Source organism: Equus caballus, chromosome 5 (assembly GCF_041296265.1).
Source record: "Equus caballus isolate H_3958 breed thoroughbred chromosome 5, TB-T2T, whole genome shotgun sequence".
In the NCBI taxonomy this organism is placed as follows: Eukaryota; Metazoa; Chordata; class Mammalia; order Perissodactyla; family Equidae; genus Equus; species Equus caballus.
Window position 1 is genome coordinate 38,823,783 of NC_091688.1, and position 72,089 is coordinate 38,895,871.

The following is a 72,089-nucleotide window of genomic DNA, read 5'->3' on the forward strand; positions in this document are numbered from 1 at the left end:
CGATATTGGCCTGAAGTTCTCCTTTTTCATGCTGTCCTTGTCAGGCTTTGGTATCAGAATGATGTTGGCCTCGTATAACGTGTTAGGAAGTGTTCCATCCTCCTTAATTTTTTGGAATAGCTTGAAAAGGATAGGTATTAAATCCTTTCTGAAAGTTTGATAGAATTCCCCAGGAAAGCCGTCTGGTCCTGGGGTTTTGTTCTTTGGGATGCTTTTGATTGCTGTTTCAATCTCTTTCCTTGTGATTTGTCTGTTCAGATTGTCTGCTTCTTCTTGACTTACCTTTGGGAGATTGTAAGGGTCTTAAGAATTTATCCATTTCCTCTAGCTTATCCATTTTGTTGGCATATAGTTTTTCATAGTATTCTCTTATAATTTGTTGTATTTCTGTGGAGTCTGTTGTTATTTCTCCTTATTCATTTCTGATTTTGTTTATTTGAGCTTTCTCTCTTTTTTTCTTTGTAAGTCAAGCTTGGGGTTTGTCAATTTTATTTATCTTCTCAAAGAACCAGCTCTTTGTCTCATTGATCCTTTCTACTGCCTTTTTTGTTTCACTGGCATTTATTTCTGATCTGATTTTTATTATTTCCCTCCTTCTGCTGACTTTGGGCTTTGTTTGTTCTTCTTTTTCTAATTCAGTTAGGTGTAATTTGAGATTGCTTATTTGAGATTTTTCCTGTTTGTTAAGGTGTGCCTGTATTGTGATGAATTTCCCTCTTAATACAGCTTTTGCTGTATCCCACATGAGTTGATCAGCTACAAGAACCTATGGATTTTTATATATATCTTCATTGTGCAAAAATTAAAAATAGAGAAAATTTTAAAAGTAACTATTAAAATCATTTACACTTCCATCACTCCGAGACAATTGCTATGAATAATTCAGTGTGAAGTATTCAGTATGAATACTTCAGTGTGAATGACTTAAATAAATATACACTACTATCATGATACAGAATTGAAACAATCTTATAGGAAAGAGCCATCTCCACTTTCTCAGCATCCTATGTAAGGAAATAGAGATCAAACATTGGAGGAGTCTCTTCCTTCCTGGATTTTTATTTACATGGAAGATTCTGAAGCCTAGCTCCTTGCCCTTGCTTCCTATGACTTTTTTGAAAGACCTCTTCAGGTCAGTTACTGAGAGAGTATCTTCTCAAAGTGCTCAGTGAGGAGGACCTTGTGCTACTGTGATCATTGCTGCTGGTATTTGGGGAGTGGACAACTTGGGATGAGATATGGGGTAGCAAGAGGATAGAGACCTGAGTATGTAGTGGTCCTCAGCACTTTCTCAGAGTCCACTTATCTGGACAATGCCTAGCAGCAAGGCTGGATCTAGTGAGAGAAAAGGACATTATATAGTCAGACAAATACATATAGAAAGATAAAAATTGGTAACTATCATGGGGGAAAGAATGGAATGCTATTTGATTAAAGAAGAAGACCTCTTTACATTATAGCCTCAAGATGACCTCCCTAAAGAAAGGACATTTGATCTGAGATTACCTTCAGTTTCTAATGTAAAGATGTCTTTGAATGGTCATAAATTTCTATATGGTATTTAGATTGCAGAAAATGGTCTGTCTCTATGTCTAGAGCATGCATTCCCAACAGTGGTGATATTGACACAGGCCCTGATATCAGTTCCCCTACATTAAAGTCAGCATATATGGGCTTAAAATCAAAAGCAGTCATCCTCTTTCCCTGATTACTCCTCAGCTTCTTGGAGCCAAAGTCCACCATCCACCATGGAGGCAGACAACCAAGGCACCCACCTGTGGATTCCCTTATACTGCCATATTTCTTCCTGCAAGCAGCCTCATAAGGCCAAATGCATGCTGGTGGAAAGACACCAACCAGAAAGCCCACAGACTCACCCTCTATACAGGCAGCTTCATTCCTTGCAACCTTTAAAACCCCTTGCCTCCAATCTTTCAGGGAGATGAGGTGAATTTGAGGGCTGACTCTGGTCTCCCAGCTGATGTCACCTGTAATAAAAACACTTTCCTCATGTTCCAGTTTTTATTTGACCCTCTTGTGTGGTGGGTAAAGAACATGTGTTTGTGTCTAGTAACAATTTGGTGAGCCAGTCAGGAGGCTCTTGCTCATGGCTCTGTGGGCTTGGGCCAACTGATATTTCCTGTGAAGCAGTCCAGTAGTTGCCTAGGTGATTTGCCCTAGGGACTGTCTCAAATACTTTCCACCTGACATGGTGCCACTGGACCTAGGTACATTTTCTTGTGGCAAAGAAACAGGTTCTAGATTCATTTGTTTGTTTGTTTATTTTTGCTTCTGGTGAATCTACAGACTCAATTTGGAATAGTGTAAGCCACCTCAGGGATGCCTGTGAACTCCCTTCCCATCCATTGTGGTCATTCCATTTATGGCAGGCCTGCCTGGGGTGCCTTCTGTTCACAGAGGGACCATCTGGGTTCCTTTCTGTTTATGGAAGGTCCATGTGGGTGCACATTCAGAATGGGAATGGTTGTAGGACTTTCTACCCCAGATCTTGTAACTGGTACACTGATGACTGGGTTTTGTATGTCTGGATCTGTGCGTCCATTCATCTCTGTGTATCAGAATGGGGAACATGTTGTCTTTCCCCAAGTGGAGCCCATTGGGGCTGATTCTGTGTAGATGGTCTAATTATAGTTATAAGCCAATGTCTAAAAAGGAAATATTTTCTTTTACAATACCACATGGACATAATATTCTTTAGATTCTGGAGAGAAAATGGCCAAGAAATGCATCCTTAAGTTGGAAAAAATTTAGAGAGTTCTCTTGATAAACAGTTGTTTTATTGGTACTTATAAAAAGATGAAATTAAAAGGAAAATACAATGACTAGTCTTATGACCTTAATCAAACTTCGGGTCTCAGCTTCTTATAGATGCTAAGAAAATATAGATGCTAATGAACATATTACTTTAAAAGAATAAAAGGAAGCTGAGGAAGAATAAATGGACTGTTTACAACAAGATGGAAATTGTTAAAGGAGTTTTTAAAAATAATAATAATAAGAAGAAAGTAATAAGACAAATATTAAAGGTTAAAAAACGAAGAGAAATCAGAAGGGGTAGAGTCACAGGCATCATCCCAATAGTATGGAAATCTTTAACTAGTTATTAAAAAGAAAAATGGGATGAATAGGATAGACATGAATAAAATCAAAACAAAGGTTTTACTCTTTTTTTAAAAAAGATTTTATTTTTCCTTTTTCTCCCAAAGCCCCCTGATACATGTTTGTGTATTTTTTTTAGTTGTGGGTCCTTCTAGTTGTGGCATGTGGCATGCCACCTCAGCATGGCTTGATGTGCAGTGCTATGTTCGTGCAAGGATTCGAACCGCTGAAACCCTGGCCCCTCAAAGCAGAGCATGTGAACTTAACCAATCGCTCGTGGGGCCAGCCCCAAAATAAAGGTTTTAATAAAACACCGCCTAAGGATACATGGGCTAGAAGGACCCCTTATTGCCCACCCCCCCCAACATTAAAGGAACTCAGACATACCTGTTCTATTCACCACAGTTTAAAATAATTTAAAAAGCCAGAAGGCAGAAATCACAGTGAGAAACATGACCAACAATTGTTTGGGTCAAAAGTTAGGCTGCTAAGGTTGATAAGACTATAAAGATTCAAGTATTTAAGTCAATATTATATGAAGAGTTTATGTCAACTTTGACTGAATGGGTTTTTTTTTTTGGAAATTAATATTATGTTTGACTTGGAATGCTTCCTCTACACAGTATTGTAATACTAAAATTTGTTAGTGGAATCCTAGAAAAAGTTATAATTAGAGGTATAAGAGCTAATAAAATTAAGTTTTGTAAAAATTGGTACATTTAAATGGGCTTTATATAAAATGATTACATCTCTTCTTGCCTGACTGTATTGTGGCGATAAATCTGCCCTTCAGACAATGTTAATTAAACATACTAAAGGAAACGCAATAAGGTCGCCTGAGCCCATACCAAATGAAATTAAATTAGAAGCTAATTTCAAGTGTCAAAAGGATAATAAAGGCTCCCCTCCAAAGTAAATTTGTCTAAGGTTAAATTGTGTATCCTGAAAGAGGGTCTTTGCTAAATGCTTTGTGCAGACTTTTAAAGCTGTGATACATTGTCTTAAAGTTTCAAAACAAGAACTGTGGTCTCTTTATGTATATGTATATGTATGTGTATATATACATATACACAATATTTTACCTCCAGAAGTATGGCCAAAATTAAGAACTCTATTTAATTGGCTTAAAGTAAGCACTTAAATAAATTATTTCTAAATGTAATAAAAATGAACCCAAATGTTTTTAAGGTTAACATGATATGAAATAATCTTTAATAAATAAAAGCTTATTTAAATTTGTTGGTTTGTTTAAAGTAAGCATGTTTTCAGAGTTATCAGCATTGGATATGTTACAGATGTACAGTCTGGGTTTACTGGTCAAATGAGCTCATGTAGTCTCCATTATAAAATTTTTTAGCAAGAGTAATACCTTAGAATAATAGCTTATTTTGTTTGATGTCTCTTGATGTTTTTATAGACAATCTAAATGTAATTGTTGAGGATAGGTAAACTACACAGATAAGAAAGACAAAGGTTCTTGGAGGAACTTTTTAACAATAATTAAGTTTTATAGAATATATGCTTGGAAAATAACTTTCAAGATCCTTTTGGTAACTTAAAACTTTAGGGTTTTGCTAAATTAAGTAAATGACAAAATTATTGTTGAGTATCTAGGTCATTTCCACATAATATAAAATGTTAAAAATTGATTACTAAGCATAGATTTGCCTGCCTTTGGTTTCTTGCCTCAAAGAAACTGAAAGATGCTTGAGTTTGTTGATAAAAATGTTTTGTGCATACTGAGGAATTTTCTATGGAAAAGCTTATATTTCTAGAAAGTCTATACACAAGGAAAGTAAAATGTATGTTTTCTGTAAAGGAGGTATAAAAAATAGAGATATTTTTGTTTATTTTTTTAAAGCAAGATAAATTTGTCCTAAAATACTAGGAGGGAAAAAAGAAGACATGGGCCAAATTCTAAATGTAAAAAAGAAAGTTATAAAAACCTTGTGGAGAAAGACCCAGAGGAAAACAAACCTATATATGGTCAAGTTGACTAAGATTAAGATGGAATTAATTAAGTCATTATGTTTCAAGACCAAAAGTAGTTGATGTAAAAGGAAAATTTGGCTTCCTCTCCCTTAAAAAGATAATTCTCTTGAAATTTTGTCTGCTCTTGATAATGATGTTATAAAAGGGTTTTCTTTATTTTTGAGTAATTCTACCTAAAAGACAGAAGATCAATGCTTTGTTAAAATAATTTCCTATGGTTAAAAACACTGATGTCTCTATATTAAAGTTTTTTGACTGTTTTGACTCTCTGTTTGCCTTTGACATCTTCTGTTGTCACCTTGATTGAATGGATACCTAAGTGTTGTTTGCTATTTGACTAAGCATTTTAAAACTTTTTGATATTTTTGGCAAACTTCACCCCAAGTTAAAGTCTTATTTTGACTTATAAAGAAAATTGAGAATTTCCAATCAACTCTGAAACTTTTAAGAAGTTTGTTCTCTCTTTCTATCAAGAGGAAGATATTAAACTAACTAAAATTACTTGGTATGTTAAACTACATGGGCAGCATTATCAACTAAATGATAATAAGTCCTCCTAGGTTATATTATGTGGGTATATGTTATTGATATGTGTTTTAAAAATTACATAATATTTCTAAAATTCTGACCTGTCCTGATAGCCACAATTCTGGTTATTAAATTAAAGTGTTGTATGTCACAGAAGTAGCCAAGTTTCTTTGTCAATTGCCTTTTTAAAGTCTTTTGTCATTTGCAGACAGCTGTTTTACTCTTTTTTTTTCACAAATATGTTTCATCTTCAGCGAGATTCACAGAAAGGACTCTGACTCTTGCTGTAGAATACCGGTTTGTGATAAACTTTTAGATTATCAAACTCAGATGGGTAAGAAAATACAGAACTGTAACTGAAAAACTGATGGCCTCATGAAACTGCTAATAGAATATCAAGAGTTGATTACATGAAACTAAATGAAGTAAGAAGGATATCAAGAGTTGACTACATGAAACTAAATGAAGTAAGAAGGATGATTTCAATTTTTATGACTTTTGATTTGAAATATTGTTGATTTTTAATGTTTTTAGAGGCTTAAGGAAACCTTTTGGTCTTAAGGAACTGTCTTTTAGCAATTTGCAAACAAAAATAAAACACCATGTTTTCTTCCTACCTGATCCCACCAGAATTTTGAAATTCTTAGTGAATAAGTCTTATTTTCATGGTAATATGGTTGTTTGCATAAGTTCAGTAAGAATATATTCTCCTTATATCAGAATACAATTGGAAACACTAGTTATATTGTCAAAGCATTGACTGGAATGTCAATTTGAGAGAGAAAAATATATATAGACTCAGATAGTACCAGACAGCTTTTCAGGAATTATTTATGTAGTAAAGCTACTGTGTAATATTGGCCTAACAGCTTGCCTACAGGGTACCCAGCAACCCTATCAGGTAAGTAAAGAGGGTCACTTTTCTGTCAGGTGCAAGGAACCTCAAAATATTATGGGGAACCTCAAAAAAGAGAAGAAATCATGCAAATCTATAGGTATTACAGTAAGAATCTGACGACAAGTTCTTTGTCTGGCTTTCCTGCCCTCAAGAGACCTTAAAATTTCAATCAGATATTCCTTATAAAAAGTTCCAGCAAAGCAGATTTGAAAGAGACTATATGATCAGTTACTATTCTTGCTGTTCTTAGGTAAACAATTGGTCCAAGTTTTTAAAAACTAGACCTATTTTGCAACCAGAGAGTCTTAATCTTGCTGTCTTTGCTAAAAATGAGGGCGATTTTAGAGAGAATGATCATATTTCAATAAAAACTCTAATACACATTTGTGGATGTTAGATTTTGGTTCTGTTAATTGTCTTTGAGGTTTCTGTTTTCTATCTGTAACTGGACTGGATCACGAAGTCTTCTAGTTTCCTGAAATATCTGGCTACAAATCTCCAAACTAACACTTTCAATTTTTTCCATCATTTTCATTTGGACTCATTGAGAACTGAAAATACCATTTTTCCCAAAGCCCTGCAAACTGAGGCTAAATATCTTGATATAAACTTGGAAAAGTTTCATGCCTGTTGTTATTTAAGGCACTCAGAAATATACCTGACTGCCTGATGGCACCATCAGAGACATTTCAAACTGAAAAAATGCTTTGACCCTGACTTCTAGAAATCTTCTTGATTGGCTGACCCTGGGCTCAGGAACTGGTTTATATTTGCTCAATCACTAACCTTGTTTTTCCTGTTTGTTTATCTATAAATACTTCTTATTAAATACCTGGTTACTTACTTACACAATATAGGCCTAACTGTGGGAGCCCACCAACATCACCACCTTACTAAGAGACTGGTTCAATGATATTGATCAACCTATGCCCTTTATCAGCAGTTTTATTACAGAGAAACTGATATACAGAGCAAATCAAGAAGCTGAAGCTTCCCAGACCAAAACTCCTCAGCTTCCTGGTGCCAGAATCTACCATGCACCAGGGAGGCAGATGACGAAAGACTCCCACTTGCAGATTCCCTTATATCACCATTCTGGTCCCTGCAGGCAGCCTCACAAGGCCAAATGCAGGCTGGTAGGAAAGTGCCAACCAGCAAGGCCATAGGCTCACCCTCCCTACAAGCAACTTCATTCCTTGCAACCTTTAAAATCCCTTGCCTCCCATCTTTCAAAGAGAGGAGATGAATTTGAGGGCTGACTCTTACCTCCCAGCTGACATCATCTGAAATAAAAACCCCTTCTTTGCCATAAGCCTAGCAGTCCAGTTTTCATTTGGCCCCTCTTGTGTGGTGGGTAAAGAACCTGTGTCTGTGTCCAGTAACAATATCATCCTCAGCAACAAAAATTGATTCTTGGGAGGCAAAAAGAGTCTTACTATTTTTACATATAAAATATAAGTATACATACAGTATGTAAGCAGATATACAGTATATCTGTGGCCTTACTGTTTCATGGATGAGGGTGGTGGCTAGAAAAGAAAGTCAAAAAAGTTCCCTTCATGGAGTGATAATAAAAAAAATGTTGAGACATCACTGACATCTTAATGACATCATCTCTCTTAGGACTACAATTCATTCATTGCCTTATTGCTCATTTCTCCACTCACATACTCATTCAGGAAATGTTGAGAAACACTGGCCCAGACTTTTGCACAGTCCCTCAAAAATATTTGTTAAATGCCTACTTCCAAAAAAGAATTGTTAGAGACAAGGGGCATATAATGGTGGATAAGACAAATATGGGCCATTAGTATAAGTCAAGGAGAAGACACAAAAACAGCAAGAAACTAGGGGAAATAATTACAGATTATGCTAAACACTGTGAGAAAAGCACCAAGAGGCCTGAAACAGAAAATAAACAGACGAGATCTCTTTGATTGCAAGGCCATGGAAGGTCTTGCTGAGAAGGACCCCGGATTTGAAAACAGAGGTCCTGTAGTGTAAGCCCTGACAGTTGGCTTTTGCTTTTTGTAAAGCAAGTGCCTCCCTTAAGCTTTGATTGCTAAGGCCTACACCTCAAAGATGGCTGTCTTGAATAAAGATATTGCCAGCCACTGGACAAAGAGCCAGGCCACCTCCCCTGCCACATCCCCCAGATTCCTTTGTTTTAGAGATTTTGGTTGATTTTTGATAACTGACCATTTGGAGGACTTATTTTTTCTCTTCCTATGCTTTAAATTCTCACTCTTATGTTTTAAATTCACCAAAGAAGAGTGAGCGCAGGCCATCCTTGGCCCCATCCTCAACCTCAATAAAAGCAGAACGCCAGGCCTGCAACCTCACTCTGTGGCCCCACACATACTGTGTGCTTTCCAGGACATATAAGTGAAAAATATGTTTTTTTTTAAAAAAGTTTCCTTATGGTGTATGTGAAGGGCATCTCACAATCAAGGTAAGAACCACGAGGGCTGGTCTAACCAAAACACTGGTAATTCATAGGCTGAGACAAGCACAAGACATGTTCCTATTTGTATGTCTATTCATTTCCTAATTGCACAGATCTGAGTGACACTTAGGGGCAGCTCCTTTTGTTAATTTGCAATTTTCTATTACTTTCCTCTTTAGCAGCTTCATGCCAGCTTATGCAAATGTCAAATAGGCTGTTGCATCTGCTTTGACAGTTTGATTTTGTATGATTCACATCACAAAATACACACACACACCAGATGTGTCTATATTAGGAACCTCATGGGGAACCGAACGCTATGTGAATTCATGGTAATAAAGGGGCTTTCCATTTGAAAAATGAAGAAAATTGTTATTTGAATATTAGCAAATCCTCAATTCAGCATTTTCAGACAACCCAGGCACAGCTTTTGACATTTCTCCTGAGAGACTTGAACTATTGGAAGATGATCACCAATATCTAAAAATACACAGCTGCCAGGGTTGAAATACAAACAGAATTTAGGAAATAGCCATGTTAATATTTTTAGAACCCATGGCAAGACATGATTCTTCACTTCCCCTTTTATAATTATTGCAGAACTCATGTGAATGCCACCCTCCTGTCCTCCTGCGTGGATGGAAGATACGCTGGATTTTCATGAGACAGACTTTCCCTGCCCTCAGCAAGGGCCAGGTCCCCATGCTTCTGTGGCTGCTGCTGCTCATCCTGGGTGAGTAGATGATTGGACTGGGACAGGGGCCTCAGTTTCTAATGTCAGCCAGGGGAAAAACCAAGGATCTTCTGTCTCCACTTCCACTTAGAGTTCAGAGACAGACAGCAGAAGAATGAAAATGAGCAGAGCTGGGTTCCCAGTGTCGACTAAAATAATCCATAACCAGTCTATAAATCAAAATTGGGCTGAGTTTATTATGAGCCAGACCAGAGGCTGATATAGCCTGGGAGAGTCTTTTTATGAAGGAGTGGAGCACTCCAAAGAAGTGGGAGTTGACAGAGTGGTTATATACCATCAAAGAGCATGTATCACATATGATTGGAATATTCCTTTACAATAATTATGCTATTGCTTTGCTGGCACAGCAATTCACACAGCAATTGATGAACACAGTAGGTAGCAGGTCTGTGGTCTTGAGCTGGGTGGTCATAAGATGAACGCAGCCGGCCAGCAATCAATTCCTATTATAGGAAGAGATGCTTATCCTTTAGGCAATGTCAATGTGGGGGAAGTTACATCTCTATCTTAAAGGGCATTGTTCTTATCTTTGGACATAGTAAATACTTAAAATAGATATACAATGCACGTTCAATGGCCACATCAGCCCTTTTTGGAAAAACAAGATCAGAACGAATTAGTTTTACACCAAATGGCTTCCTCATATACTCCAATGTATCTTATTGCTTGCTATGTATTTATCACCAGGAAAAACAAAGGCTCTGAATACAAGTAGCAGAGCAAGTCAGGAATGTCACCCTGGGTTTTTCACCCATTTCTTCTTCATCTCATAGGAAACTTGGATTTTTCTTTCTGCCAAACCATAGCTCTAAGTCCCTCAGATAAAAATTTCTTCCAAACTCAGGCACGTAAAGGAAGACCTGTTGAGAAACCTGAACCCTCCCTGAGATTTTAAGCCAATATTTCACCAGAGATTGAAAAATGAGGAAAAACATCCAAAGAATGAGGGGGAGGATAAACCAGTCTTGAAGCCCTTTTCTGCCTCTGCACTGCTAGTTCAGGCTAGAAAAGAGAGGGAGAGAATGAAGTATGCAACAGCAAAGAGATGAGCCAGGGTTGTGGATACATTCATTCATGTTTATAACATAAATTATGATATTTTTATTTGTCTGTTTGTAGGCTATGGGTGGTATAGAATTGGGGGAGAAAACTGGAAGGAAAAACTGAAGTGATTGTGGCTGGGTTGTTGGAAAATTTCTCAAAGAGCATGTAACTGAAATTGTTTGAAAAACATTGCTCTGTGCTAATCTTTAAACCTTGGCACCCTCACAGCTCCTGGAAGAGAACAATCAGGTCAGTTTTCCCTTCTCTTTATTCCTCCTGGTCTCTGGGCATTGGTCCTCTTTGCCAGCATAGCCTGTCTCCACAAATGAGAGCTGCAGGGATGGGCTAACATCAGTGGTGTTTCTACTAGGGGTCATGCCTGATGATATGGTGAGTAAGCAGACTCTCCTTTGATTTCCCAATCTTCAGTTCTTTCCCCTTTATCAGGATACCTCAGTGTAGAGAGGAAGGAAGCTTCCATAGAGGGAAGGGCAGAGGCAGGAGGCTGATGTTGAGAGAACCTCAGATCTGAGCTCCGCTATGCCCTCAGCCCCCTCCCTCTGTATGGCCAAGCTAGGACCACTGTCAAAGGACCTAGAAGTAGCTCCCATCCACAGAGAAAATACTACAGCCAAATCTGTATACATCTCCAAAAGGAGCACATGTCACTCTCTTGCTTCCACTTCTGGTCACATTGGTGAGTTGCAATTCAATACAGAAATATGATTTGCATGTATGGTTTCTCAAGCATCCTCCTGCCCTTCATTCAAATTCGTTGTATTCTTCAGTTATTGATTGTGTCCAACTTAGATGGAAAGTAGAAAAAAGTTGCCTTCCCTATAGATCTCACTATAAATTTATCAAGATTTGAAAGTAATGAAAATAATTTTTTTTAAAACTCCAGCTTGTTCATTAAACATTAGCAACCAAGAAGGAAGTGGTTTTTCAAACTCTGGAAGCTGCCTCTGAGGTATACGTATCCCAGGCTCACCTTTACCTTGACAAGAATATACAAGTCAATCTCATTTCAGAATCAGCCCACCTTTGGAGGCCCTCACAGTGTTTGCCCAACTATAAGTCACACCTCCTGAGCTTTTCTGAGCCCATACCAGGGACCTGAGAGCTATCCCCTATGACACCCACCTGCCCACATTCAGGCCAGGAAAAGAAAGAAGGAGAACAGATTCTGTCCTAGGCATTTCCCCAGATTGTTTCTGTTCCATTTCTAACCCAGGTCCTAATAGGAATTAGCCCAAGAAAACTCCCAGCTGCAGGTCAGGCCCTCCCCTGTGCACTACCTACCTCTCAATCACCTTCACGTGCCTTCATCTTTCTGTTTCCTGTTCAGAATTAGCTCCAAAAGCTTTTATTCGCCTCACTCCTCCCTGGTCCACAAACTTCAAAGGAAAGACAGTAACTCTCACATGCGAGGATTCCCATTCTCCAGCCCAGGGAGGCATATCTTGGTATTATGATGACATTTTGTTGAAAAAAAAATCGGGAAAGCTCCAAATAAGAAATTCTGGATATTACAAATGCAAGACCCCAGGATCTTCCCTCAGTGACCCTGTGCATGTGGAATTTTTATCTGGTAAGAAAAGAAAGGAAGAGTTTCTGAAAGCCACTGGGCAGTATGTCGGAGGGCTGGGTTAACATAGAGAGCCCATAAGGCATGAGAACACTGGAAGTACTGACCCCAGAAAATAATTAGATAGGCCAGCAGCAGGATGCTGCCTTTCCATCTTCTCCATCCAGAGAAGTGTCAGTAGCCCAGAAGTTGCCAGGGAAAAAGGGACCCAGGTCTGAAGAAAGGTACAGAATAAAACTCCTATTTTAACAATATGTATGAGAACTTCTTAAGGACGTATCCTGGGATTAGTTCACTAATCTAGGACAAGGGAGACTTGGGCATTGGGACCACATGGAAATATTGATGGAGGACATTTGCAAGTGTGCACAGAAGTGTAGCTCTTTCCTCATGGGCAGTAATGAGAGCTCAAAGAAAGAAGCAGCAAGGATAAATTGATTGTGTTCCTCCATTCTTTGCAGATTGGCTGATCCTCCAGGCTTCTCTCCCTGTTTTTGAAGGAGATGATGTATATCTGAGATGCCAGGGGTGGAAAGAAGAGGATATTACTAAAAAAATTTATTACAAAGATGGAGAAAAATTTGCTGTTACTTATGACTCAGGCTTCATCAGACTAAATTCAGCCTCTACCAACAATAGCAAATATCATTGTACTACTTATGTGGAAGGACTTTTTGGAATGTGGAAAGAAAGTTCAAAAGCTCTAAGGATCCAAGTTCAAGGTAATGGCTGCACTCCTGTGGGTAACAGGGCTTGGCAAGGAAAAAGTGCATGGGGATGGAGGGAGGGTGCTCATCAGTGGGGATTTCATGAAAAGCCTCTCTTGGCCCAGCCATGGGAGGACAATGAGAAGTGGTTCCATCTGCATGGGTTCCTATCTCCTGACAGCTGGTGCTGACAACACAAGTGCATTGCCATAGGCACTGTGAGCCTCACTGCTCTGGAAATTGTATTTGTTCTTCTCTCTAGAGTTGTTTCCACCTCCTGTGCTGACAGCCAGCCCCTCCCAGCCCATAGAGGGGAGCCCAGTGACCCTGAAATGTGAGACCTGGCTCCCTCCACAGAAGTCAGACACTCAGCTTCAATTCTGTTTCTTCAGTGGAGACCAGGCCCTGGGATCAGACTGGAGAAGCTCCTCAGAACTCCAGATCCCTGCCATATGGAGTGAGGACTCAAGGTCTTACTGGTGCCAGGCAAAGACAGTGACTCACAGTGTCATGAAGAGAAGCTTGAAATCCCAGATACATGTACACAGTGAGTGTCTGTGGCTCTTTCAGAGTCAGAGATGGGGGAGAGGAGAACAGAACAATGATATGTTCTGCTCCCTGGGATGGTGAACATAATAGAGAGGTGCTTCCAGCTATCTTGGTATCCTTCTCTCTTTAGGTCCAACATTAGACTAATCTCCCTAGAATATTCTCTTCTATCTAAGTCAGGTAATAGTAATTATTGATCACTTACTGGGTACCTAACCTCCTGGGGGCTATAAAGACACACAAGATCTGTTCTCTCATGAGTCAACAGATAACTAGAAGCACAGAAGACCACATGCTGTCTTTAGAGGTCCCTCAGGTGCTTCCATGTGCTGACCTAGACTGGCTCCAAAATAATCAGAAAACTGGAAGATAAACACAAACTGGAATAGTCAGAAAAGAATGTGAGAAGATAGAGGTGATACTGGAGAAGAGTCTTAAAGAGTCTCCTAAAGATAGGAGAGGGGTTTGGATTGTGAGTAAAGTCACTTCAGGAGAGAAGCAATTCTTGGCGTTCTCTCTTATTTTGTGATCCATTAGTGTATTTAATTCCTCAGAGATAAACATCAATAAAATGTGACTGCAGTCAACATTAGGTTCAAGATTAAGGGCTTGGTACCCACATTACTTAAGAATGGGAATTGTTGAGTGGGAGAGGAAGGGTGTTGCTCCCTTTATAATAATATATACACTTCTTCCTATTTCCTATTTTGGATCCCTGTCTATTGCACCTGCTGCTATTGGCTTAATCACGGCAGCACAAACCTTCTCCTTGATCTTGAAGTCCCTGCCATCAAGACCCTCATGTGTCATCTTTTGTCCTCCCAGGAGTCCCTGTGTCTGATGTGAATCTAGAAATCCAGCCCCCTGGAGGGAAGCTGATTGAAGGAGACAATCTGGTCCTTACCTGCTCAGTAGCCAGGGGGACAGGGACTATCACGTTCTCCTGGCACAGAGAAGGCACAATAAGAATTTTGGGAAGAAAGACCCAGCGTTCCCTGTCAGCAGAGTTCCAGATACCCACTGTGAAGGAGAGTGATGCTGGGAGATACTACTGTGCAGCTGACAACATTCATGGCCCCATCCTCAGTACACTGATTACCGTCACAGTGAGAAGTAAGTTCCTATTCCTTTTACTCAGCCTTGGTTTGCAAGCCAGGGTATAGGTTCTGTCAGCAGTAAGGATCTTCTAAAGATAGCAAAGGTATAGAGGTGTGATGATTTAAAAGCTAACCAAGGAATGGCAAAGAGGGCAAAATAAGTTGAAGACACCTTACTTTCTGTGGAGAGGACTTAGTAGTGATGAAGACAAAATTTTCCAGGATTGCTCCTCATGACACAAGGGATATATCTATTTTTAGCCTCCTCGAATGGAGTTCTGAACCTGTCACAGCTTCAGAGTCCTTCTCTGACAGCTCTTTTTTCTCTCTCAGTTCCAGTGTCTCGCCCTGTCCTCACCATCAGGGCTCCCAGGGCCCAGGCTGTGGTAGGGGATGTGGTGGAGCTTCGTTGTGAGGCCTGGAGAGGCTCTCCTCCAATATTGTACCAGTTTTATCATGAAGATGCCACCCTGGGAAGCAGCTCAGCCCCCTCTGGAAGAGCAGCATCCTTCGACCTCTCTCTGACTGCAGACCATTCTGGAAACTACTCCTGTGAGGCTGACAATGGCCTGGGAGCCCAGCATAGTGACAGAGTGACACTCAACGTCACAGGTAAGTAGGATATGTCCATAGCAGTTGCAGCCAAGAACAGATAATGTCTTCTCACAAACAGAGACCCTTTGGGCTATTTACTGGTGTGATGTCCCAGAAGACTCCCCACGTTTTCTGCCTCCACCTGAAGGTTCTGGGATTCTTCCCTCTGGCTATACATTCAGTAACTTAGGCAATTCCTTTATTTCCTCTGTCATGAAAGCCATATATTCCACATAGTCTTCTAGTAGAGGCAAAAAGACTTTCCAAAATACCAGATATATGATGGTTTAGCAATTTCTGATGAAGGAACGTCATATAGAAAGCTTTATATCTAAATTCCTTTGTCCACGAACAAATGACCCAACTGACCCTTGCCAAGGTTTTCTTCCTCTGCTCCCCTCCAATCTAAATTCCTACTTGGCTCTCTGGATTACTAGACAAAGTGTCTCTCCTTGTGGACACCCACAGCTATCAGAGCAGCAGAGCTTTCTCTTGGCCTTCACACTGATGACCTGTCTGGCCTTCTCACTTTCGCCACATGCCTTCTGACTCTTCAAATGTTAGGATATCATTGAATATGATGTTCTCGGTATCTCCAAACAAAATTTTTCTTCACCAGAGCTATCAAGGCATCTTTATTTCCCACTTCCAGCATATGTTGGCAATTAGCGATGTGCCCACCTATTTAGGAGAGACCCGTAGTCCATGCCATGATCATTCCAAAGTACCCAGCATTTGGAAGGTGAGGAGAAGCACTGAGACTTAGGAGGAGGTGGCAGGATTAAGAGATGTGGCGGTGACTCCCAGTGCCTCAAACCCTTACATTCTCTGGATTTTGCCATGGCTTCTTGTTCTCCAACTATTCCAAACTATTGGAATACTTATGGTATCTAGGTTAATAATGACTCTTCCTATGGTCCAAGCTTGGGTTACGATTTGAGGAGGTTCCAGAGCCTGGGAGAGCCAGATAGTGTGCTGACACTGGGATTCCAGTCTTGAACAAGAAAGTATCTATTTATGTGACCGTGAACAAGTCTCCTTACTAGTCTGTCCTCAGTTTCCTCACTTATGAAGTAATTGATTCAAGTAAATCATGGAGGCACAAACATTCCTGTTCCCACACCACTTTCAGTCAAACATGTTGAACATGTTTCCTAAATACTTTTTATTAGTTACATCCATGTTCTACTGTACTAACTTAATATACACACTATTAAACACAGAAATATAAATTAAATAAGGATGAAATAAACAATATTTTAAAATATTCTTAGAATCTTTGATTAAAATAGTAACTGAATATGATTTTTTTTATTTTGAAAGTCTTGTGTGACTCTTTGTGGTACAGTTATTTGATGCCTGGCTGTGAGTTTGGGTTATTCCAATTGGTTTCAGTGTCTTCTTTTACGTAAAAGGTGTCTGGCCACGATATCCAGATACAAGTGGAAACAAAGCGTCTATGATACCCATTTTTCAGTCCAATGCACTAATTATGCCTAGATTTTCACTGAAATTTGCCTAATGCATTTCCATTTTTATTGGTGTCAGTGAGTTATTCTTGTAAAATAAGTAGAAAGTGTTGCATATTTAAATTTATTACAGATGAGTTCAAGCTTTGAAAGAAGTATAGACTGGTTGCAATATGCTGTTTCCATACATTTTTAAATGTGTAGATATGATTATTTGAAGTTGACATATTGACATTTGCTGATAATAAAACAACATAGAAGTGTAATTACTTTGGAACAGCTATTTTACAAAATATTACCTCTATCACATTAGTTTATTTAGAAATCTTTAGTAATACAAGAACTGTTAAATGTCTTTTTTTAGTGTCAGACTAAATATTAAACTATTGAGTCACTGATCAACAAAGAAAATAAATAAGTAAAAACACCAAAAATAAAATAATGATCATTCTTCAGAGAAAAATACATGGGTAATATTTATATTTACCTCCTCTTTTTAGAACTTTGCCGCCAAATAATTGAAAAACTCCCAGGTGGTACAAAAAGATGTTGTAGTTATTACCCATTATCATTACAAAGCATTTTAAAGACTCTAAGTAAAATAATCTGTAAAAATACTCCAGTAGACAGCTCAATGGGTAATATGTTCCCATATGCTGACAACGAACAAACAATTGAAGGCCCTGCTGTCAACTCCTCCAAGCAATAGGGACCCCTCTGCCTTCACAAGAATTCCCTTCCCGATCTCAGCACAGGCTGTGACACGTGGCCTGAGTAAGAGTGCCAATGTGACTATTGGCAAAGCTGGATTTATTGCTTACTTTCAAGTTACAATACTCAAACATTCTCATATTTTCTTCTCACACCCCACTGGGTTGTCTTGCACCCCATCGTGGAGACCACTGAACTTGGTGATAACCATGGTCTCTTTCAGCACTAAAATTCTCCGACTTTATTGGGATGTGCATGTAGAACCAGAAGTTTGGTGAACCCTGGAGGGAGAAATGTAATGGAAGAAGCTGAGAATCACTGCTCCAGGCTTACAGAAGCCTAGAGAAAGAGGAGGCTGAGAGGATTCTGGGAAGATGGCAGAGTAGGAAGCACCAGGAATCTGCCTTCTTACCTAGAATTGCACTAGCAAGATCTGTCTGAGGCAATTATTTTGGGATTCTAGAGTTTACTGGAAGCTTGCAACTCACAGAGGAAGGCTTGGTCAGCAAACTCCAGTTAATTTTCATCAATTTCAGCTCTTAGCACAGTAGCAGCTACCCGACTCCCACCCTCAGCCCTGTGGCAGACAGCTGTGTATGTGTTCCTGGAGTAGCTTGCACACAGCTTGTGAGGAGCTGGAGTGGGCAAAAAGGACCCTGTCCTCCAAATATTAGGGAATCTGTGCTCTGAGCCCAATTGCTGCTTCTGATCACAGAGGTATAGAGATGCAGGCAGCTACGGCTAGTTTTTGTACCTCTTTCCTCTGTTGCAAACCCCTAATCCTCCAACTGAAGTGACTTCCAAAGAGTCTAAAGGGCTGGTGCTCTTTTTCTACCCTCTTTTTTTTTAATTTTTCCTCTTTTGAAGCCAGAGAGATAAAAGAAAATACGAGGCCATGACATGGGTGAAAAAGCACACTGGGATGCACAAAGTACATATAAAGACTTACCCCTGAGGCCCATAACATTTGACCAAGGTCACTTTATATGGCAAAGGATGTACAGAAGGGCCAAACTCAAGCCATCTGTTTAGATTTAGCAGGAAGCCTACACTTCCAAAAGCTGAACTTGGCATTTCCACACTGATGAGGTGGCTGGTGCCATCCGTTTTGCAGCCAGCAGATGGCGCATTTTCAAATTGACTGATTCCCATTCAAAGAATGATTCCCTTACCTCCCTTTGAGTCAACCTCTGACACAAAGCAGAGCTTAAGATCCTTACCAACCTTCTCTTGCCAACGACACACACAGCTGATATCTAAAGCACTGCACACAGATTGGCTTATCCAGGTTTCCTCACAACTTAGCAGAACCAACAATCTTACAGTTCACATTCCACAATATTTATTAATAATTCCCTATGTTAATAAAAAACATAATGATTTTATTCTCCCTGGCTGTCCTATTCCTATAATCATCAATAAAAATGGAAATCATTGTTGATATTGCTGTATCTGGATATTTTTATGCCAATCTGGATCAATTTGGTCATCTGTACAATCACCAATTGTTGAGGAGCTATTGCAGGCCAGGCAAATTCCAGCAGCTGGAAATACAACAATGAACAGACAAGTTCACATCTTTATGAAATTTACATTCTATTGGGAGAATCAGATATACAGCAATGATAGATAGATGAAAGAGAGAGAGAGATAGATACATAGATAGATGTTAGTGCTAAATGCCATGAAGAGAAATAAAGTAAGCTAATTAGATAGAGAGTAATTAAGATCTTACTTTAGATAGATGTGGAAGTATAGGTTTAAAGCTAACACTCAGGAGTCAGCAATATTCAGAAATGAACCTTGATTTTAGTTATTATTTCTATCAATGGTAATAGCTAACATTTATTGAGCACTTTACATACATAATCGTTTTCACTAATAGCTTGAGATATAATCAATATTAGCTCAATTTTACAAAGGAGTAAACTGAGACTTGGAGAGATTAAAGAGATTGTTTTTCCCAGTAATTTTATTGAGATCATAATAGTTTATAACATTGTGTAATTTCAGGTATATATTTTTATTTATCAATTTCTGAATAGACTTCATTGTGCTCACCCCAGTAGTTTAATTTTTGTCAATCACCATACGTATGTTCCCCTTTATCCCTTTTTCCCATCCCCCAAACCCCTTCTCCTCTGGTAACCACTAATCTGTTCTCTTTATCCATGTATTTTTTATCTTCCACATGTGAGTGAAATCATGCAGCACTTGTTTTTCTCTGTCAGGCTTATTTTGCTTAACATCATACCCTCAAGTTCCATCCATGTTGTTGCAAATGGGACAATTTTGTCTTTATTTATGGTCAAGTAGCATTCCATTGCTTATATATACCATATCTTCTTTATCCATTCAGCTGTAGAAGGGCTCTTGGGTTGCTTCCACATCTTGGCTGTTGTAAATAATGCTGTAATGAACATAGGGGTGCATAAATTTATTTGGATCACTGATTTCAAGTTCTTTGGATTAATACCCAGTAGTGGGATAGGTGGATGGTGTGGTATTTCTATTTTTAATTTTTTGAGAAATGTCCACACTGTTTTCTATGGTGGCTGTACCACTTTGCATTTCCACCGGGGGATACGAGGGTTCCCTTTTCTCCACATCCTCTCCAACATTTGTTACTTTTTGTCTTGGTAATTATAGCCATTCTGACCAGTGTAAGGTGATATCTCATTGTAGTTTTGATTAGCATTTCCCTAATAATTAGTGATCCTGAACATCGTTTCAGGTGTCTGTTGGCTATCTGTGCATCTTCTTTGGAAAAATGTCGGTTCATATCCTCTGCCCATTTTTTTTTTTTTTTTAAAGATTTTATTTTTTCCTTTTTCTCCCCAAAGCCCCCCGGTACATAGTTGTATATTCTTTGTTGTGGGTCCTTCTAGTTGTGGCATGTGGGACGCTGCCTCAGCGTGGTTTGACGAGCAGTGTCATGTCCGCGCCCAGGATTCGAACCAACGAAACAATGCGCCGCCTGCAGCCCAGCGCGCGAACTTAACCGCTCGGCCACGGGGCCAGCCCTTCCTCTGCCCATTTTTTGATCAGGTTGTCTGCTTTTTCGTTGTTAAGTTGTATGAGTTCTTTATATATTTTGGAGGTCAATCTCTTGCTAGATAAGTGATTTGCAAATATTTCTCCCAGTTGGTGGATTGTCTTTTTGTTTTGTTCATGGTTTCCTTTGCCTTGCAGAAACTCTTTAGTCTTACGTAGTCCCATTTAATTTTTTCCATTGTTTACCTTGCCTGAGTAGACATGGTATTTGAAAAGATGCTGCTAAAACCAATGTCAAATAGTATACTGCCTTTATTTACTTCTAGGAGTATTATGGTTTGATATCTTACATTCAAGTCTTTAATCCATTTTGAGTTGATTTTTGTGTATGGTGCAAGATAATGTTCCACTTTTATTCTTTTTCATGTGGCTGTCCAGTTTTCCCAACACCGTTTATTGAAGAGACTTTCTTCCCTCCACTGTATGTTCTTGGCTTCTTCGTCTAAGATAAACTGTCCATAGATTTCTGGTTTTATTTCTGGGCTTTCAATTCTGTTCCATTGATCCGTGTGTCTGTTGTTGTGTCAGTACCTTGCTGTTTTGACTACTATAGCTTTGTAGTATATTTTGAAGTCAGGGATTGTGATGCCTCCAGTTTTATTCTTTCTTTTCTAGATTGCTTTGGCTATTGAGGGTCTTTTGTTTTTCCATATAAATTTTAGGATTCTTTGTTCTATATCTGTGAAGAATGTCATTGGGATTCCGATTGGGATTGCATTGAATCTGTAGATTCCTTTAGGTAGTATGGACATTTTAACTATATTTATTCTTACAACCCATGAGCATAGAAGCTCTTTCCATTTCTTTATGTCTCTCTCAATTTCTTTCAATAATGTCTTGTAGTTTTCAGTGTACACGTCTTTCATCTCTTTGGTTAAGTCTATTCCTAGATATTTTATTCTTTTTGTTGTGATTGTAAATGGAATTGTATTCTTCATTTCTCTTTCTGCTAGTTCATTATCAGTGTATAGAAATGCAACAGATTTTTTAAAAGTTATTTTGTACCCTGCAACATTGCTGTAGTTGTTGACTATTTCTAATAGTCCTCCAATGGATTCTTTAGGGTTTTCTATATATAGAATCATGTCATCTGGAAACAGAGTTTGATTTCTTCCTTTCTGTATTCCTTTTATTTCTCTTTCCTGCCTAATTTCTCTGGTCAAAACCTCCAGTACTATGTTGAATAGGAGTGGCAAAAGTGGGCACACTTGTCTTGTTCCCATTATCAGAGGGATGGCTTTCAGTTTTTCACCATTAATTATGAGGTTGGCTGTGGGTTTGTCATATATGGCCTTTATTATGTTGAGGTACTTTCCTTCTATACACATTTTAATCAGAGTTTTTATCATAAGTGGATGTTGGATCTTGTCAACTACTTTCTCTGCATCTATTGAGATGATTATGTGATTCTTATTCCTCATTTTTTTAATGTGGTGTATCACATTGGTTGATATGTGGATGTTGAACCATTCTTACCTCCCTGGAATAAATCCCACTTGATCATCGTGCATGATCCTTTTAATGCATTGCTATGTTTGGTTTGCTGATATTTTGTTGAGGATTTTTGCATCTAAGTTCATCAGCTATATTGGCCTGTAATTTTCTGAGATTAAAAAGTTTTTGTTTTTTTTTAGGAAGATTAGCCTTGAGCTAACGTCTACTGCCAGTCTTCCTCTTCTCTTTTTTTTCTCCCTAAAAACCCCCAGGACGTAGTTGTATATCCTAGCTGTAGGTTCTTCTAGTTACTCTATGTGGGACACCACCTATGCATGTCTCGATAAGTGGTGCTAGGTCTGCACCCAGGATCTGAACCGGTGAACCACAGGCCACTGAAGCGGAGGGTGGGAAATTCACCACTCGGCCACGGGGCTGGTCCCTGAGATTAAAAAGTTTTAAAACATGAAGGTTATAGGGCTAATAAAAAGCAGAGACAGGATTCAAACTCAGGTTTTCCTGAATCCTGGGTCCATGTTCCTACTAATAAACATGCTGGATATTTCCTTTATTAAGTTATCCTGTATACATACTGAACTAAAACTTCCGGTGAACTATGTTTCCTCCCTCAGTTCCAGTGTCTCGTCCTGTCCTCACTCTCAACCCTGCCGGCACCCAGCCTGTGGTGGGAGATGTGTTGGAGCTTCGCTGTGAGGCCCAAAGAGGCTCTCCCCCAATCCTGTACTGGTTTTATCATGACAATGTCACCCTGGGGAAAAGCTTGGCCCCCTTTGGAGGAGGAGCATCCTTCAACCTCTCTCTGATGGCACAGCCTTCTGGGAACTACTCCTGTGGGGCTGACAATGGCCTGGGGATCCAATGCAGCGAGGTGGTGATGCTCAACTTCACAGGTGGGTTGGTGGTACCTGGGCTATAGGTTATAGTTATGTTGATAAAATATTTCTCCAACAGATTGTACAAATTCTACCAATGTCAAAGAGTTCTTGAAAATGACACCAAGGCTTGGGGCTTCTGGAGATCGGTACTGATTTCATGGAGGAGAAGAAAAGGAAATAAATTTTAATCTTAGATGCTGCCAATCACCCTCCATGTGCCATTATTTTGAAATTTACAAATTATGTCAGAGATAATTCAAATGGAGAAATCAGAACCAGGCAGAAATCTGTCCTGATAGATATCTAACCCTCACCCACATGGTCTTTGCCTAGATCAGAAATATTTTCTACTGGAACTCAAGTATGGGTCTCTCCACTTAGTGCCTTCCAGGAGCAAAATAACCCCTGTCACTGTGGGAGTCATCTTGGGGCTGCTAAGTATCCTTGGCCTTGCTGCTACTGCTGCTCTGGTGTGCAAGTTCAGGACCCAGAAGAAATCAGGTGGGTAGATACCCTTGGATGTTGTGACTTATGCCCTTGCCATAATACTTTGGACTTGTGTGGTGCATCTGATAAAGGTCAATTTTTCCCTCCAAGTAATAGACTCTCAGTTCTACTTACTGCCATTCTGTAGGCAACTGTGACAAAAAGGTAGAATATATTTCTTAATGAAGTTGTTACTTCACATGTTTGAGATTCGAATCAGGTGTCAGAGTTTTGCTTCAAATTAAAATTAGAAAGTTAAATATTTATTGTTGCACCTCCAGTCCAAAGCTTACTAAAAACAAAAAGAATGAAAAATAAAGTCCTCTGTTTGTAACAACAGCAAAAAGACAATAGCCATAGGTGTAAACCATAAATTATGAGATGTATTAGAATACCTGTCAAATGCAGTGAAATTTGGATAAAATTAACAAAGAATGCTTAGAATTAAAATTTTAATTTCTGATTGTTTGTTTCTAGTATACAGAAATAAAATTGATTATTGCATATTGGTCTTCTATCCTGCAACCTTGCTAAACACACTTGTTAGTTCTAGTATCTGTTTTGTAGATTTTGTCAGATTTTCTCTATAGGTGCTCATGCCATCTGTGAATAAAGAGTTTTACTCCTTCTTTTCCAAACTGGATTCTTTTTATTTCTTTTTCTTGCCTGAATGCACTGGCTAGAACCTCCTATACAATGTTGAATAGAAGTTGTAAGAGCACACATCTTTGTCTTGTTCCTGATCTAAGGGGGAAAGTATTTTCTCTCTCATCATTAAGTATGATATTAGCTCTGGATTTTCTTGTAGATGCTCCTTATTAGGCTCAAGAAGTCCCCACTATTTGTTATTTGCTGAGAGTTTTTATAGGAAAAAATACTTGTCAAATCTTTTTTCTACATAATTGAGATTATGTGAAAACAATTGAGATGATCATATGATTTTCTTTTCTAGTCTGTTGCTATGGACTTTTAGTTTTGAATGTTGAACCCACCTTGCATTTCTGGGGCCAACCTCCCTTGGTCATGATTGTTGGCTTTGATTTGCTAAAATTTTGTTAAGAATGTTTGCGTCTATGTTCATCTGTCTATATCTGTTGGTAGCTTCTTTTTCTTGACATGCCTTTCTCTGAATTGATGTCAAGGCAACACCCACTTACTTACTGCTTCTTGCATTCTTCATTTCTTTGTATATGTTTGTATTTCCACCTGCTATCATTTTCTTTCTTCCTGAAGGCCTTCTTTTACCATTTCTTATAGTAGGGGGTCTGTTGGTGAACTGGGTTGATAGTGTTGTTGAAGTCTTGTGTGTCCTAACTGATTTTCTGTCTACTTGATCTATCAATTCTTGAGAGAGTAGTATTGAAATCTTCAAGTATAATTGTACATTTGTTCATTTCTTCTTGCAATTATATCAGGTTTTGCTTCATATAATTTGAAACTCTATTATTACATGAGTAAATGTTTATAATTGTTATGTGTTTTTGATGAAATTGTCACTTTATCCTTATGTAAGAACATTTTTATCTCTGGTAGTATCATTTATTCTGAAATATTCTTTGATATTACTGTATTAATGTAATTAGTGTTATCATCATATTTCTTTATTCATCTTTTTACTTTAACCTATTTGAGCCCCTATATTTAGTGCCTCTTTTTATGGAGAGCATATAGTTAATTCTTGATTTTTTATCCAAGATGACAGTCTCTACCTTTTAACTAAGGCATTTAGACCATTTACTAACGTGATTTTTGACAGGCTTAGATTTAAGCCTATTATTTTGCTATTTGTTTTTTATTTGTCCCAGCTGTTCTTTGTTTTCCTATTTTTCCTACCCTTTTTGGATCAACTGAATATTTTTTATGATTCCATTTTATTTAGTTTGTTGGCTTTTTAGCCATATAACTCTTCGTTTGGTTGTTTTAGTGATTGTTTTAGGGTTTATAGTATACATACCTAACATCACAGTCTATTTTCAAGTGATATGATATCACTTCTCATATAGCATAGGAATATTACTATAGTGGCCTCTACTTCTCCTCTCCAAGCTACATAGTTATTATTTTTCCAAACAGTTATCTTTTAAAGAGATTTAAACATAATTTAAAAATCTTTTATATTTACTCAAATGGTTATCACTTCCAATGTCCTTCACTCCTTTTTGTATAGCCACACTTTCATTAGGTATGATTTCCTTTCCGCCCAAAAGATTTCTTTTAACATTTCTTGTAGTATGGGTCTGCAGTTGATGAATTATTTCAGCTTTTATAAGCCTGTAAAAGTCTTTATTTTGCATTCATTTGTGAAAGATATTTTTACTGACATAGAATTCTAGGTTGAAAATATTTTTTCTTTCAGTGTTTTAAAGATGTTGCTCTATTGTCTTCTTGTGTGCATTACTTCTGACGAGCAATCTACTATCATTCTTGTCTTTGTCCTTTTGTGACTTCTTCTTTTTCTCTCTGAATGTTTTTTCATGCATCAGGAATCTTTGAACGTGCAGACTGTTTTACTCAGTGCTTTGGGTGCTTGTATGGGTTCAAGACTTTATATTTTGGAATTACTAATCCTTTACTTTCTGTCTTTCTCTCTGTGTGATGTAACATGACATCTCCTTTTCCGTCAGGCTAAATGCTTCTTTCTGTTCTCCCATTCCCAGGGCTCATACTGAAAATTAAGAAAATAAACAAACAAATAAATAATACATCTGGATCTCAGTTTAATGAAAAAGCTTACATATCTTTCTTAATGATGCTCTTCAAGCATTGTCTTCTTACCCCTCTTTTCATGTCAATCAATGAGCTTCCCTCCTTCTGTTTCTTTTTATGAAAACTGGCACTGACATTTTGTGATTGATATTTTAAAACTTCTTAGTATTTTCTTAAATAGCATTACATGTTAAATTATGTGTGTATATGATTTTTAAAAAAATATGTGAAGAGAATAAAAGCACAAACCCCAATAGTACTCATCATAAAATCTATCATTTATTTAGAGTCTATTACATGCAACTTTATGATTTGTCTAATTCTCCCAATTGTTCAGTAAGTAGATTTCAGTGCAGTTCAACCATTATTATTATCACCATATTATAGATGAAAAAATAGAGGTTTGTGGAAGTTAAATAACTTTTCCAAATTCACATATCTAATAAGAATCAGAGTTAGGGCTTACCTTGAGTCTCCCTAACCCCTGACTCCATATTCTCTTCATTACATCTTGATGACTTGCAGAAGGCTGTTCTTACCTCCTACTTTCAAAATTACTTTTACATCTCTTTGCTTATCTGGAATGTCATTTATTAATCAGCAACATATTAGCAGTGCAGACATTAGAACATCAATGTTAAAGTTGATAATGTTCAAAAAACATATTGCTCAGGCAACACAACACCAGGGAAGGAAAGATTGCTAACCATCATTTTATGTGATCCATGAGGGCAGGAGCCCATGAAGTTCTATCCTCAGATCTAAGAGACGTGTCGTTTTAAATAGCAAACTCAGCTAAGTAATTCTGACAGTCCACCAATCAGATCCTCTCTGCCTTTCTCATCTCAAAATCTTGCCTACTGTACTTCCCTTATAGCAAAGTCTTTGTTCTCATTATTGCCCAGACTTTTCAGGGAGGAGCTCGGCTCTTCCATATTTTCCTAAAAGTGAAGAGTTTTGTTATTTAAGCCTGAGTGTATCATACAAGTTACCAAAGGGAGTGATAAATTTATTGACTCTATAATTAGCTGCATGGATTAAAATTCCAGTAATGTAACTTGCCAAATACTTGATATTTGACAAGTAAATTAAATTCTTCTGACCCCAGCTTCCTCAGCTATATAATGGTCATAATAATAGTATCTACCTTCTAGGTGCTATGAGCCAGTCTATGTAAACTGCTTAGCCCAGTGCCTGGATCATATATCTTCAGTGAATATTAGCTTGTATTATAAATAGCCACTTTCTGGGTCTGTTTTTTTCTTTTACAATTGAAGATATAGACTAAGTCTCAGATGCATCCTGGGACTTAGCTAACCTGCCCACAAAGGAGGTTGTTGAATTATGTAGATTGCAGTTGCTCTGGGGAGAGAGATACAGGCCAGGATCACGCTCACATACGTCTAGTTTAACTCAGGACACCTGGTTCCTGAAGACAGGATTTGCAGGCATCAATCAGTCAGTTTTCATGGGAGGTGAGGATGAGTATGTTTACTTTGGGCAATAATTTGTGTTCTCTAAGCCCGGTGAAAGAGATGTGGAGTCACAGATAAATAGGAGAATGACAGGGATGGGAAACTGGGAGGAGGTTTGTATTGAAGCAGGATAGAAAGATTTCAATATTTTAGTAATGATGGAAAACCTTCATATTTTCAAAGCTGATGGAGTAGTCTTCCTCTTTAGATTTACACGTAATCGCCTTTTGTGAAATTGTCAATTTGTCATTCTTTTAGTCCTCAAAATACATACTTTAATTTGCTCAGTTATTTAACAAATATATATTGAATATTTTCAACATTTTAGGCACTGGGAATACAAAATAACTAAGGCAAAGTTTGAAGCCTCAAGTTATACACCATTTCGTGAAGGAGAGAGTTAGACAAAACATAGAAATAGATAATTATAATGCAATAGTAGTTTTAATATTGCAGGGTTCTATCTGCATGGAGATAGGACACTTAATCCAGCCTGTTGGTATCAGGGAAAGCTCTTGAGGAGGAAAGGCAAGCTGGAATTAGCCAGGTGAAAGAGAAGGAAAGAAGAGGTATGGACAAAACAATATGCACCCAATGTTGGAATGGATTTGTAAGGGTCACAGATAAAGAGAGGTGCAAGCTTATTATGGTGGTCCTACTGATTCATGCTTGTTTAAGAATTCTGTGTCAATTTTATCCCCTCTTGAAGCCTCAGTCTCCTTGTCTCTCCTCATAGGGCTGCAGTCAGGATAGAGAAGTGGGAGTAAGGGAAGCATTTGACCCAGAAGGAAACATTTAGTTGCCTCTCTTCTGCTACTTGGTCAGAGCTATTTAGAGTTCATGCTGCTATTATTGATTGAATAGCGATTCAGAATAAGTGTGATTCTGTGCAGATGTTTTTCAAGACTCCACCTTCCTTATCTATAACCTGACACAGGGGGATGCTGGTGGGTGGAGCTGGATGTTCTCTAAGATTCTCCATGACTGAGATCTAGAATGAATCTGATTTCTAGGAAGGGACATTCTAACACAGAGTTCATTATTCACACAGCTCACTTACCATCAATGTTCTTTTGTTTGTTTTTCAGGAGGAATTTCTGCCACTGGGACAGCTAGGTGAGGTCTCTGCTTCTTGTGCTGCCAACTTTTTCATGATTTGTTTATACCTACAAGATAGGAACATGGAATATGTACATTAAAATTTTTTTGACTGGATGTCCTATTAACATTTTCAAATTCTTATCAAATCTCAAAATGTGATTAAGAAGGCACCTTTTGATCACATTTGTGAATAATACTCACTTATGTCTACTTATACACAGAATTCATGTTATTTGCTATCTATGTTAATTTATCTACCTCCTTAGATGTACTGCAGTAGAGACGTCACTGACATCTTAATGACATCAATTCATTCATTGCCTTATTGCTCATTTCTCCACTCACACACTCATTCAGGAAATGATTATTGAATGCTGGCAATGTTTAATTCACAAAATTATTGGCAGAAGGAAATGAAATTGAGGGAAAAAATCACAACGCTTTTCATGAAGCACCTTCATGGTATCTTACAGGAGAGGTAGGTTATTGTAATATGAGATAGAAAATTGAAAGGGACCTTTTACAAAAGACAAAAGTCAAATTCTGTGAGAATGCAGAAGTCTTTGTGTAACAGTGTTGAAGCATTTAGATTTTTAATAATAATATAAAATTCAACAGATACAAGTGTTTGCTCTATCAAAGCGATCTTGGGACTGTGTAGTTTTTGCTCTCTGACCTTGCTTTAGCCAGCCTTCTCTTTAATGCTGCCTTGAGCTTCATATTGTGTCACACCCCTTTTGACATTTTCTCAAAAGAGCCATACAGACTTAGAGTAAGCAACTGTGATATTTTTACGTGAACTATGCTGGGCTCTTCAACAGTATTACTTTCCCTGAGACTCTGTAAAATCTACAAATACTTATCTCCCTTGTCTCTCTCCCCATCTGCCACAATTACAGTCCCAATGATTGTCAGGAACCTTTCTTGTCCAGGTCTTTTGGCACAGAGACCCAAGAGTCCACTCACTTTGAGCCACCAGCCCTAATGGAGCTGCAGCCAGTGTACAGCAATGGTGAGGACTTCCTAAGGCTCAGAGGGCTCCAGGGATGAGCCAGGGAGGGAGGAGAGATTGAGCCACAGTCTATATCCTAGTCACAGTAAATTTAAAAATGGCATTCCTGTCACTATGTTGGGGATAGAACTTGGTGGCTGGGAAGAAGGGTCTAGACTGTGGGCTCTTGACTACAGCAGGCTATGATCAATTCTCTCACAGTGAATCCTGGAGATAGAGACTTGGTTTATACCCTGGTCGGGAGCATCCAGCATACAAAAGAACATTTAGGTAAGACATCTTCCGGACAAGTAGAGGTGAGGTGACAGTGTGTTATCAGATCAACAAGGAATCTTTGATCAAAGAGTCATCTCCAACATGAGTCCAAAATGAAAGAAATTTCCTGCTTCTCTTGTCTTGCCAATCATATAATCATATCCATTCCCTCTTACCTGTCTACACTGCCACTGCACAAACTCTTTGAAGACAAGTATAATTGTTACACTAATGTATCAATAGCATCTAGTGCAATGCTTGAAAAACTATAGGGCCCCTGAAATATTTTTTGAATGAATGAACATGACTGCTGAATTAAACTTCACATAATCTAATGTGCAGACAATCATAATTCTCTTAACTAGTCTCTTTTTTAAATCTTGTTCTCCTCCAACCTCCCAACAATCTGTTTCCAGCATGATCTCTGTGGGATATACAACTGATCCCATCATTTCATAGATTAACTGCCCACAATGACTCTCTACTCTAAAGCATGACCCTTTCCTCCCTCTGAACTCTGGCCTTGCTCTAAGATCTGCCTTATATCCTTACTCTAGGATATTTCTCATTTGGATATTTCTCATTTGTTCATTTGGATATTTCTCATTTCTCATTTGTTCAGTATGGCTCAGAGGGCTCCAGGGAGCCCTCTGAGCCTTAGGAAGTATCAATTCTCTCACAGTGAATCCTGGAGATAGAGACTTGGTTTATACCCTGGTCGGGAGCATCCAGCATACAAAAGAACATTTAGGTAAGACATCTTCCAGACAAGTAGAGGTGAGGTGACAGTGTGTTATCAGATCAACAAGGAATCTTTGATCAAAGAGTCATCTGAACTCGTGGCATTTCTCCTGATCATACTGGGCTCTTTCATGCTTTGGTGTTCATGCTTCTTATTTGTCCAGTAATGTCCTTGCCTTTAGTCTACTTGCTGACCCTTGCTCACATTTCAAGCCACAGTTCAGGCACCACTGTGAGACTTGGAGTGACTCCTACCAGCCCTCTTTATGTCCCAACCTGGGAGGAACTGATTGCCCTTTCATAGTTACACAGCATAGTTCAATGTTTGTCTATTTTGGTGCCCATAGTAATTTTTGTCTTTTTGTTTCCATGTCCATTCCTCCCCGTAAAAACTATAAGTTTCTTGATCATATGGACTGAATTTGTGTCATTTCTGTCTCTTTAAGACTTACCAATGCTTAATAGAAAGCCCTTGTTCCATGAATGCATATTGACCGAATAAACAAATGAGAAATATCCAAAGAACCCCTTGGAAAGATGGAACAGACACATATATTGCATTTTCTTTATGCTCTACTGCAATTGGCTTCCTTGGAAATTGTTCTGTGGCCTTAGAATCCCAACCCCATCTCTGGCCACCTCCAATTTCCCTATGCAAAATGAAGTGAATCATATTTGCCACCTTCTTCCAGATGATCAGTATAGTCAGGGACACCCTGGACTAGGGGGTGGGGAGATTGCTGGAGTTGTGATGGCAGTGGAGAAATAAGGAAATCATCAGGAAAGTCATTCTGGGCATTTGGTGAGCAAGGGAAAGGCTTGTGAGTGTATGTATGCAGAGGAGGTAACTCTTTGTCTGTGAGGGCTTGGAAGAATTCAGCAGAGGAGACAGTCAAGAGATGAGTCAACAGAGGAAAGATTGGCTTGAAACACATTGTGGGTAGGTTGTAAGTTGGAATATATCACCACAGTTTAAGACTCTTTTTTTTTCACCACCCATCCAACAGCAAATTCACCAAGGTTGAATTGGAAGCATAAGGTGGGTCATATTTTCTGGCTTTCTTTCCCTTCTGCTCTTTCTTACCTATAGTTAGACATTTACTGTTTGTATCTTTTCTCGCCAGGGACCCACAGTCATCTATTCAGAGGTAAAGAAGACACATCCAGATGACTCTGCAGGTCAGGCCAGCTGTAGAGGCTGGGCCCATGAAGATGCTACAGAAAGCTATGAGAATGTCCCGTCTACATCACTGGCCTTGTACCACTAGCCCTTTAGCCTGGGTGACCTCCAGAGACCCTGAAAAGCAGCCTATCCCATTCTCCCTGTTTTCTCCAACCATACACCCTCTGCCTCCAGGACTCAGCCTCCCAGGAGGCTGGGCTGTAGGGAACATGAGGCTGTGTGAAATATCTGCCAGCCTCCTCTGTCCCTGAGTTTATTCATCTCTAGGAATAGAGTGGGCATTTATTTGAGTAAATGTTGCATTCTTTTCTCAGTAGAGACACATGTGAAGGCAGGGCAGGTGGGCCTTCAGCTCCTGGGTCTGTGGAACAGAGGAGGGAGAAATGACCTAGCCCGGATCATAAGGGTGCAACATAGCCATTTAATTGAAGTGCAATCGAAAGCTTTTAATATACTATCTCTGCATAAACAGTTTACTCTAAACATTTTGTTTCCTTTTGTGTGTGTTTTTGGTAGTGGCATTGCTGATGTTATGGGGTGTATGCTAGGTTCCAGCTACCAAATTGGAAATGATCAAAAGGATTCATTCTATCTACATATATACTATTTCTTGAAATATGTATCAGTACTAAGAAATTTGAAAAAAATGACCAAGTCTATTTAAAGAGAGAGTGCTTCTAAATTACCTGATTAAATAGTGTTATGGACTGAATTGTGTTCCATCAAAATTCATATGTTGGAGCCCTAACCCCCAATATTACGATACTAGGAGATAGGGCTGTTAAGGAGGTAATTAAGATTAAATGAAGTCACAAGGGCAGATTGTAATCCAGTTTGACTGTTGTCCTTATAAGAACAAGAAGAGACACTGGAGACCTCTCCATCTCTCCTTGTGCACACAGAGGAAAAGCTATATGAGTACACAGCAAGAAAGCAGCTATCTGCACAGCCATAAAGTGGCCAGGAAGAGAAGTCTCACTAGAAACCAATCCTGCCAGCACCTTGATCTTCGATTCCAGCCTCTAAAACTGTGAGAAAATAAGTGTCTGATATTTAAGTCACCTAATCTGTGGCATTTTGTTATGACATCCAGAGCAGATTAATACAGATTTATACATAGATATATAGACGATAAATGATTGGTGATGATGATAATGATGATGAGGAGGAGGTTGATGGTAGATAAATAAATAAATAAACTAGATGCGGATATATGACACATCTCCCAACCCACGCAGAATTTTTGGTCTTCAAGATATTTTTGCTCTCACAGGATCAAACAGTCCTCCTACATGGAACAGCTCCATTTTGCTATTTAATTATTCGACATCCATTATTTGAATGCCACAGAAGCAACACCACCAACCTTGGAAGACCAGTAGAGCCAAGGATTCACATGACTCAGATGGCAAAGCTTAGTGTCACTCGGGAGCCCTCATGACCTGAGCTGACAGTAGATGTAGAGATAGATGCAAGGCAATCAGTAGGCTCAAAGGAGGACACCCTCTTCCTTTGCTCAAAGACTCCTAATCCACTCCTCAACTGACTGACAAACGTTGAGTGTCTACCACTGAAGAAAAAAACTTTAAAAGCATGCCTTTGTGCTTAAGTTTCAGGAAACATAGCAGAATAATTTTTATTCATAAGATCTGCTGAGGCAGGAAATGAAAAACTGAAATTGTTAGCCTCTGTCCTCCAGTGTTTCACTCGAATCTTATTAGCTCTGAAAATAATAGACCTTAAGAGAAGAAGCTAGTAAGTTCACTGATGACTGATGTATATCAACTAATACAATTTATGGACAACATGGATTTTACACTAGCCATTATTCATAACTTTAAGTAAATAACACAATGATGCTTTACAAACCTGGAAAATAACTTAAGATGAAATTATTAAGTGCATTTCTAATGTTTTGTTTTACTCCTTGGGGATCAGAAGCTTAAACAACAGAAAGTACAACATGTACTTTAGAAAAATGCAATCTGATTTGAAGTTTTTAACTGTAAGCTTATGAATTCAACTAGTAAGCTAATTTGCTGAGGAAAAAAATTATTTCCTTCTTAAAGAGGAAATACATATTTTTATTAGTAAACAGGATTTATACGTCTTGTCTCCATGTTAGTAAGTAAAAAATGCAATGTGGAATGTATGCCTGGCTTTTCAAGGGTGCAAGGGATCCAAGTGTAATCTATGTCTGTGCCTAAAGTTTGCTCCAAATGCTTCCCCATTTTGAGATCCAGGAAGAATAAAGCTGTATTTGGGGGAGGGGCCCATGTCACTAAATGCCAGCTGTGGGAAATCCATCTGAAAGAGTGGTGAAAAGGGGCAAACGTTTCTTTATTGACTTAAGAGAGAGGAAATTCCCAAGGGAAAATTACAAGATCTAGGCAGCATCCTGTGAACAGTGAGTGTCACTCTCCAGGAGTGTGCAACACTGGTGCAAGCAGCACCAAGGACAGTAGCCTCTAAGAAGGAGAAAATCAGCAAATAGCAGCAAGAGATGAGGCCCAGAGGAACTGTACAGAACACAGGATAGTTCCAAGTGTTTGGGGATCTCCCTCCCAGAACTCCTTGTCCAGGTCCAAACTGAGGGCAAATAGCAAGTAGTATCTGTAAGCAGTCAGGAAGAGTCTAAGAAATATTTGGGAGAAGATCCAAGAGGAAATTATGTTCCCAACTAGTCAAGAAAGTAAATTTGAGCCATTAAGATTTGAGACATTACTACAATTTTTTACACTATGGTTATTTGTTTACAAATTTATTGAATAATAATTTATGCTCAATAAATTGCACATATTTAAAGTGTACAATTCATTGAGTTTTGACAGATGTATACATCCATGAAACCACCACCACCACAATCAAGATTCCCCAAATCTCCATCACCCCACAGACTTTCCTCATCCTTTAAGCAATACTGCTTTCCCTCCACCTCTATCTTATGCAATCACTGATATGCTTTCTGTCACTATAGATTAGAGTCTATTTTCTAAAATTTTATGTAAATAGAATCCTACAGTATATACTCTTTTGTGTCCGAATTCTTTCACTAAGCAAAAAGATTTTGAGATTCATTCACCCTGTTTCATGTATGGACAGTATATTCCTTTTAATTGCTTAGTAATATGCCATTGCACAGATATGCCACCTTTTGATTATCCACTTACCTGTTAATGCACATTTGGTTTGTTTCATCTTTATTAAAAGCAAAGATACTATAAAAATTCATGCACAAGTATTTGTGTGAACATATGTTTATTGTTCCTTTGTAATACCTACAAGGGTAATTGCAGCGTCAAATAGTAGATTTATGTTCAATACTGTAATAGGCTGCAATACTCTTTTCCAAAACAGCTGTACCATGTTATATTTCCATGAGCAGTGTATGATAGTTACAGTTGCTCCACATCCTTGTCAACACTTGGCATTTTCAGTCTTCAATTTTAGTCATTCTAAGGAGTGTGTAGTGTAGCACAGTGTTATCTCATTGTGACTTAATTTCCCTGATGATCAATGATGTTGTTTATCTTCTCAAGTCCTTGGCTCTCTATAGATCTTATTTCATGAAATGTCTATTTGCACCTCTCACCTCTTCTTTATTGGGTTGTTTGCCTTTTTATTATTGAGTTGCAAGACTTTTTGAATATATTCTGGTCTGATTTATATGTTGAAAATATTTTCTCCCTGTCCATAGCTTGCCCTTTATTTTCTCAGTGGTGTCTTTTTAGAGCAAAAGTTTTTAGTCTTCATCAAGTCCAATTTGTCAACTTTTTCATCTTATGAGTATGCTTTGCATTTCCTACATAAGAAAGTATACCACAAGGTCAAAATATTCTAATTTTTTTCCTATTTTTTTATAGTTTTCATTTTTACACATAGGTCCATGTACCATTTAAAGTGAATTTGTGTATGTGTGCGTGTATAGTGTGAGAAAAAAAATGTTCCTTTTTTCTTGTGAATATCGAGTTGTTACAGCATTATTTGCTGAATAAACTTTCTTTTGAGTTGTTTGTCTTATTATCGAGTTCCTGGAGTTCTTCATATATTTGGGATATATATCCACTTGTCAGATATGTACGCAGCCAATTCTTCCTTCTGGTTTGTGACTTGCCTTTACATTTTCTTTAATGTGTCTTTCAAAAAGCAAACATTTTTAATTTAATGGAAATTATTTACCACTTTTTCTTTTATAGTTCATGTTTTGAGTATCCTGTTTAAAAACAATTTACCTAACTGAATGGCATAAAGATTTTTGTCAACATTTTCTTTTAGAAATTTATTGGTTTTAGCTCTTTTATTTATATATGCGATGCATTTCATGTGTCTTTTTGTACATGGCATGAGGTAAGAATTGATGTTAATATTTTCTCATACAGATATCTGTTTGACCACGATTTCTTTAAAAAACTACTTCTTTCTCATTGAATTACCTTTTCACCTTTGCTAATAATCAATTGACCATATAAATGTAAGTAAACTTCCGGACTATTCTGTTCCATTGATCTTATACATCTACTGTTATGCCCCAAACCACACTTTCTTGAATACCATTGCTTTCTATTAAGTCTTGAGATCACTTGGCAGAAGCTCATCAACTTTGTTATTTTTTGCCAAAATTGTTCCAATTAATATAGGTACTTTGTCTTTCCATATAAGTGTTTACATTGGCTTTTTAATTTATTTGAAAAAGCCTGTTAGAATTTTGATTAGGATTGCATTGAATCTATAGATCAATTTGAAGAGAATGGCCATCTTATCAAAATTGTCTTCCAATCAATGAAATTTATATAACTTTTCATTTCTTTAGGTCTTTAATTTCCTTTCTACACCTCTTTTATTAAATTAATTGCTAATGACTTTATATTGTATGCTGATATAAGTGGAATTTTTATTTCATTTTCTAATTTCTAGTATTATTTGGCAATATTCCTCAATTTTATGCAAGAGTTTGTGTAGGATCGATAATTTATTTTCCTTAGATATTTAATAGAATGCACCAGTGAAGCTGTTTGGACCTGGATTTTTTTTGTGGGAAACTTTTTTGACAAGTAATTTAAGCTCTTAATTGATAAAGGACTGTTCACACACTGTTATCTTTTTGTGTCAAGCTGTATTTTCCAAGGAATATGTCCATTTCATCTAATTGTAAAATTTGTTAGTATAAAATTTTGTATAATATTTTCTTATTATCTTTTTAATGTCTGAAGCATTTGTAGCTAACATCTCTTTTATTCCTAACACTGTTGATGTATTTGTTCTCTTTTTCTTTTTGATCTGTTTAGCTAAGAGTTTCTCAGTTTTATCAAAGCATCAGCTTTGTCTTTGTCAGTGGACTCTTTGTTTTCTATATTGTTGATTTCTGCTTTTATCTTTATTACTTTATTACATCTACTTATTTTGTGTGTGGTAGGCAGAATTCTTTGACGGCTCCCAAGATTCCTGCTCCCAGTGATCCTCATCTTGTATCATCCTTTCTTCTGGAGTGTGATCAGTACTTATAAATATGATGGGATACCACTCAACGATTAGATTACTAGTCATTTATCTTTGAGTAATCAGAAAGGAGATTTTCCTAAGCTAAATAATCAAGTAAGTCTTTCAAAAGAAGTGAAGCAGCAGAGAGGTTTTTCTACAGGCCTCAAAGAAGAAACAAACTGTCATGTTGTGAAATGCCTGTGAAAAGAGAGAGGCAGCTTCTAGGAGGTGAGGGTGGTCCCCAGCCAGCAGCTGGTGAGGAAGAGGACCTCAGTCACACAATTGAAAGGAAACGAAGGGAACTTGTAAGTGGGTCTCTTCAGAGTTAAGCCTCCTTATGAGGATCCCATCAGCTGACACCTTGATTTCAGGTTGCAAAAGACCCAGCTGAAACGTGCCAGGTTCCTGATCCATGGAAACTGAGATTGTAAATGTTTGTGGTTTTAAACTGCTAAACTTGTGGTAATTTGTTACACAACAATAGAAAGTGAATACATTGTCTGCTTTGTTCCTCTTTTTCTTGCTTCTTAAAGTGGTACCTTGGATTACTCAATTTAGGCCTTTCTTCCTCTCTACTATAAGCATTAAAAGCTATAAGGTTTTGATACTAAAACTGGTTTAGCTGCATGCCACACATTTTATTACTATTGATGTGGTTAGATTTAGGCCTACCATTTCATTATTTGGGGTTTTTTTCCTGATTTTTATTTTTCTGTTTGCCCTTCCTGCCTTCTACTAGACTATTTGTATATTTTTTAGTACTTTATTCCGTTCTAAATAGTTTCTAATAGCCATTATGATTTTTTTCTTTAACTCGTTATTTAAAAACATGTTCTTAATTTCCAAGTATTTGGGATTTTCCCGTATATCTCATTGGTATGGATCTTCCTCAACTTATAACAGAGTTTCATTCTGATAAACCCATTGTAAATTGAAAATATTGTAAATCAAAAATGCATTTTATACACATAACCTACTGAACATCATAGCTGAGCCTAGCCTACCCTAAATGTGCTCAGAACACTTGTCTTAGCCCACAATTGGGCAAAATCATCTAACTCAAAGCCTATTTTATAATGAAGTGTTGAGTATTTCATGTAATTTATTGAACACTGTACTGAAAGTGAAAAACAGAATGGTTGTATGGGTGCAGAATGGTTGTATCAGTTGTTTACCCTTCTGATCCTAGGGGCTGACTGGAAGTTGCAGCTCACTGCTGCTGAGCAGCATGATGAGAGAGTATTGTACTGCATATTATTAGCCCAGAAGATCAAAATTCAAATTTGAAGTACAATTTCTATTGAATAGGTATCACTTTTACACCATCATGAAGCTGAAAAATTAAGTCGAACCATTGTAAGGTGGGGACTGTCTGTATTGATTCCTAATTTAATCACATTGCAATTGGAGAACACTATATCATTTCAGTCCTTTCAGGTTTATTGGGACTTGTTTTATGACCCAGTATAGGATCTATCTTGGTGAATATACCATGTGCACTGGAAAATAACGTCTGTTCTGCAATTTTAGAAAGCAGTGTTCTACAAATATCAATTAAGTCAAGGAGATTGAGAGTGTTCAAATTTTCTGTGTCTTTCTTGAGTTTTTGTCTAGTGTCCTATGAATGGCTGAAACAGGAATGTTAAAATTTCCTACTATGATTGTGGAATTATCTGTTTCTCACATTATACTATCAATTTTTACTTTATGTATGAGGCTCTGGTGCTAGGTGCATACATATCAATAGTTATGTATTCCTGAAATTGTCCCTTTTATCATTATGAATTATCCCTCTTTATCTACAAAAATGCTCTTTGTCTTGAAGTCTATTTTATCCAGAATTAATGTAACTACCCGAACTCTCTTATGCTTACTGTTTGAATAATACATCTTTTTCCATTCATTTACTTTCAACCTATTTGTGTCTTTATTTTTCAAGTGTTTTTCTTGTAAGCAACAAGTAGTTGGGTCTCACTTTTTTATCCACTCTGATAATCTCTTGCTTTTCATTAGTATTTAGACCATCACATTTGAGGTAATTATTGATATGGTTGGAGTTATTTATTGTATTTTTTTGCTTTTTATTTATCTCCACTGTGTTTTGTTCCTTTGTTCTCCTTTTCCTTCTTTTAGATAGTTTGAATTTTTTTTAGTATTCTGTTCTAATATATTTATCTTTTTAGCTATACATCTTTGTATTATTTTTAGAGGCTAATCTAGAAATTAGAATATGCATTCTTAAACTTTCCTGATCTACTTGAAATTAATATTCTACTTATCCAAAAAAATGTTGAAATTTTGAAACCATATAGATATTTTTATATCCCTGCCCCTTTAATCCTTTATGGTATAGTTGTAATAGGTACTATACTACATACATTAAAAAAATCACATAAGCAATTATGACAATTTGTGTTTTAAGTAGTCATACATATTTTAAATAATTTAAGTAGAAAAACATAATCTTTCATTTTCCCCTAGATATTTACCATTTCAATGTTAATTTTTCCTGAAGATCAAAGTTTCCTTCTGATATCATTTCCTTTCATCCTGAAGAGCTTCCTTTAAAATTTCTCGTAGCACACGTCTTCTGTAAAATGAGTCTCTAGGTTTTCCTTACCTAAGAATTTTTTTTCTTTAATTTGGCGTTCATTTTTGAAGGATATTTTTGCTGGATATAGAAAACTGGTTAAAGTTATTTTTTTCAATATTTTGAAGATGTTGTTCCACTGTCTTATTGTTCTGTGGTTTCTGAGAGAAGTTTGTAATTCATTCAAGTAATTGTTTTTCTGCAAATAATGTGACTTTTTCTCTGGGTACTTTCAAGATTTTCTCTTTATCTGTGATTTTCAGCAGTCTGGTTATGATCTTCTTAGTTATGGTTGTCTTTGAATTTATCCTTTTTGGAGTTCACTGAATTTCTTAAGTCTATAAAGTTATGTTTTTCACCAAATTTTGGAATATTGAAGCTATAATTTCTTCAAATATCTTTTTGTTTGTTCAGTTGTTTCTCTCCTCTCCTGCTGGGATTCCAAGTACATGTATGTTATACTTTTGCTATTTTCCCACATGTCCCTAAGGTTCTGTTCATTTTTTTCTAATTTTTTCTATTTTTCAAACTGAATAATTTCTATTAATATATTGTCAATTTCACTGACTCTCCCCTCTGTCTTACCTAGCCTGCTGTAAGGTCCATTCAGTAAATTTTTCAAATATTATAAATTTTATTTCCAAAATTTTTATTTGTTTTTTGAATATTTATATGTCTTTGCTGAGATTTTTTCTGCATTTTCATTCATTTTGTGTATATTTTCCTTTACCTCATTGAAAATAATTATAGTGACTGCGTTAAAATCCTTGTCTAATAATTCCAACATTAGAGGCACTTGAAGTTGGCATCTATTAATTGTCTTTTTCCCAAAAAATGGGTCTCATTTTCCTGGTCTCCCGTATATTGAGTAATTTTGAATTATGTCTTAGACATTAGAAATGCTATGGCATGTAAATTCTGTGTTCTATTACATGCATCTGAAGAATGTTGATGTTTTGTTTTAGCAGGTATATAACCCAGCTAGACCCAACGTGTAAGTGCTGTGTTTCTTTCTATAAGTGGTAGCTCAAATCTTAATTTAATTCTTTATTTTTCTGTTGCATTGCTTTAAGACTGTCTTCTCTGTGCATGATTCAGGGGTAGGTGCAAGACTTGTGCGTTATTCATATAGAAAATTAAGGGACCTCCTTCTTTGGCTCCCTTCTCTCTAGAATTCTCCCCTCACTTTCTAGTAGCTGCCATTAACCAGGCTCCATTCCTTATTTTATCTGGCTAGAAAGACTGAAAGCTTTCTATCAAAGTTTTAGCCACTTACAAAGTACCTCTTCACCCTATAAACTGTCCTCAGGCAAAATCCACAAAAAAGTGGAAAACTCACCCCAGTGCCAGTCACATCTCCAAATTTCAACTCTCCTCTACAGGCTACCTGCTCTTTTACTCTGCAGAATCCTCAGGTAGTTGTTTTCTGTATTTTATCCTGCATATGTAATTGTTATCAGCTGGAATGCTTGACTGTATGGAGTTTACATCAGACCTGAAGTGGGATTCCAGCTTTACTATAAATTGACACATTTGTGCTCACTAGTTGGTGAAGTCTGGGTAGTTCAGAATATGTGCACATATGTGTGCATATGCATTTTACATACTTGGGCTCTAACAGGTATTAAATACTTGTTCGCTTGATATATTTGGACATTTTTAATGCTTTTCAATATTCTTCTACAATGTGAATTTAATAGCTTTATAATATTGTATCATATAGGTGTACTGTAATGTAAATTAGAGATGAAGCTTTCATCTATATTTCTTATTATTTCCTCACAATAAATTCTTATTGGGCAAAAGAGTGTAAAGAACTTGATGGCTGTTATTACAGGAAAGCTTTATACTTTATAATATCCAGAAACATTGTACATGATCTCCAACAGTGTAAATTTTTTACTTTTACAAAAATGATAGAAATTATATTTTATTGTTTAAATTTTGATATATTTGGTTATTAGTGAAGTTGAATATAATTTTATGTGTTTGGGGTAGTGTTCTTTTCTAAATTAATAGTTTTGGATAAGAATTAACACTTTTTCTAGAAATTGGAATGCTGTTTTCCTGATGAATTATATGAGTTCTTCATGAACTAAGGCTACTAATCCTTTATCCATTTTGTGTAGTGTAGATATTCATGGTGTGCCATTTGCTTTATACTTTTGTTTATGGTATTTTAATATGCCAAAGCTATCTAATAGATTATGAAGATATATTCATTTCCTAAGATATTCTCTTTGAGCCATGGCTTGAGGGACATAAGGATATCTTGCTGAGCCTTCTCTAAATTTCTCTAAACATGAAACCAAAACTTGATTTTAAGAGAGGAAATATCCATGTGTAATGCAGAAGACAAGCTACTTCTCCAAAGCAGAATGTCTTGATAGTCAAGACCTCTGAAAATTAGATGTCAGAGACAAAGAATTAAAGATAAGAATCCTTAACAGCAAATGATCTAACAGCAAAAGATCATTCCAGAGTCATGGACTAAGGGTCACTGTTTAAGAGAACCATAATCCTTGAGTCACTCTATCTAGAGAACAATTTTATTTTTCTAAAAATGAGTATGGTAGAGTATAGATTCAAGAGTCCATTTTGTCTGTGCTTCACACTTATAGGGGAAATACTCTTAATACGCAAGCCAAAAGTGGTGCCTTGTTGATGAATAAAGAAACATTTATATCAAGAATTATAATTGACAATGTAGTAGCCTCTCACAAGTCCCTTTGATGTCTCAGTTTCCTCCCAGTACTATCCTTTTCGTAGATTAAATCATATTTACAAACTGTTCTCTTCTCACAATTGTAAATTCTCTCTCTCTTGCTTGGGTTGAAGAAAGCTGAATGGACTTTTCTACACAAGCCACTCAAAATCAATCTCTCCCCTCTTCCCTATCAATGGATAATCAATGTGATTCTGCTTCAACAAATGTTATTTCTTCAGCTTTTCAACTAGGACAGGGCTCCTTTACATATGGTGCAAGAGGTAAAAAAGGAACAGACGAAAGTAGACACAAAATAAAGAAGTAGTGGTTAGTGGGTTGCTGAGAAAGTTCTCAGAAAGTTGCAAATTGAAAAGACTGGAAAATGAGAAACTCTGTGCAAGTCTCTGGTTTCTTCTTCTTCTAGCAGACACAAAATCCCTGCAACTTCTGTTCCTTCTTTGCAATCTCTGGGCAAGTTTGACTCCCTGGTCAGTGCTCAGGAGACTCATAAATATCTATCTAAGCTCCTATCTCTAACAAGTTACAAGAGTGTGGTCCCCTGTCACCTGAGGCCAAGGGAGCTCTGTGGTAACATCCATTTGCACTCTAGTTACCCACCTGCCCTTCTGTGTGAGCAGAGACGACCCTTAAAGGTAACCATATCTACCAAACAACTCCGAAGGAGGGATAAGAGATCTTCAAAGAGAAGGACAAGTTTTACAGTTGACTATTGATGGAACCATGTCTGTGTTATAAATCTCCTTGGGGTTCAGCTGTTGACAGACTCTAGTGAGATGGATCCTGGAAACAAATATGCACTAAAGGAGTTTTATAGTGAGATGGATCCTGGAAACAAATATGCACTAAAGGAGTTTTATAGATAAATCTATGTTTCATGTCCAGAATAAAGTAGTATCATTGTGATCATCATGTTTTCAATATCTAACCCCGACTTTTAGCTTCAGCTTCAGATTAACCAGGTGCCTCAAATATTTATTCACACAGACTCCTTTTGTCCCTCAGTATCTGTTGGAAAGAAAAGCCCCCTACTCTAATATGGAAAAAGGAAGAGCCTTGCTCTCCACAGGGGTTTAAACCCACTGAAAGTGGGAATTGTTCTTTTATTCAAAAATATTGACAGAACTCTTTTTGTATCAAGGAACATGGACCAAATTATGTGACCTTAAATAGAAATGAGAATTTATTATATTAAAGAAGGATGGTTTTTAGAATACTGATAAGGAAGGTCAGAAGCAAAATGGAAACAGAAAGTGGGACGCTATGGGAATCTTGGCACTAACCTTCCCCTCAACCAGACAGAGGCCCCCACCTGCCAACTGTGTTCTTGAACAAGCTACTCAACCTCCCTATGCCTCAGTCTCCTCGTCTTAAAATAAGAATAATAATATCTACCTCATATGATTTTGTGAGGGTTAAATGAGTTAACACATGTGAAGGGCTTAGAACTGTGTCTGGAATGTACTGATCACTCAAATATTAGCTATTGTTGTTTTATTCCAGCTGCCCACGTATCTCAATTTCTATTTTATTTCTTTCTTAGAACTTCTCACCATCTGAAATTATCTTGTTTACTTAATTGTTTATTTGTATAATATCTGTCTTCTCCACTAGCATCCGTCTTCTCCGCAGCCTCAGGAAAGGGAGGATGGTGGGTTTTCCGCTGTGTGTACTGTTTTCCGGTCCTAAGAATTCTTAGCTATTTCTCATCCAGCTCCCTGAAGACTTCTACTTTGAAAATTGTAATGTCTCCCATCTCCAGGGCTGTTTCTATTTCTCTAGCTAAAAGCTGGATTCCGATGCTCATGGAGGGGAACTTAGTGAACAACTGTAAGGTTGGATTAATCAGAATTCATTTGGTTTCAAGTCAAGCTGGCTAAGAAGATGAACACATGGAAAGCTTGAAGTTCTGCCCCTTAGAAGGATTTCCTTCATCACTTTCTTTCAGGAAAATCCTAGTTGGGGTTGTAATGTTACAGCAGTCCACTTCCAATTAATTCTAGCATACTATACAAAATCATTTGTGAAACAAGCCCTGATTTTTCTTCATTAGTTAATTAGTCATAATGAGTTATACATGAGGCCATAGCTGTCAACTGAGGGAGCAGAGGGAATTCAGCAAAAACTGGTGCCTTAGCAGTCTGAGCTACCTGCTCATACAATTTACTTATGTCCACTTGAGCCCAGTCCTTTTTTAAATATCTTATTTCCCCTGGAGGATCAATTGCTGCTGTGAACGCACAACCTTATGGTTAGATAAGACCTAACTCATGATGAGTAGTTCAGATTGCATGGTTGCTTGAGATCCCATGGTTAAATATTAAATTTCTAGTAAGACCCAGTAGCAAACTAGATGCTGTTTCTCAAAAGAAGAACACCTATCTCCAGAAGAGAATATAGGTTTACTTTAAAATCCTGGGAATCTATGTTCTAATTCTCTTCTCCTGCCTAATCAGAAGCTCCATACCACATGTGCATTTGCTCCAGTCACTTCAGGCAACAACAGATCTGCTGTGTTATACATCTCAAGTGTTTGAGCTGCTTCCACAGGAAGTTGGACTTACAGAGCCTTGTCTTGCCCTGGGCTTCACTCAAAACTGGCAGCCTTGTGGGCTACTCAGTAATCAGGTAAGAGCAGTACACTTCAATGAGGAATATATTGCTCCCCAAATCCAAAGAAATCCACCAAGTATCGTGCCTCTTCATAGTGACAAAGGGGTGCATCAATTTGCTTTAACTTTGAAGAGGTCCTGAAATAGAGATAACTTAATAGGGATTCTGTGAGGAGAAAATGAGATACTTGGCTCAACACATCGCGTTTAGTAAGTGCTTAATAAGTATTAGCTATGATGATGATGATAATGATTAGGTTTGCTATTGTTATTATAGCTGAAATTTAAGCAAGACTGCATAAAGAAGGTCTTATGACTTCTAAAAGCCTCCTTTCTACCATCTCTGATACTGCACAGCACAGTCAGCAGAGTCAGAAAGGAAAAGAGATAACATCTGAGGTAGAGATAACTGTATCCATATATCTTCATAAAAACAGCTATCAAATCCAAGAAGCCAGCTTACATCTGTGCAAACAGCTGTTATGTATCTGAATCATTTCATATACAGCAATACATTCCAGTGGAGTCTAAGACTGTTTCATGGTTTTTAGCAATATGGCCGGAAGTTCCCTCAGTCCATACTTGCTGTATATGTTTGCATGAATGTGCATGTATGGTAGGGGTGTGGGGAAGGATAGGGAGAACAGTGACCTCCACCCCCCAGAGGATAGACAGGCCTTTGGGTTCCTAAGTACTGAACCCTCCCTAATCCCAGAAAGAATAGACAAGCCTTTATGGGTTTCTATGGGCTAAGGCTTTCCTAATAGACAATTAATCTCTACTTTGAAGAAGGGAATGGATGCTTTGAGTTCAGAAGGCAAAGGCAGTAGTAGATGGACCTGCAATGAGAATAAGGGGAAGGAAAAGACAGAGAGGCTTTGGATCAAGGAGAGTAGTCATCTGCTCTTGAACAGAAGGCGCTCCTGAATGTTTCCCTGTCCCAGTTTCAGGGACCTGTCTGTGTCCCAGGAAGTCCCAGAGCCAATCAGCCATAGACTCTACTACTGCGAGGGTCATTTTGGTAGTGTGCAGCAGTGGTGGCTGAAACAGAGAACCCTCCTCAGAGGTACTCTCTCCAAAAAAACCTCCCTACCACATGAGTGATATCATTGTCATCCACGGGCTTCAGAGCACTGACCACCATTTAGCTGTGTAACTGCCAGAGGACACATCCTGGGACCTATGCAATCATTAGGACCCTCTGGGTGGAGAAGGAGCTGGAGTGCATGTACTCTGGAAGTAGACTGGAACAATTTGGTTCACACCGAGTTTGGGACAGACAGACATCCCCTTTTCATGTATTTATTTCTCATATGTGCCAGATGCTATTTTAAGTGCTTTCACATATTAACTCATTTAATAATGATGAAGTTGAGATTTCTACTCAAGGTGAGATCCAATAGCCCCTAGAGCAAATGAGTGTGTTTGCGAGTGTAAGAAGAGTAGAAACCATGAGGAACCACGTGGAGTATAGATAAGTGATAAATAAGAAACACTTTGTTGAAAGACATCAAGTAAGTCTTTGGATCCTAACAGGATGGACTATAAAGGGTATGTCATTCTCTGTAAAGTTTTTCTCCCATCATTAGACTAGAAATTATATGAGGGCAAGAATCACGTCAGCTTTGTTCAACGCTATACAGCCAGTGAGATATAGCTCAGCTGTATGACTCAGCACATGAGACACAGTAAACAAAAAACAGAGAGTTGTTAAATGTATGAGTGAGTGAAGTCCCCCAGACACAGACACTAGGGAGACTTGAACTGTTGTAATAATATATCAAATCGTACAGTCCTTGGATGGCTCCTTGTCTAGTTTAGCCACAATGTTGACCTGTATTTAAGCAGATCTATAAACAAGAGAATAATTTTATTTCCATAAGACTCACAGCAGAGGAAATGACAATTGGCAAATAGTAGTGTCCTTGGCTTCCCCTTTTCAAAATCTTCTAGGCCATGCTTATTGGTGCCACTGTGGACAGCTTTTGTCTTCAGATCTGAGTTGTACTGTCAGTTTCCAAGAGAAACTTCCTCTGGGTCTCCTCGAACAGGACTCCATGCTGCTGTGGCCTTTGCTGCTGGTTCTAGGTTGAGTGGACACCTTGGAGCAGAACCTAAGTGGAATGGAGGCTTCAGCCTTCCCCACAGCAGTAGTCTCAGATGCCCATAAAAGTTTCCCCTCCAGTCCACCCTCAGGGCATTCTCTAGGCTTAGAAGGAATTGGACAAGCTTTCCTTGGAATATAGGTCCCTTGGTTCTTTAGCAGTATATCAAAATAAAAATGCATTGAGCAGAATATCAAAATAAAAATGATGATAATAGAAATGCTAATATTTATTGAGTGCTCACTAGTAATTTACATGTGTTAAGTATTTTCATCTTTACACTAAGTATCACCAAGTAGGATTTGTGTCAGAATTGAAGAATATATGCAAATCCACTGTTATTATATAATAAACCACATCAAAATGCTAATAAGAGAAATCATGTGGTGACAACAGGTGCCAAAGGTATTAGAAGAGGTATTAAAAATCAATATCTATTCCTAAAATAAGTATCATTTAGATCAGAACAGAAGAATACTTACTTAACATGACAAAGAATATTTGTTCTAGATTGACAGACAATACTATACATAGCAGAACGGCACTAAAATTGCCATTCAAATTGGACCTGGAATCAAGATGCTTGCTGTCATTATCATTTGGAATAGTTTTTAAATTCTGTCAATACGCTAACATTAGTAGCAAAAGTAAAATGCATACATATTGAAAGGCAAGATTAAAAACTCATTACTCATTCTTTATTCATTCCCACTTATTTGGCACTTGCTTGTTTGCTATTGCTGTGATGAACCATACAGCCTCTGCTCTTGATTATATCATCTATGTGGTATGGTTAGAAATGCATGAACATGGCTTAATTAGGAAGACTCAAGATAAATATCTAAAACAGTGAAATCCTTGAATACTATCAGTTACCAGTTTGAGATTATAGTGAAGAAATTTCACTCAAAATACCAATTAAAGTAAAAAAAAAATAGTCATAATAAAGAGATCTTTTTAACCTATAAAAGGAAATCTACAAAATAGTACAAAGAAAACCTCAATGAATGAAGATATGCCATTAGAGTGGTTAGGAGCACTAGAGTAGAAATGTTTTAAAGATGTCAGTTCTCCCCAAGTTGATTTATAAATTCCGTATAATTTCAATCAAATTACCTGCAGAATTTTCCTTGGAACTCAGTAAACTATTCAAAAACATATTTGGAAAAATACATTGGAGGGAGTATCAAACAACAGATTTCTTTTTAAGAGTAATGTTAGAAATCTAATTCATATATTTTTAAAATATATTCCTGAGCAATATAAAAAAGATAGTGTTATGGGTTTAAGGCACAAATATAGAAATAAGGAAAATAATATAAATCTGTAAATGTATTTAATTACATATTGAGTTAATGTATGATATATAGACATCAAACAATAGATTTCTACAGATTCCATTATAAATTTTAAAATAAACTTCAGATAAGTAAGAAATTTTTTTAATTCTCAAAAACATGATGGAAAATGAAATTAAGTCTACATTGGATTTTTATGTAGACTGTGTCTTCCTAAACATTAAAGTAGTAGAAAACTCAGAGAAGATTTTATAAAATAAAAATTTGAAAGTCCTATATTATAATAATACTACAACTATAATAAATAAATTTTGCGTTGGAAAAATATTTGCAACAAATAAGACAAAGAGTTGAGATTTGGTATAAAGAATTCATATAAATTGACAAGAAAACTTGAAAATGTTTTTGGGTAAATGGATAAAGATCATGTTTATGTAATACAAAAACACTTCTTCCAGAAGCTGCTTATTTGACCACAAGCTTTACAAAAATATCATTTTTTATCCCCAAAACCCAGCAGAGAGCCGGGCACATAGCTGGCACTCAATAAATATTTCTTATATATAAATGAGTAAATCCATTCAAAAAGCGCAGATTAAACATGGAGGTACAGTTTACAGTCATTAAATTTGCAGCAAAAACAACAACCCAAAAAAGGCTAAATGCTAACTACCCAGTGTGGGAAGACTGAGGTACACTCATAAATTGCTACTGACAACGGGAATGACAAAGCATACTTGGAAAGCCAGTTAACAAAAAAAGGTCATACATTTGACTCAATAATTCCGCTTCTGAGAATCTGAAATAAAGAGATAAGCGTGGAGAAAATAAGATACATGATCATGTTCATTCTATTTATTATGATACAATAATTTTGAAGAAACGAAAGCAGAATTCTAAACTGTATCTCAACACTCGCTAAAATTAGGTTAAGATCATACACATACAAAAACATGTCTGGAAGGAAATAGCGAAACCCCATGAGCTATGGAATTGAGAGTGTACATGGACTGTTATGCTTTTAGAAACGCAGCTCATATTTAAAATATTTGAAAAATGATAAAAGAAAAAAAGAATTTCAAACTTTAATTATGATAATAGTCTTAACATTTTGCCTCTGACTTAGCCCTGTTATATGACAAGCTACATAAATGATCTTTTCTTATTCAGTAAAAGGGAGACGTTTGATCCAACTTCTGTGCTCTTATAATCCTCTCTCTTCCCACGATTGTAGCCCTACCACATTGTGTTTTAATTGCTTATTAATTCAGTGTCCCCTCCATTAGCCTGTAAGTTTCTTGAGGGTAGGGACAGTGTTTTATTCTTGGTAACTCCAACATTTAGACCCACTCCTGGCACAGTAAGTATGCACCAAATGCTTGTTGAATGAATGAATGAATGAACAGAGAAGTTGCCTCCGCTGAGTGCCCTTGCCAGTGAATAGTCCCCCAAATTAGAATTTGGTGAGATCAGACTTCTGCTAAACTCTCCACTGCACACCAAAGTCAACCAGAGAGCAGGAGAGGAGACCAGCACTGAGAAAAAGAAAGGACTAGACTTCCTGCTCCACCATCTTTCCTGCCCCTGTGCTATTCCACATCAGTGTCTGAGACCAAGAAAGAGAAATGCTGGGTAGCCAATAGGTCCTGATGATGAACTAGAGAAGTGTCCACCAGCTGTTTGGGGACTGGCAGGGCAGCATAGAGAAGGCACAGAAAGGAGGAGAAAATGTGAGTGTGCCTCTGAGGAAGGGATCCTGTGCTGTGCTAATTTCTCATGCCTCTCTCTCTTGCAGTTCCCGGCAGAGGGAGTCCTGTAAGTTCCTGTTTTTCCTTCATGGCCTTGGAGTTATAGTACCCAGCACAGGACCCTGGGGGAGCCTGTAATAATCCTTCTCTCAGCAGCTGCAGGTAAGTGTACTCCTTTCTACTAGGCCCAGTCACTCTAGTCCTATCTACTTCTCTGTTCCTGACACCTTCCTGCTCTGCTCTGCTCAAGAGTTTGATTTCTGATCCTTTCTGGAAAAGGAGGAGGGCACACCTGACCAAGGAAGGGCACACATGGAGACAGTCTCTTCACCCGGTCACAGGTGCATTAAGGTTCCTGGGAGCTCCCCAGTTGGAAGTCCATATTAGGAACAGAGAGGCAGCTCAGAAAAAAAGATACTTGCAAAAACCGTCTCAAACCCAAATCTTTGATCCAAGCTCAGAACAAACTCTAGTTATTTCCATGCTTTTTACATAAAAACTCAGTATTTGATATTGACCCTGTTTCAACTTTGTAGCCCCTAGTCTGAACAAGAGTCAGAGCTGTTTTTGGTGTGGAAGGATGAACATTCTGTCCTCATATACTTACTCATTTGTTCTGATTCACTTCAGGCCCTGACGCCCATAAGGAATCATACAAGAAAATTCCATAACTACCCAGAGCAATGTGAGCTACCCAGTCCCTTGGCAACCACCAAGCAAGGGATGAAGGTTTTGGCAGCCTGTTCAACCTTAGGGTCACTTTCTCTTTCTTACCCAAGCAGAGAGCATGGTTTGGTAGAAAGAGTATGGTCCTAAAATTCAGTTACAATGAGTTTTAAATCCAATCTTTGCTATATTCTAGCTCTGTGACCATGGGCAAAATGGCCTGAGTCTCTGCTGACTCTTCAAAAATTAGGCATGATGATAATGACCCTCTGGGTATTTGTAAAGATTCAATGACCTCATGTAAAGAGTATAACTAGGTGCCTGGTACCCAGTGGAAGCTTGAGTCATGTCAGTTTCCTTCCATCAGCTGCCCAACCAAAAGCTGTACTGTTCTTCCATCCTCCATGGACCACCGTGTTCCAAGATGAAGCAGTTAACAATGACGTGCAAAGGATCTCTCTACTCTAGAATAGAGAGAGCATGGTGGGCCTGTGAAGGAAGACAGACTAAAAATCTCCTTTCAAACACTATTCAAGAGACACATGCGAGAAAGAACCAATGGTATATCCTGAACTCAAGTCCCAGTGACCCTGTACACCTGTTGGTCTCCTCAGGTGAGGGAGAGGAGGGCCAAGCTTCAGAAATCACCTGCTCCTGGGTGAAAAGTAAAATTAGGGAGGAGAAAGAATAATTGTCACTGGGGAAGCTATGAGTGAGAAGGTTTTATGGGAAAAGTGGGTGCAAGATACCAACAGGCCTGTGGAGGATGGAAAATCAAGGAGTCAATTGGGTGTCCCCTGTCTGTTGCAGACTGGCTGATTTCTCCAGGTCCCAAACTCTATCTTGGAAGGAGATAAAGTGATTCTGAAATGCCAAGAAAGGGAGGAAAAGGAGTTGAATGAAATGATTTACTACAAGGATGGGAGAAAACTTGCTACTTTTACAAGGACCTCAAATGTCATCATACCAAAAGCAGTCTCCAGCAACAATGGCTTGTATAACTGCACTGCTTCTGGGGAAGGGTATGTGCTCCTAAGGAAGAGAATTCCAAACATTGTAAGAATCAAAATTCAGGGTAATGGCTACACTCCAGATGTAATAGAGTGGATGCAAATAAGGCCTGTCGAGGTGTGGGGAGACGGAGAATGCGCTTATCAAGTTTCTACCCTTACAAGCCATGGCTAGAAACTCTGATAATTCAGTCCTGTCAGGGAGATGGGTGGCAATTCTGTTGACTTGGTTCTGTAAGACCTGTTTGTTGGTGCTGAGAACACAGATGAGTCTTTCCAGGGGCTCTGGTCATCATTGCCCTGGGATTATGTTTGTTCTTCTCTCTACAGCTATTTCCACCTCCTGTGGTGAAAGCCAGCACCCTCTGGCCACCGAGAGGAGTCCAGTGGCCCCAACCTGTGAGACCCAGCTCTCTCAACAGAGGTCAGATACCCAACTCCAATTCCTCTTCTTCAGAGATGTCTGGGTCCTGGTGTTAGGCTAGGGAAGCTCCCTGGAATTCCAGGTCATCACCATGTGGAGAGAAGACTCAAGGTCTTACTGGTGTAAGGCAAAGACAGTGACCCCCTGTGTGTGGAAACAAGCCCAGAGAGCCCAAATTCATGTGTGGAGTGAGTTTGTGTGAAAAGAGACAGTGGGGCTAGAGCAAGAGCATTATTTGGACCTTTGTTCCTTTCTTTCCCATAAGGTGGGAACAGAGGTCTATTCCAGAGAGATCCTGATGCTATCTTGAGCTCCTCTCATTTCTACTAATGCGTTAGGACTGGAATGGTTATAAAGAGACTTCAAGAATCACAGAACTTTAGAATGTCTACCACAGTCCTCTTAACTTTCCCATTCCTATTGTAAAATAATCAGATATATACTGCGTGCACATAATTATGCTCTAGAAGCTTTGGAGGATACAAATGGCATGTGAGGCATAATAGCTAAGGGCAGGGAGCTGACAGTCAGCTAGAGAATAGTACCCAATCTAACACAATGGAGATTAAGAGAACAGAGAGACCCATGGGCATTGGAGTAATTAGAGAAGATAGTATGGAAGCAGGGGGACTTGAGCTAGGTCTGAAAAGATGGGAGAGAAGGCAATTTATCATCTTGTATGACATCACTTCAAAGGAGGGCTAATATTTCCCATTATCCATCCTAGCTCTCAAGACAAGACTTCTATCCATTGAGTCACCAAGCACACGGCCAAATATTTTTCCCTGGAGTCACCAACCTTAGATCCCAGGGGAATCAATCTCCCAAAGTGAGCACATGACTAGATGAGGAAGTTCATGCACTGAAGGCTGGGAGGTAGGGATCTTTGTCCCTATAGAAATATATTCACAATTGACATCCACTACCCTCACTTCTCACTTGCAAAGATTTCTGTTTCCTGGTGTTGCTCTAAATTTTCCAACTCCATCCAACTGCTTCAGCTCTGATGTTTCCCAGAGTCATGTCTCACCTGCTCTCCTGTTCATGCAAGGATCCTTGTGTCTCAAGACTCCATGGAAACTCTGCCCTCAGGGGACAGGCAATTGGAGGAGAGATGCTGGTCCTTGTCTTCTGTTTAGCTGAAGGCACAGGCGACACCATACTCTTCTCTCACAGAGAGGACATGAAGGAGAGTCTTGGGAAGAAGACTTGGCATTCTCAGAGAGCAGAGCTAGAAATCCTTGTTATCAGGAGGAGCCATGCTGGGGGATACTACTGCACAGCTGACAATGACTATGGCCTCATCCAGAGCTCACAGTGAACATCCATAGTTCAGCCAAAGTTTCTCAGACTGGGCTCGAGGATTGTGTAGGATCGTAAGAATGTTTTAAGATGATCATAGGGACCAGAGCTTTGAAGAGTTAATTCTTTTCCGACAAAGCAGAGCTTCCAAAATAAATAGTTGCTTTAGAGGAGCTATATATCCAGTTATGGTAGAGAAAATAAGAAAGTAGTAAGATGAAATAGGTGAAAAAACACTGTTTCAGTCAGCAAGCCAGAGAATGGCTACCTAGAATTCATCCTCACTGCTCTGAGGTATATGCCTCCACAGCCATGCTGTCCAACACAGAGGCCACTGGTCACATTTGGCTATTTATTTTTAATTAATTAAAATTTAAAATTCCTTCCTTCATTCACACTAGCCACATTTCAAGTGCACAACAACCACATGTGGATAGTGGCTACCATATTGGACAGCACAGATGTAGAACACTTCCATTATCAAAGAAAGTCCTATTAGACAGCTCTGCTCCAAGAATTAAATCTGGAATGTGGGGACAGTGAGATTTGAGAGTATTCAGGGATGTGTTATGCTCAGTGGATTCAGGGGGAAGTCCTGAACTATCAAGCAGAAGAGACCCTCTCTGACAGCCCACTGTATCCCTCAGGTTCAGTGTTTCACCCATTCCTCACTCTCACAGCTCCCGGGGCCCAGGCTGTGGTGAGGGACATGGTGGAGCTTCACTGTGAGGTTTAGAGAGGCTCTCCCCCCGATCCTGTACCGATATTATCATGAGGATATCACCCTGGGGAACAGCGTGGCCTTTCTGGAGGAGGAGCTTCCTTCAACCTCTCCCTGACCACAGAGCATTTTGGAAACTACTCCTGTGAAGCCAACAACAGCTTGGAGGTCCAGCACAGTGAGGAGGTGCTACTCAATGTCATGGGTGGGCTGCTTGAACCTGGGCTATGGGTCCTTCCTCCAGAGGACAGACTTCAAGGGTGCCAGTCTATAAGAAAGAGCATTTGGTTGTGGTTGGCTTAAGATTGGGATTTTCCCAATGACTTGTACTGGAAATGGAGACTGGAGATTATGAAAGTTAGCAAGTGGCTATCTTTCTCCTCCTTACATTAACCCAAAAGGAGTGGACTACACTCCAAGTCACTAGACAGATAACCGAACATCCACTTAACCACCTCAAACCCCCTACACCCCACCTGACCTCACATGCGCCCCCTGCAGTGTCTGCAGGATGCTAGCCTGAGTCCCTGCCCTCTGAGCCTCACACACAAGCCTCTCTCCTCAGAGCCCACAGAGGACAAGAGCCACCTTCTGCCTGTAGTGATAGGGGCACTGCTTGGTTTCCTGGTGACTACTACTCTCCTTTTCCATCTACATTTCCAGAGGAAATCAGATTTGTAAGTTTTGTGTTTATCCTTTGTTACTCTGTCATTGGTGATCAGCAAAAATGCTGAATCTGTGCAACAAATAGCATACACATGGTCTGGAAGCTGTCATCCAGTGGGTGGGGCTGTCAGTTAAAGTAATTCAAACCTCCAAGAAAGTGCTTTACGTATGTGGGATCAAGTGAAAATGAAAGCATTTAATCTACAGTACTACATTAAATTTTCTTCAATAGAACTCTTTAACAAAATAGCTATCCGTTAGAAGCAATCTCCATGAAAGATGCATAAGCAAAAACATACAACAGGGAGATAGATTTTAAAAGAAATAGTCTGAGTATTTTAAGTATTATATAATACAATATAATGTATATATTAAGCATAATATAATAGGTATATTAATTATAATATAATGCAATACATATAATTTACTATATTATGCCCAATTATATATAATAATATATAATATAATAGAAAGAGCTTTGGACTGGAAGTAAAGAGATGAGTTTTAGCCACAGTTCTGCTACTTGCTGGGTAGGAGATATTAAAAATCTGCCAATACAATGATTTAATCTCTCTGAGCTGTGTTTTCTTTCTCCGAAAATGGGGGTATTAATGCATGTTTTTCTTGTCCTCATAGAAGCATCGTAAGGATAACATGAGATACAGAGTCATTTTATATAAAATGTGCTACTTAATTTGCTTGTTTACTTATACCCCCAACTCATTCCATGAAGTACTTGAGAAAGCTTGTGACAAAAATATAATTAGGGAAGAATGACAGGCAAATAGAGAATTAGGTCCATGGAAAACATATCTAGGTGGAAGTCTGCCACAGTTTGCTTGCTTTGGCTTGCACTCATACACAGACAGGTCCCAGATGTCCCTCTTGGTAGCAGAATGGTGCTGGCTCCCCAAGCCTGCCTCTTTCTTGATGCTCAGGATCCAGAGATATCCTAAAGAAGTCTCAAGGAGGACTTTGGCTGAGCCAGCTTGAGGCATGAATGACACATGTCCCACCTTTGGCAGGGGTGTGAAAGGAGGAGTCAACTCCACTCAAACCTCATGAACTAAGCACGGTCATCATCTAATAGGTGAGGAGGCCTTCCCTGAAGAAACACTTTATTGGGCACACAAAGCCAGCTAGCAGCTTGTCAACAGGCAATCAGACATCACAACCTCGACTCCAAGAAGTCACTTGTCCCCAAATTTATACAGGCTAGGTCTTTTACTCACAATAAAATAATCACAATTCCTCTTCCAATTCAGCCCCCTCCCATCACCTTTTTCAATCCTTAGGCCATGAGAAAAGCTGCTAATCTTAAGAGGGGCTTTGACGTTTCTCTTTAAGAGGGGAAGTCTGTACAGTTACCTTCTTTTAGAAGGCTCTTGTAGCATTATGACATACTGCACTTGCTATAGATGGATTAGGGAGCCGCAGTATATTGGTGCCACGGACAGCACTTCTATCCTTAGGAGTCCTCCCAATATCCACCAAGCTTACATAAAGAGAAGTGCCAAAATTAGGTTAATCCTACATAATACACAAGGGAAAGGAAAAGGACCCCAGCCCTCTCTAAGTATCCCCTCATCACAAAAGGAGCCTGTTAAAATGCCCTGTGCCAAAAAAGACTGCAGGAGGGCTCCAGAGCGAAATGTTGTCCACCATGAAGAACTAACCAGAGGGAAGAAGGGAGCCTGGCTCACGTCAAACAAGTGAGGCAGGTGCCAGATCTCCACGGCCCTGAAGGGCTCTCAGACAGTTTTAGGTGCCTTACCTGGAGGACAGAGGAAGGAAGAATGTAGGCTCCAGCAGGGTGAAGGCTGCCTTCCCTGCTGAGTTCATACTTATTGCATTTGAATATTCACCTTTGAAACCTTCCAGGTGGGACTATACATTACCTGTGCAAAGCAAATAAGCGATGGCCAAATAATTAAAATCCTCAAGAATTCAAAATTGTACCTCCCTTAATTTCAAAACAGCAAGTATGTCCTGAATTTATACTGTGAGATTGCACTGAACTGTGCCTGTTTGGGATATAGGACAGGATCACAGACTCATAAAACTGGAAGAAACCAGGTCAGAATCACCACATTGTACAACTCCAGCAGATGCCATTCACATCGTGGTTTATATAAACACCACTCCATAGAGCTGAGCGACGTGGCCCTGGGTTCAATAAATCCGACTACTCAACAGAACCATCTGTAGGTTAAAAAAAATTCTCATCCCACCCAAGACTTACTGAATCTGAATTTCAGGAAATGAGGCCCAAAAAAATGTATTTAAGTCCTCTCAGTAACTCAAATGCACAACTAGGTTTGGACTAATTATTAACACTCACAGGGGCCGGCACGGTGGCATAGTGGTTAAGTTCACACGCTCTGCTTCAGTAGCCTGGGCCTTGCCGGTTCGGATCATGGACGCAGACCTAGTACTGCTTGTCAAGACACGCTCAGGTGGCATCCCACATAGAAGAACCAGAGGGACCTACAACTAGGATATACAACCATGTACTGGGGCTTTGGGGAGAAAAAGAAAAAAACAAAAAAGAGGAAGGTTGGCAACAGATGTTAACTCAGGGCCAATCTTCCTCAAAAAAAAAATGCAGTTTAAAACTAACAATAATAATAATAAAGTAATAATAGCAAATATTGAGTGCTTACTGTGTACCAAATACTGTTGCTATTACTTAGCAATTTAATCTTTGTTTGAAAGGTGTTATTATTATCACTATTTCCCCCATTTCACAGACACAGAAACAGAAGCTCAGGAAGGTTGAGTAACTTACCTAAAGTGACCCAGCTAGTAGCTGGCTGAGGAAGCGTGGCCCCAGAGCTCCTGCTCCAATGTGCCACACTCTAGTCATAAAGAATACACCAAGGTCTACAGAAGCTAAGTGACTTGCTTAGGTTACACAGCCAACAGCCAAATTACTTAAATTTTCCAAGTGTAAAGCACTTGCCGTCTGCCCTTGGGAAGACAGGCATTTCATGTTTTTAACTCATTCCACTAATATACATTAAGCACTAGCTCTACACCAGGCACTCTGCCAGGAGGGAGAGACATGGTGGGACAGGCTCGAGCTTACTGTCAAGGAGTGCACACGCAGGCGGCCACGTGAACTGTGGGATGCTTATCCTGACTGCAAACTTCTCAGCAAGCGTCCTTCCAGACCGTCATCTACTGATACCCCAAATGAGTGGAGTCCTTTCATGCCAAATCCATTCTAGACAGAGTTTCCCCTTGGCCAGCACTAATTCTCCTCTGCTTTGTGGAAATGGGTGCTGGTGACAACCCCCGCTGGTGAGGCCTCTGTGTCTAGCCCACGTTTATGTGTTGGTTCATTTAGTCAACACTTGTTGTGCATGTACCATGTGCTGAGGATGCTGAAATTCTCCTTCTGATTTATTTAACACTCAAAATAGAGTGCTCGGGAAATGTCTCAAAAATAGAAATTCAAATGCCATGTTCTGCATCCCTTTCCTTTTCTGGGACTAAGCGCATTTCCTCCTGAAACACCCCATTCTGCCATCCCCACCCTCCAGCCCTGTCTACCTCCTATTTCTTCAAATTGAAGTTCAAACATCACTGTCTCTTGGAAGTCTTACAGACTGTCCTCCTAATTCCTCTTTCAGAAATAATAATGAAATACCATAATCCCTAATGGCAATAATAGCTAATCCTTAACATAGCACTTACTGTGTGCCAGGCACTGTTCTGAGTGCTTGCTCTATGTTAATCTGTTGGATAGAATATTGTTTACATATGAGGGAATTAGGCACAGAGAGAGTAAGTAAGTTTGTCAAGGTCACACAGCTAGGAAGTGATAAAGCCTAGTTCTGAACCCAGAAGTCTAGTTCCACAATCTATGCTAGGATACCATAGATTTAAGACAATATTTTATGACATATTTTGGGATACAAAAAAGTAACTTCATTAAATGCATGCTAAAACCTCACATTGAGGATACTTGGTATGCATTTACATAATTGCATCCCATTTTCTCCCTAGATATTACATTCAAATTTTGTGTCTCAGACTCTCTCTCACTCAAGAATTTGAATCTTCTTCTGAACCACTTTGGCCAACAGCACAGGCATCTTTATAATTGACAATATAATTTCGAGACATATCAGAGAGTTACAAAGCTTTGTTTAAAGTCCAAGTTTCATTTTTTTTTCTTGATTAAGCCATGTTTTACTGAAAGTTAAGTGTCTTTCTGGGACATTAGCCCAATATGATAGAAAGAAACTTATACAATCTCTATCTTTGAAGGAAATGATAATGAGTAATGCTATTGATAAAAATTTCCAACCAGGTGATGCTTTTTGTCTGAATTTGACTCAGACAGCCCAAGCTTAGATTTGTTTTGGTCATACCAGGCCTCAGGGGTTGCCCCCGCTAGGCCTCACCCACACTGTCTGTGCACAGGTGCGTAAAGCAGCAGGCTACCAACCTTGAAAGACCCTGTGCCTTCCGGGTACTGGATCCCCTGAAACTCTGTCCACCCTTCAGCCCTCTTGCCTGCCTTTCTCACCCTCCTTCTGATTCACTGTCTCGGGGATTGATATGTATTTCTGTGCTTCCAGGAACCTTCCCAGCCCAGGTCTCCAGGAACACATTTTACTCCAACTCACTTGCCCCAGCCTGGGACCGGGAGCCCATGTATAGCAATGGTGAGAACTGCTGTTAGGTAGGGGACCCAGGAGAAGAAAAATGTATAGAAAAGGCCAAAGAGGTGAGGCTTGTAGGGATGTCCTTGACACCTCAGGTCCAGCTGAGACTCATTTGGGAGTGTCAAGGGAAGTAAGAAGCAAGTGGTTGGAAAAAGAGCCTGTGAGAGCCCTTGGCCACAACCTCCTATCTAATCTTGTACCTTCTTTCAGTGAATCCTGTGTCTCGACATGGTTTATTCCCAAGTCTGGAGCATCCATCAGGGACAAGAGGGTGCACGTGACCCTTGGGGCAGTGCTTCTGTCTTTGGTACAGCTGGGAGAGGACGTAGGCTGCTGGGCACAGCAGAGCACTTCAGAGCAGTGGCCGCTGCTCCCTTGGCACTGACAGCGATCATTGCTCTGCACAGGGGAAGAGAATGTGGGTTTCCGCAGATGGTTTTCTCTTTCAGAGCCTGCGGCTATTGTGTCTCTTTCTTTCGTGGTAGAGAGGCTGAAGGCCTGAGGGATGAAGTTTAAGAACTGGCCTCTAAGAGGCTCGTTGTTTTTCACTGCTCATGATTTTCCAATTTCCTTCCCAGCAGAGTACCTTGGAACATCTCTGGAGGGCAAGGTGGGTCTAAGTTCCTAACTTTTCACTTCCAGGGACTTACTCTCTCTAATTGAAGTATGTTGTCAATGTATTAGACACAGTGGGCCCTCAACAAAACATTAGCTTCCTTTTTCTTCAGGAGCTTTCTTCTCCTCGGGATTTCCCCATTGTCTATTCTGAGGTGAAGAAAGGGCACCCCCACTAGCCTCAGCAGAGCCGGCCATAGCATGAAAGGAGCCAAGTGGGAGCTACAATCAGTATGAAAACGTCCCACAGGCATGTCTTGACATTGACGCAGATGGTCAGGGTCTTCAGGTGCCAACCAGGACACCCCTGGGCTTCTCTCCCAGGAGTCCTCAGCCTTTGTTTCCAGGAAAAGGACAATTATTTGCCGGGGACTCGATGAGGAAGGCTAGTGGCTAAGAAGAGCCCCATGAGTACGCTAGAGAAGGTTATGAAAATATGCCATTTCCATGACCCGTTTCCCATGACCTGCTCATGACCTAGAATTTGCATTTCCTTCAGGGACCAGGGGCTACCTGTTGGAACGATCTTCTCAGTTCTCTTCATCCTCTCACTCCAGGTATATCCCAATTCCACCCTGAGATGAGGCCAGTACAGCCCCAGAGGTCCTTGGCGTGGAGAGCCAGGCCACAGAGAGGACACAACGGCAGGGGACTCATGTGACTGAGAGCTGCCCACAAGTCCCCTGAGGGCCAGCTGTGCAGTCAGCACCTGCGCACAGCGAGCAAGAGCCTTGTGCCTCCCTGGGGGAGACTCTGCCACCATCCTCGGGTTTAACTGTGACAGATGGCTCTCAATTTGGTTAGCAGGGTGAAGAGATGTAGACTCAGCCACTCACACTGTCAGAAATTGTGAATCTGCTGCCCAGTGAATCTTTATGCCAGGAGAAGATTTGATTTCCCTCAACAACATCGTTGAATAATGTCAACTGATTATCTCACCCTCTTTACTTTGGTCACAAGGAGACCGAAACCTGAGCTTTCAACCACTTTAACAATGGGCAGAGCCTTCTGGAATGCATGTCATGTTCTCATGCCTCTCCTGGTTTTGTTTTTCTAATGCACCCCATTTCTTCACATTTAATCATTCCACCTACATTTAAATCTTGATTGTCATATATGTTGTTATCATCCACCTCATGAGGCCAATGTAAATCAACAAATTAAACATAATAATGTAGTGGAAGTAGTTCTAATTGGAATAAGAAAACTTGCTGTGGAAAATAAATTCTCCAGATCACGCCCTGTATTGATGCCATACTTCTGTATCACCTGCTGCTACTGTAGTAACGTAGTCAGACTACTTTATCTTATATTAACGCAGTCTAATTGTATGAAAAACTAACTCAGAGCTGGTAAGTTCCTAGCTAAAGTGTTTCCTTCCTCACTCTGCACCCTCTACTTCCCATTCTTAAAAAAAAAAATAATTAATTCTTAACAAGGTTTCTAATTAACTTTCAATTTGACATCAATTTAAAAGAAAAAAAAAACCACTTGATTTTCCTAGGTAACTTCAGCATGAATATTCTTTCTAGAATTTTTTTAATATACTCTCAGCCTTACTCTTACATCCATTTGATTCCTAGTCCTAGAGATTTCAAATAGTTATGAAACAAGGTTTTCATACCAAGAAAGATGAAATAATTGAGACAAATATGAATCTGCCTTTACAGGACAGTTTACTGCTACTGTCCCTGAAAGCAGAGACCTGCCTTTTTTCCTACTTTTATGCCAAGTTTTTCAGAGTCTCTGGTGCCCAAAGACTTCAGATTGTCTCTCCATCCTCCTAATCCCCACCCCCACCTCCCACCCTAGACCGTCATCAGCCTCTTTGCTCTGAATTGCAGGAAAAATTTAAATCTTTGAAACGTTTCCAGAAACTCATTTAGGAAAAGTAGACAAGACATACATTTTTTAAATAAAAAGGGAAAAATAAATCCTAAAAAAGAAGAATGATGGGTCAAAACCACCCCTGGTTACTGCGGAAATAATAAAAATGTCATAGACAAAAGTAAAGTGGAAAAAAAATAAAACAAGAAAGGAAGACTTGACAAAGTACCTTGGGGGAAGTTGAGGCGTGTGATGGTTAATTTTATGTCAACATGACTGGGCTAGGGGATGCCCAGATAGCTGGTAAAACATTAATTCTAGGTGTATCTGTGAGGGTGTTTCTGGAAGAGATTAGCATTTGAATCAATAGACTGAGTAAAGAAGAGCAACCTCACTGATTCAGGTGGGCATCATCCAATCTCTTGAGAAACCAAATAAAACAAGAAGGTGAAGAGAGGGCATGAGCTGGCATCATCTTCTCCTGCCCACGGACATTAGCCCTCCTCGTTCTTGGGCCTTCAGACTTGAACTGGTACTTACACCATTTGCTTCCCTGGCTCTAAGGCTTTCAGGTTTGTATCGGAACTACACCACCAGCTTTCCTGGGCCTCCAGTGTATAGATGGTAGATCATAGAACTTCTTGGCCCCCCTAATCATGTGAGCCAATCCCTATCTTTCTATATATCTACATATATCCTATTGGTTCTGTTCCTCTGGAGAACCCTGACTAATACAAGGCATAAAGGACTATCTAAGTTCATAGAGAAGAGGACATATTTGGAATAAGAGCATCCAGACCCCACCTAGCAGTGCTTGCTTCTGTGCTTTGGAGCTAGAAATCCTGACATACCCCCATCGGTAAGTTACAAATCAGTAAGATCCAAAAACAAGACAAGGATCTGAGAATATCTGGTTGACACAATGATTGGGAAAGATAACTGCAGAGGCTTAAGAATAACAACATGAGGTTCACAAGGTATATTTGGGGATAGATTCTCCCCTCCCTGCTTTTGGAAGAGAGGTGACATGGTAGAAGAAAAAGAGAACAAGATTTGGACTGGATGGAAATGCTGACTGCTATTTACTGATTGTCTAAACCTGGGAGCTTATTATCCTCCCTGAGCCTCAGTTATCTTATCTGAAAAAATGTGAGTAATTGCTCCTATCTCATAGGGTTGTTGAAAGATTGAATGAGACTTGCTAAGAAATGCCTATTGCAAAGGAGGCAGATAATAAATGGTAACTTTAATATTTGGATCATTGTTATCATCATTATTATAGGAAGTATTGTCCCTTATATACACTCCAAAAGCAACTTATTGGGAGGTCTGTAGTGAATTTTACCTATGTTGTTGCCACTGCCTTTTTCCGTACTGGGTGTCCAAACCGAGGCACAAACCAGAATACTACATGCATTCATATATCCTAGTCATTGGAGAAGACTTTGCAAAAAGCCCAAGTCTCTTCTCCAGTCTTCAGAGAATATTTTAATTATGGTCCTTTGTTCTAGCAACAGAAACCAATTCTGGCTCTCTTTTCCAAAAAGGGGATAGGATACCTTGCTGAAGTATATCAGGACTCAGAAAATGAGAGTACTCGGCTTAGAAAATGAGTGGGAACAAGAGAGAGTGGGTAGCCCAAGCATCAGGAACCAGAGGAAATGTCATGCTACACAAATGTTGTGAGCCACCCACTGATCCATCCACTGCAGTGACCGCACACCCTAATGCCACCAGCTCAAGTTACAAAGGTCTGGAGTAGAGATCTGAACGGCTGAGCCTGGGTCACATGTCCATCTCTTGACAGCACAAGAATGGGGGATGGAAGAATCTTGTTACTTGGACTTTTAAAAGGAGAGGCTACACTACTCTCCACCAACATCATACATCAGGTGAGTCCATCTGAAAGGAAATCAAAGTGCTGATAGGAAGGGTGTGTTGTACTCAAGACATCAAATAAGCAAGTAAGAAAGAATCTGCTAGAGACTAACTTGGGCATCTTAGAATCTGACTAAGTGAGCCTATGTCCCTATTTCCCTTCTTAAGTTTCAGAGAACATCCATAGATATCTGATTCCTTGACTTCTACTTACTATAAACTTTTTCGTGCTAACATCATGGGAACCTCAATTACCACAACTCTCACACCAGCTTTGGGGCATCAAGATTTTTCAAGTCAGAGGTACTATTTATATTCCATTCTCTATCCCTGGACATCTTCATGAGAGTGCTAAGGTCTGGCTAGTCCCTGCTCCACAGATAACTAAAATTATTTGTATATGGCCTGCTGTATCACCCATACTGCATCCCCTACAACCACACTCACCCACACGCACTCAATTCTTTCCCTGCCTGGAAAACTAGGATATTGAAAGACCTTGAATCACAGAAGTTCTTGATTCTATATGTTCCAATACAGATTTGTTTGATTATCCAGTTAAATATTTTCTTGACTCTACTTTCTCCTCTGAAATGGGAGTTTTAATTAGATGTGTTTTGTGATCCTTATAAAAACAAAATACTTGCTGAAGTGACTTACCCCAATACAGAAGAATCAATTTCTTCTTGCTTCTCTATTAATTTATGGCATCATTAACTCCCACAAACCAACGATAACCCCACTCCAGCTGTGACAACCAACACATATGTTGAGATATGTTTTTTTGGTTTTTTTTTTGGTTTGTTTGGTGAGGATGATTGGCCCTGAGATGACATCTGTGCCAATCTTCCTCTGTATTGTATGTAGGATGCTGCCACAGCATGGCTTGTTAAGCAATGTGTAGGTTCATGCCCAGGATTCAAACCTGCAAATCCTGGACCATTATAGCAGATGGCATGAACTTAACCACTATGCCACCAGGCCGGCCCTGGTTTTTCTTTTTTTTCAATTCTGGAGTTCTTCAAGATAGGAATTCCTCCCAACTGCCAAGAATTGAACCAGGCGACAAGCTTAGGAAATCCTCCAACTATCTGAACTCAAGAAATATCTTCTTGGGCTTGAGAGAGCACTATATTCAGAAGTAACAGGATGGCTGGTGAAGGGAGAGAAGAAAGAGTCCTTGGATCCTGTCTTACTATCTCAAGTAGAACTCTTTCTTGGAAAATTGATGGTTCACTGTTCTTCATCTCTTTTCCATACCCAATCTTTTCTTTTCAACCATAACCCATTCTGTAATCTGGAAAGGATACAAGAGGGGTTACTACAAAAGGAGTTCAAAAGCTTTAGGCTCTCATAAAGGAAGAGTTTCTCTGTCGAAGAAGAGTGTTTGACATGCTGAGCATAAGGGAGCTATGGGAAAAGGGGCTTCTTTTCTTTTTTCTTGAAATAAAATTTCCTTCAGACTATCTCTCTCATTGACTTTCTAGCACTTTTGTCTTCTCTTTTCCTCCATGACATACTCTACCAAATCCTGAAGGAAAATCCTGCAAGGAGTGCTGGCCCCATGGTGTAGTGGATAAGTTCCTGTGCTCCACTTTGGCAGCCCGGGGTTCATGGGTTTGGACCCTGGGCATGGACCTACGCATTGCTCATCAAGCTGTGCTGTGGCGATGTCTCACATACAAAACAGAGGGAGAGTGGTATAGATGTCAGCTCAGGGCCAATCTCACTCATCAAAAAACCCTGTAAAGGCTTTGTCCTTCCCTGTTTTGTGCCCCATTAAGAATACTATTCCATCATTCAGTCGTGGATTTAGACATCTAGTCTGGGTTTAAGTCACTTTGCATAATATTATGTATTGACTTTAAGGGAAAAATAAAAATCTTACTACACACATATTTACCTGGTACACATTGTTGGCTCACACAGTGTTTAAAATTATTGTTTCAATTAGTTGTAATTTAGAAATCAGGAGATTTCACATAAAAATCTATATTTTGGGCTTCCCCTAAGAGGGTGGAAAATCAGATAATAACAGATTTTCTGATAATGATACTCAGGAGTTGAATATGAGTTACTGCTTTCAAATGGAGCATGTGCTCTCCAATGGACCAGAGTCCCTGCCACTCCTTATTGTCTCCTTGAAGCTAAAGCCAAGTGACAGCTACCATTTATTATCTCCAAAGTCCAACTGTTTTACTGACAGTAGATTTAAGAAAAGAATGACTTTTTAACCGTGTCTCTACCAAATGTGGAAAAACAAAAAACAGAATGAGAAGAGCTTGTGGTTTCAAGAAGAAGAAATCATTTCTTCCTGAAAGTAAGAAGTGTTCCCAAATATATATGCAAATAAAGTGTCTTTGGTCATTAAATACAAATGAAGTTACCATTATTAAACAAACTGTAGTAAGAATTATGACAAGCTAGAGAAAGAAGCATGTTGAAGAGCTTAATAAACTAAGAAATAAAGAACTGAGCTTTAAACAGGGCTTCTTTTTAATGTTTGTAAATTAAAGCTTGCCACTTTAGATTGTTCATCAGATGACATGAACAAGTTACTTTCCTTCAATTCTCTTCTGTATCATGTCATGAGCAAGCACCTAAAATTCATGTTTAGATGAACACCATACTCTGTGCCTTACTCATCAAGTAAAGTGCTAATCTCTCTGTGCTTCTTATATCAGGCATTTATCTAGTTCATGGTTTTAATTACTTAGTTTGATACGTCCGTTTCTAATTTTTTTTTAACACAGAGTGACTTCTAGTGAATGATGTAAGGACAGATCTAAGTTCCCTCTCATTGCGAAACATTGCCATCTTGAATTTAAATTTCATAGCAAGTTCAGTGTTAGCACTGACCACTGAGGGGGCACATCTATATTCTGTTTATTAATTTTGTCCAAGTTGTATTCAACTTTTCAAGACTTAAGGTAGATTGCAAAAATAGCCACAAATTGTTCTCCAACCTACATTCATCATCTTATAATGTGATTTGTAGTTTGTCCCATAAAGAGGTAAAATCTATTTCCTTAGTTCTTGAATATGGTCTGGCCTTTTATCTATTGTTTTTGCCAATAAAAGTGGCAGAAGCAGTGCTGTGCAAGTTCTCAATGTCTCAAGAGGCTTCCGTCTTCACCGATTGGAAGAATAACTGCCATGTGAACAAGCCTGGACTACCGTGCTGAAGGATGAAAAACGATGGGAGAGGACCCAGTCATCTCAGCCTCCCCAAATGAGGCCATCATAAACCAGACAGCCCAAACTCAACTATCAGCTGACAGCAGAAATGCATAATAGAGCCCTGCTAATATCAGTCAAGCACTGCCCAGGCCAGAAGTGCTGTCCAGCTGAACCCAGGTCAAGCTGCCAAACTACAGAATCATAAGACAAATAAATAGTTGTTTATTTAAGCCATTAAGTTTTAGGGTGTTTTGTTACAAAGAATTACTATCTGATATGACTTATCTTAATATACTGTTGGCATCATGACCAAAGTTTTTTGTCTCATCTTAATTCTTAATGAGACTGAAAAGAATATAGTTATCCCAGGTGGTATTACTTACATTTATACTTTTATAAACTGCTATAGAAAAATGCCATGAATTAGATAAAACTTTCACACACTTAGCTTTTGGGTTCTAAGCCATATTTTCAACTTCCTGAACCAATCAGCCAATGCCTGATTCTCTTCAGGAAACATAATTTTTTTTTGCTCCAATAGACATTCTCTCATAGATTTAACTTCAGTGAAAGTTCTTGTACTTGGAAACTTTTTGTTTTTTACCGAGAACATAACCCTCAGTGGTCAGTGCTAACACTGAACTTGCTATGAAATTTAAATTCAAGATGGCAATGTTTCGCAATGAGAGGGAACTTAGATCTGTCCTTACATTATTCACTAGAAGTCACTCTGTTAAAAAAAAATTAGAAATGGACATATCAAACTAAGTAATTAAAACCATGAACTAGATAAATTCCTGATATTAGAAGCACAGAGAGATTAGCACTTTACTTGATGAGTAAGGCACAGAGTATGGTGTTCGTCTAAACATGAATTTTAAGTGCTTGCTCATGACATGATACAGAAGAGAATTGAAGGAAAGTAACTTGTTCATGTCATCTGATGAACAATCTGGGCCTTGGCTCCCCACCAAAGATTACGTGAAATACTTGGCCTTTTTAGTGGATGATACAATCAATTTAAACAATAACTGTTTCTCAGAGAAACATTCACTAGTAATTACCCCAAATTTTAATCCTATTCACTGAAATCAGTTGCTAGAAATAACAGGGGTGGATTGAACTACATATCCCAAATTGCAGAAATGAAAAGAGAATTTGGAAAATAAAAATCAGAAAATAAACCGGCATGGTTAAATTGGCCTTTTTCAATTAATATGATAGTGGGGCTCAAGAGTTACAAACAGAAATAATTGAAGAATAAGGCACTATAACACTGAAAACAAGAATGGTAATTTAGGAATGCCAGAATTCTAAATATCTCAGAAATAGTTCTTCTAAATATAACCGTTGTGCAAAGTTTCTACCCATGATCAGAAGTGCCTACTTTTGCAAACAGCTGTTTCCCCTTATACAACAATAAAAATAAATATCGGGACCATTTAAGGTTTACAAAACTGAATCCTATGTTGTACACACAATGTGAAATGTAAATTCGGATGCTGATTTCTTGGTGCAGAAGAAAAGATGTCAGGTTTCCAGTTTCCCAGTTAGGAAACAATGAATGATGAAAGAAAAATTAATAATTACTCATGCCAGTAATCCAGTTTGTACTTTTAAAATTTGGATTTAAAATCTAACCTCCAATTTCACACTTTCTTGTGTGGTGTCACACACACATCCAATAGTTTGGTAAAGATGATTAAACCTGTATTGCATTCTGGCAGTGACTTTCCTCGCACTTTGCTTTCTTCACTCTACGTCACCTGCCTGGCTTCCATAGTCTTTGACTCTGCACCCCTCAATAGGCTGAGTCAGTTTAAAATAGATGCCAGTGGCACCAATCTATGGAAAGCAATTGAACCACAGTAAATTGGTAAAATGTAAACTCGACCCGTTCCTATAAAGTGGAAAGCACTCTCCAGTGTAATTTTTTAAAATATGCTTCTCTAAAATAGCCTTCTATCTGTTGAGGTTTTTGTGATGCAGTACCAGCTAAAAATGGGTAGTCACAGATGAAATTTAGAAGCCAGATGATGAGTAGTTTAACATTGTTTACTAGTGAGTGAGTGATTTTACTTTATATTTGAATTTTAAGTTATTTGATATCCAGCCTCCCAGTTAATTGCCTGGTTTGGAAAATCACAAAATCTAACTAAAAGTTATGGCTTTTAAAATTTTGTTTTGCTGATTCTTTTTCAAAATGTTTTGGCCAATGGAAGTGAAGTAATAAGAAAATCAGTTTATATATATAAACAAGATCAGTGGAAAAGCAGTATCTCCCTTCTCCTTCCAAATAAATTCTAGGTGTCCACCTAACATTTTCAGGGCCCGGGACTGGAGTACAAAGAAAGGCCTTCAGTGTAGACATCTGGAGGGTTAAAAGTTATAAATCAATCTGGTAAACTAATAAAATATGTTTTATCTTCCTCCCTTGACAAATATACCTTTATAAAGACGTGGTAGTCCAGGTTCAAATATAAAATTCTTGGATCGTTGGAATTCCATGCTGGAGCATGGCACCAGAAAGAAAACAAGTGCTCGTCACTGGCTCCAGGTCTGCAGCTTCCTTCTTCTCTCCTCACTCCCAGCTCCATTCCACAGCACAATACATATGGACAAGCCAGTCAGCACATTCAAGCTTCTTACACATCTTGCAAACAGTGGCACCTAGGCCATCTCTCAGAAGACGATAAGCAAATGTGGCAAAATGTTAACAATTGTTGAATCTAGGTGAAAAGTGTACAGGTGTTCATTGGATTATTATTGCCATTTTTCTAAGGGTTTAAAATGTTTCAAAATAAAATTGCAGGGAAAAATGAAGGGTTTGACCTTCAAAAAAAATAAGTGGCTGAGTGGATTTGCCTTGAACTGTATAGCTTGTAAATGATGGAGCAAATCCATAGCCAGAACTTAGACTTCAAATATAGTGTCTGTTCCATTCCCTCTGTCACATCAATGTGAGTCTGTGAATCTGGGATAGAGGGCACTAAGTTTTTGAGCAAAAAGATCTGTGTGTTCAAGAAGACTAAGGAATCTCTACTTAGAATAAGCAACCATCTCAGAAATCTTTTGAAACCAAAGAAGATTGTCTTTTGCCACTGGAGGTTAGAAATATTCCTATCTTTTGGCAGGAAAAATGGAATAAGTCTTCTAGATAGCACCAGCCTCCAAAGAAGTCTAACAGCTGATTCATTGCCTTTTCTTTGAAGTTCAAAGTTGGTTATTTATTCCAAGGCATTATTCCCCGATCACTAGCAAATCAGACTCCAGACAACGGCTACAGAAACCATAGCTGCTAGTTTTGGAGTAGAGGATATTAATAACAAGAACGACAAATTTATCTGTCCAGCATTTTTCCACTAATAAAGCACCCTCAAGACCGCAGACTCCCCATCACTTACTTAAAAATGTATCATTTTCCCCAAGTACTAAAAAACATACCCTGCTCCCAGATCTTGGCTTCTAAATACCACTCTCCATTGAAAGGATCCAAGGCTCCTTGAAGAAGTGGCTGATTCCAGAGCAGGGGCAGGAACATACAAGATGAGCATAGAGCATCTTGTACTGCCAGAAAGTCAGGAGGTGCTCAAGAAAGCAAAAGGACGAGGGCATGTCAAAGGGAAACAGGAGCTAAGCTGAAAGAGCTCCCAATGGCCAAACCTGAAACATTTTGAGCAATGAAATTAATAAAGTGGCATTGGATCATTACCCAAAGTATAAAATAAATATACTCAAGTTCACTGTGATACAAACAAATGATTGAATGAATGAAAAAACTCACAAGTAAATAAATGAGGGAGAAGAGACAGATCTTTCTTAAAGAGAGAGAATTTAACCCTTCCCAGCCACACCCACTGCATGTGAGTTGGACTTAGTGACTTAGTTCCAAACAACAGAGTTTGGAAAGGGACAAATAGTAACTTTACATTAAAGAAACTTGGCATCCACTTCCATAACCAAGTGATCAAGACACACCGCACTTGCCATAAGTCATGTTGATATCCTGTATCCCCTGATACAATGTGATGAGAAGTACACCTCTGTGGTATTCTTTCTGAAAACCCATAGCCCCAGTCCAGTCATGAGAAAAACATCAGACAAACCCATATTGAAGGACACTACAAAATATCTGACCACTGCTCCTCAAAACCATCAAGATCATGAAAAGCAAGGAAAGACTTGGAAACTGTCCCAGGCCGGAAGAGACTAAGGAGAGATGACTAAATGTAGTGTGGTATTTTGGATGGGACAGTGAAGAGAAAAAGAATATTAGTGTAAAAATTGGTGAAACCTGAGTAAAGCGTGGAGTTAAGAGTAACATGACAACCTTTGTTTCTTAGTTTTGACGAATGTACCTCTACAATGCAAGATAATAACATTAAGGGAAACTGACAATGGGTGAGGGACGTATGGGAATTCTATGTACCATCTTTGCAACTTTTCTGTAAGTCTAAAATTATTCCAAAATTTAAATTTTATTTTTAAAATGTAGAGTTTTAAATGCTTCTTTTTTTATGTACAAAAAAGTTCAGAATTTTCACATTCTTACATTGTCACTAAATATAAGTATTACTGTCCCTCACTAATATAATTAATATAACCCTGATTAGTCAGGCAATTGCCTAATAAATTGCCATCCATGGCTGATGTTTTGAAATAAAACCATGGTTTTGGCACCAACAAACGAGGTATTTATGTCAGTGACTTAAACACAACAACAAAATA

At 38.7% G+C, this 72,089-nt stretch overlaps 1 protein-coding gene across 10 annotated transcripts; it reads left to right on the top strand.

The window, feature by feature from the left end:
- Positions 1–9,393: 9,393 nt before the first annotated feature.
- On the top strand, positions 9,394–32,325 carry LOC100630490 (Fc receptor-like protein 3). 10 transcript variants are annotated; one of them, XM_070266987.1, is made up of 15 exons: positions 9,394–9,717; positions 11,011–11,031; positions 12,131–12,373; positions 12,832–13,092; positions 13,340–13,624; positions 14,452–14,739; positions 15,057–15,335; positions 22,618–22,896; positions 23,263–23,382; positions 28,637–28,664; positions 29,582–29,661; positions 29,863–29,931; positions 30,599–30,667; positions 31,665–31,696; positions 31,782–32,325. In XM_070266987.1, exons 1-15 carry the CDS (start codon positions 9,645–9,647, stop codon positions 31,923–31,925), a joined length of 2,271 nt encoding a protein of 756 aa, XP_070123088.1. In that variant the 5' UTR covers positions 9,394–9,644; the 3' UTR covers positions 31,926–32,325. The 10 variants fall into 10 exon arrangements, with proteins under 10 accessions (XP_070123088.1, XP_070123092.1, XP_014595350.1 ...); XM_070266991.1 differs by having other exon boundaries at positions 9,395–9,717; positions 11,011–11,172; XM_014739864.3 differs by having other exon boundaries at positions 9,395–9,717; positions 29,549–29,661.
- The last annotated feature ends 39,764 nt before the right edge of the window (positions 32,326–72,089 follow it).

Bases quoted from the DNA above. Each gene is read 5' to 3' on its own strand.
- LOC100630490 (XM_014739861.3), top strand. From the start codon at position 9,645: ATGAGACAGACTTTCCCTGCCCTCAGCAAGGGCCAGGTCCCCATGCTT. The intron at 9,718-11,010 runs GTGAGTAGATGA...GCACCCTCACAG, and splicing joins GCTGCTGCTGCTCATCCTGG to CTCCTGGAAGAGAACAATCA. The intron at 31,697-31,781 runs GTGGGTCATATT...TTTTCTCGCCAG, and splicing joins GGTTGAATTGGAAGCATAAG to GGACCCACAGTCATCTATTC.